We start from the raw sequence: 72,089 nt of genomic DNA, 5'->3' as shown, positions 1-72,089 counted from the left end.
AGAAGAACTCCCGCTTCCACGATCGGAGACTACGCTCGGTCGCACAAATCTTTAAACCCTTAATACGGGTTGTCAGGGTGTACCACCCCTGGATGCACCTCCAAGTATAGAAGGTCATCAGGCGGTCCACATGGGGCTCGATGCCCAAAATCCGGCACACCCACTCGAAGTGGCGAATCTTGGCGACCGCCATAGGGTGCAGCTCGGTCAAATGAACACCGTGCCTCTCAAGGACACGGTAAACAAACTTTGTCAATGGGAACCTAAGATTCCCATAGACAAAGAATGCTGCATAAACCCCGATCTTGCCTCTGGGGGCATCGTACACGGTCTGATGGGGTTCAGGAAACTCAGGCTCGAGAGGATCGAGCATGAACTTCCTAACAACATACCGGTACTGATCGCCGGGCAGAGCACACTGGCACTCGCCAGCAGTACTCCTATCATCGGTCGTAGACTCGAAATCATGTGAAGACATCTTGCAGAAGGAAGAAGAAAACGATTTCAAGGGAATGCTCGACTGAATAGAGTATTCACCGGAAATCGCTGTAAAGATGAAGAGAAAATGTGAAAGTGTGAATTGGAAAGGATCCTCCACCCCCCTTATATACTAATCGCAATTAATGCGGTGAATTTAATGCGGAGGAGAGAGAAATCGAAGGTGCAATGAAACTATGACGCGTGGCAAAAAGCAAGCTGGCAACAGCTGTCAAAAGGACGCGTGCCAGTAATTTTGCGGCCACGCGCCCGAAAAATCGCGCCCACGCGCCTGAAAAAGCGTCTGGAATGACCATGTACTGTCACGTCACCATAACTTCCTGCACGTCCTGACACAGTTAGAAGAAACCGTCGCACGACGTTTCAGAGGTTTGGACTGTTCTTATCTTTCCACCAACCCTTCGAATTTCAAAAAATTCAAAAAGATTCAAAAAAATAAGCGGGAAAATACCCCTTACCTTGGCAAACAAGTAACCATAAGCCGGGTGCGGGTACAGTGTTAAGGCAAAACCCTTCACATACCTAGCACCCGCAGGGAATTGAAGTCAAGAATACCTGGGCAACCAAGTAACTATAAGACAGGTGCGGGTACAGTGTTAAGGCAAAAGCCTTCATATACCTAGCACCCGCAGGGAATGGACCCCAGTACCTTGGAAGTAAAGTAACCATAAGACGAGCGCGGGTAGTGTTAAGGTAAAACCCTTCACATACCTTGCGCCCCGCAGAGAATTGAAACCAAGAAGGATCTTTTGAGCAATGCTTGCGGATAGAGGAATAACATCCCCGCATAACGGGAACGTCGAGAATTATATTGTTTGAAACTCCGTGATGGAATTGGTGATCTTAACATAATTGATCACTATGTTGAAAACCACCAGAACCCCATGGAGAATATATACAAGTGAGACTCAACGCTCCTGACTTGCGAGAAGGTTACATACCTACCCGCATCATACCCAAAGATCAAGCAAAAAAATCGGGAATTTTTGCAAGTGACATTAGGAAACCCGCGGGAAGAATCCCCACGGAGAACCTTAAAACTAAAAACCCCTTTTCAAAACCCCTTGCTTAAAGTCCAAATGTTCACCTCACTTTATTAAACATTCATGAGAAGAACATTGGACTGGGGGGACTTGAAGAGGTAGGTCCCAGCAGAGCCCAGTTGGTCCCGCAGGACTCACCTTGAACAGGGACGTCTGCGCAAAGGCCATCTGCTCCCGCAGGACCCACCATGCTCAGAGAACCTTACGCGCAGTACGCAAGCTGTACACGCAGGGAAAGCCTCCCAATGGTGAAGTACCCCGCCTGTTCCCGCAGTTGCGGATACAAGCCATCAGGGAAGGCTACCCGCAGACAGCAGGGCTACACGCACAAGACACTAGCTACTTCGGTAGTCACATGAAGGAATGAGCAAGGCGGGAACAATCCCGCCTAAATGAGCCAGTCTGTATGATTCTGAAAGATCTTTTGTACTATACCTACCAAGGTATGGATAGGACAGACGATCTGACCAGAACAGCCCATGAGCCAATCACAGGGTGACAGCTCACCGACAACAGTGCGAGGAGGAGCACCCTCTAGTACTGTTTGTCACTATTAACCGCTGCCTACTCACCAACCCTTACTGTGGGGCATGCGCAGCCTACAGTTGGTGGAATAGTGTTACTGTTGGCCGTAACCTATTCACCAACCAGCATGGCCTGCGTACAATCCACAGTAGGTGGGACGTGCATGATCTACAGTTGGTGGAATAGTGCAGCCGACTTTGTTACTGTTGGCCGTAACCTACCCACCAACCAGTATGGCCTGTGCATAGTCCACTGTTGTAGAACAGGAATACTATTCAGCCGGCTGTACCTTCTAGGAAACCTACCTTCGGCTATAAATACTCCAACATCTTGGAATGGTAAGATCATCTGCTATCCTGTTATCTAGCAATCTCTTAATATACACTTATATTCAGAGCAATCTAGTCTGATTCTCACGCCGGAGGGTGGTCACAAGGAGGAACCCCCCCCCCCTTCTCAGTGACGAGCTTACGGTATTTGTTTTGCAGGTCCCCTGAAGAACAACTGTCTCTGTTGGACCTCATTCTCGTGGGAAACATTACTTAACCCCCAGATTATCTATAATCTGCACCGGGTCACTTAGTGTTTCTTCAGTTACTAATTAAATAAAATATCCAATATCAAGATTCAAAACGAAAGTTGGATAAATATCATTTTGAAGTATTGGAACATGATATTATTAGAAGAAGATGATTGTTAGAGATAAAAGTATTGGTTAATAAGTTTGGCTCGGTTCGGTTATTTTCGGCTATTAAAAAATGAGTAACCAAAATCGAACTGAAAAATCGCTTATTCAAAAGATAAAAAAGAAATCAACGGTCGGTTAAATCTTCAATTTGGTTTTTTCAATTAATTCGGTTTTATACCCTACAAATGTTTAATATGCACCATAAAGCCCTCATTTGTTTAAGGCCCGTGCTTTTGGCGACCCTATCACTTTTTACTACTTTCCAGTTTGGTTTTTACGTATAAATGTTAAATTACCATCAAAAGATGGGGGTTGTTTCTGAACTTTACGAACTTTATAATAACTTGAGATGACAACCAAAGGTCCTTTCACAAATCTTTTTTAATAGTGTTTGAAATTATGCCAAATACTTAAGTAAACGTTTCTGAGATAAGATGTCACAAGTCCATATTAATTTGCTTAAGCCCACAACAATCACTTTTTGTATAATTCTCTCTCACCAAAGAACCTTTAGTCAAGATTTTGGTATATTTCTCTCTAACCAAATACTCGAGTACGGGCATCGACCGGTTCCGGTCCTAAAAATTGCAAAATTTTGGTACTGGTACCGAAATCCTCGGTTCGGTACCGGTATTGAAGGTAAAAAAAATCAGAAAATACCGGTATTGGTTCCAGTACTGATCCCGAAATTCAAAACTTTTATACCGATTTGATACCAACGTTACCAAATCGGTACCGAATTTGCTAAGGTAAGTGAACACTTAACACTTCAACTTCCCCTTTACAAACAACTCGTACTAATCAAAACCAGAATAAAAACCGAACACCAGAATCACTCAACGCCACAGTCAAACCCAAACACTAATAATAATAATAATAATCCAATTATCAATCCATCGTTAGGGTTTCATCATTGTATCAATGGATCAACACACCAATTCTGCCTGGCCCTACGACAAATCCGGCCCTCCACCGTACCACGACGGCGGCGGCGGCGGCGGCGGCCCCTTCAACCACGGTGGCGGCGGATTCTTTAATAACCACCGGAGATTCCAAAACAACTTCCATGAAGCTTCTGGTGAACCGAATGACTCGTTTGGATACAACAATGGAACCACATTCTCGGGTCGAAAGAGACAATTCTCTCACTCTGTTGTTAATGGTTAGGGTTTTGTTGCTCAATTGAATTAATTAAGCTCGTTTAGTTATCATACCCGAGCTTAAGCCTTGTATGGGAAGCTTGTGTATTTTTAATTTACCTCTTTTTTAGTTATGAGCTCGTTTAGTTATTGACCCGAGCGTTGACTTGTTTAAGATACTACACGAGCTCGAGTGAGCATAGGCTTGTTTAAGATTTTGCTCAAAATATATAAAATAAAACTAATTAATAACATATACAAATTAATTAATAAATAATAAACGAGCAGAGCCTGGACTTGAAAAACAACAACTCACTAGCCGAGAAGCTTTAGAAAATGAGCCGAGCTTTAGCTTTAGAAAAAGAGCTCGAAACGAGCCGAGCTCCAGCTCTTGGAAGTCAAAATGAGCCTAGTTGGGCTCAGGCTCAGCTCGTTTACGCCCCTAGTTGATAGAGGTCCGCCGTTTGTTGCTAAAGTTTTTTTTTTCTCTCAGAATGCTCTGATACCAAGCTTTATGTTAGTGGTGTTCCAAGAGAAGTCACTGAAGAAGATGTAAGTTATTTACAGTTACCATCAAATTTTTGGTCTTCTAGTTTGATGATAGTTGCATAGAGATATGATGATATTATTCTTAGACTACTCATATTTGTTACAATCTGCATCATTTACATACTTTTTTTTCAAGATAAAATAATAATTGTATTACTGCATAAAACTTGATATTTGAGTGACTTACATAGTTACATTGGAGCATTCCGTTACCTCAAGGAGCAGTAAATGCACCTTGACATCACTCGTTCTCATGAATACGAATATTGTGTTTGTGTAATGAAATGCATTATTTAATTTCTGTATGCTTTCATTTTCGTCAACCTTTATTTGATCATTATCACCAAGTGATAATAACTAGTGTGTTCTGATCATCAAAGTTTACTTGTATCTTTACCAGATTCGTTCCTTATTTGGTAAACATGGAACCATCGTGGAGGTTATTCTTTTCAAGCAATTAAAAAATCTCCAACAAGGTAAAGTATGCTTTTTACTATGAGCAATGTGTTTTGATAAATAATCTCTGGTTTTCACAATAAGCTCCCCTGTGTTAGATAACGGTTAGAAGGGCAAATTTGTCATCTAAAATACATCAAATTGGCAAATTTGTCACTTACCTTTTATAAGACCACTATTTTCCACTAACAGAATTAAAAGGGCAAATTTTGTCACTCATCATTGAAATTTTCTTACTTGACATCCGACCATACATTCTAACGCCTTTTAATCTGTATCTCCAGACTGTTGTTTTGTTAAATATGCAAACATGGAGGATGCTTCACAAGCTATAAAAGCATTAAATAATCAATATAATTTTCCTGGAGTAAGTTCAACTATGCTGGATATAAGACTAAACCTTTCCTTCAATTTTACTATTTTAGCTATAAAAATATTAATGTGTTGTTCATATTATTTCAGAGAGCGCGTCCCATTGAAGTTAAATATGCCACAAAGAAACAAGAACGTCCAGGTCCAGGTAACTTCATATCATTGCATACTTTTCTCATATATTTAATATTATTTTTATACTTGGAAAATGATTGACCAAGATGTCAACTTATTATGGGACCTTACTCGCTAGAAATTTGTGGCATTTTGATTCTCATAATTTCTCACTGTATCTGTGTGATAGGGTTTCCAAAGACAAATAAAGTTTTCGTTGATTTCTTGAACAAGTTTGCTTCAAAAACTGAGATTGCAGAGGTATGTTTCACAATAAACTTGTAATCGAAATAGTGTATGATCCAATTGTTTTATGATTGTTATATAAGTTATAATAACTTTCAGATATTTTCCCCTTATGGTTTTGTTGAAGATGTCTACATTATTTATGACGAGCAGAGGCGTTCCCGAGGTTAGTGATTTGCAGCAATTCAAAACTTTCAAATATTTTCCCTTTGCATACACACATATGTCCTATGCAGTTAATGCCGAAAAATAGCAGATGTCGGTCAATGACCGATATCTGAGATATCGGTTATTGCGGTGGGATAGCGGTATATATATATATATATATATATATATATATATAAAACACCAAAAGTTATCTAATAATAATACTTAAGTCTTAATACAATAATACCAAAATCATAAAAGTCAATAGTTCAAAACACAAAGTAACAATATTTTTAATTTAAGACATGATTTAATCACTTAATCGAAAGCCACGAAATCATCCTCGTGATTTAACACTAATATTAACCTTGGTTGAAAACTTGAGATAGCATCAGCAGCGCTGGAGGTGGAGAAAGAAACAAGATCTGATGTATCGGTCTTTAACGTTCAATAATATACTGATTTAGGTTAAAATAAGATGGAATTGGGCTATGAGTTAATAAGGTAAACGATTTGGGCCCAAAAATCTAACAAACTTGGGTCAATAATATTGGGCCGATAAACTCAATGAGTAAACCGATATATCGGTTGTTAAATATCGTCCAAATAGCGGTAAATAGCGCCGCAAATAGCGGTTCCGCTATTTTGACCGCTATTATACCGCCGAGCCGCTATCCGCTATAGCACCGCAATTAACTGCATAGCATATGTCAATCCTTTTTGAATGGCATTTATAAATGTGTTATATCATGTTTTCTAATTGTTCATGTTGATGCTAGGCTCGGGATTCGTCACACTCTCTCATAACGTGATGGCAGCTGATGCAATTAATGGTCTAAATGGAAAATACGTGATGAAAGTATGGCCCTCATAATTATGCACTAGATAACAACTCTCTGATTAATGATACTTGTTTTTTCACAATATCGGTTATTACATGTAGGGCTGTGAGCAGCCGTTGGTTGTCCGGTTTGCAGAACCTAAGAAGCCAAAATTTTGGGATAACAGGTGATTCTTTAAACTAACCTGAATTAAAAGTTATTCTATAAAAGATTGATGTATCACGATTTTTTATTTTATTTTTTTGCTGCAGATATCCACCGTTTTTCAATGACCCAGTGGCTCAATCCTCACTACTGAATAGTTCACAAATGGTTAGTGTCATCAACTGTACACGTTTACTTTCATGTTTATTGTCATAAAACAATAGTTAAGTGGAAAATACAACTTTAATTTATTAATAAAAAAATACTATTCGTGTAGTCTTCAGTATCTAGCACTTGTTCCGTGCCTCCAAGTATGGAAATGGAAGATCCGCCTGATTGTGACTGGAGTGAGCATATATGTCCAGATGGCAATGCATACTATTATAATTGTGTAACATGTGAAAGCCTGGTAAGATTTTTCTACTTTTATACACTTTTCAGCCTTCTAAATACCGGTATAACTTAGTGTTATTATTATTAGAGTAAACTGCGGTTTTCGTCCATATGGTTTGACCAAATATGCGGTTTAGTCCAATACTTTTAAATTTGCGATTTTCGTCCCTGTGGTTTCATTTCACTTTCAATTAAACCCAAATTCATTAACCCCGTTAAGTCTGGTCATTAAATCCATCAGCGTGAGGGGCATTTATGTCCTTTTTCTCCCCAAATAAACCCCAGTCTTAATTCGCAAGCCCCCTCACGTGAGGGGCAGGGGTGTATTTGGGGAGAAAAAGGACAAAGTTGCTCCTCACGTGAGGGACACGCTGATGGGTTTAACGACCAAACTTAACGGGGTTAATGAATTCGGGTTTAATTGCAAGTGAAATGAAACCACGGGGACGAAAATCACAAATTTAAAACTATTGGACTAAAGCGCAAATTTAGACAAACCATAGGAACGAAAACCGCAGTTCACTCTTATTATTATCATTTAACTTTGACTATCAGTGGGAGAAACCTGAGGAATACAGCTTCTATGAGCAACAACTTGAGAATTGGAATCAGCAGCCTAATCCTACATGGGTATCATAAATTTGTTAGATCCATGTAGTTATTCTTTTGTTGTTTGTATAAGTTTATATTATGCAAATTTGGGTGATGGGATGATTATATGTTTTGGTATTGGATGTGATCATGATTTAAGGGGTGTTTTTGGACTGCTTCTTACAAAACAACTTATTTCACTCACAAATGATAACTAATCAAAACAAGTACTATTCTCATAAATCCATACACTATGTTAAGTTTTCTTAAGGTGATATTATAGCCATTATAGGATAACATACAAGTTTGGTGTGTATGAGTAAGACTAATGTTTGGTGTAATGGGAACTGGAAAATGGTACAAATTAAGAAGAATAATATGTTTGATTTGCACATGTTTATTTGCCTGACTAAAAAGCTGGTGATTGGACGTTCATTGAATGGAGACCGAATCTAAGAGGACAAATGCAAGTAAAAGTTCTTTTTAGTGCCTGATGACACCACATGAATATCATCTTTTTGCTCTAAAATGTACATTCACAAACCTATGGGTCCAGATCATACCAGCAGCAAGGGGTCTACAATCGGACTTCTGTTTGTGGCTTTTAGTCCTTAAATATATTTTAAGGAGCATTTCTAAATCAACAACTTATTAGTTCAATTTGGTTTGATTTGGTTTCCAATTTCGGTTTTTACTACCCGACCAATAATGGTTTCGGCTTGGAATGTGATTGGATGGTTGTGGTACTCATATTGTTTTTGCATGCTGAACACAACCCGGTATGCATTAATGTAGTTTTGATATCCATGGTAAATGATTAGGTGGCATGCGGCTTTCTTGGTTTCATCATACGCCTCTAGTACTACCCTAAAAGGAAAGCATCACAATCTCACATATTTGGACATGTTATAGCAACCACGCACAAAGAGATGTTGGTCATAGATATATTACAACGTTCTGTTTGGGTGGGTGAAGGAAGAATTATACCCATATTACAATCTCACATAGATTGGACATGTTAGCAACCGCGCACAAAGAGATGTTGGTCGTAGATATATTACGAACGTTCTGTTTGTGGGTGAAAGAAGAATCATACCCATTTTACATGATTGAGTGATAAATTTGAAGGATAACAAATAAACCGTAACCGATTCAACTTTCAACCTATGGAGGTAGAAATCACCTCCATGGATACAAAACAAAAAAAAAACAACAAAAAACACAGAGACAACATACTAAAGAATACATATAAACTGAAATCCAACCAGAAAGGCAAAAAGATATGTCACCATTCCCATTTACACACGATTAAACAGAAGCTGATTAAACTCTTGAGGTATACTATATAAACTAGTTAGCATTAACCATGCAGATTAGAGATAAAAGATGATGCATGGATGTTGATGATCAGTTGTTATAACAAGGCAGCATGTCTTGAAGAAGCCCTCCTTGTTCTACTTTTGGCACAATAGGTGTGGCGACCGAGGTGGCGATGAGGTGATTAAAGGGAGGAATAATCAGCGGCGGACACTTATGTATAACCGGATGGTTGTGTTTGCCTTCATAGGTGGTAATAATGTAAGATGGATCACCCATACATCTTTCCACTCTTTTCTTCACATTACATGATGCATTTGTGCACTTGTAATAACTCCTACAAATCAATCAAGTATTCTAATTAGTTAACTAAACAAATAAGTAACTAATCAAACATATTCTAACTAAACCATATATTGATTAAATGATTAATACCTTGGGAAATGGCTGTTCTTGACGGCTTTCTGGCCGTACTTTCGCCATCTGTAACCGTCGTCTAGATGATCAATCTCGGTCCTTGTCATGAAGGCAAATCTTGGTTCTTTCTCTTTCCTTTTCCTTTTCGTTTTCGGTTCATCTCCACCCGTTGTTTTGTTTTCTTCAATGCACCTACGAATTCGAATTTTACATGCATTAATTCTTTTAGCATTTAGCAATATATATATTAGTCAGAATTTATTATACAATCTTTATACGATCAAAACATAAACATTCAAGAGTTCTTATGTGTTTCCACGCTCCTTAATTTCAGACCTCAGAAAATAGACAAATTTATTTCTTACAAATTATATACTAGATTTGTCACTAAAAAAAGGATAATGATAACGTCATCATTAACTACTTCATTTTATGAAATGATTGAAATCCATAGTAATAGAGATACATGTCCTGTATACCCAGACAGATTTACATGACAAAGAGATATGATTTGAATTAGGTTTGTATTTATTATAATCATTATATATATATATATAAACTCTTAAAACAAATAATACACAATACCTAACAGATTTTCACATATATACTTGTTAAATCTTTTAATCTAAAAAAATGGTTTAAAAAAAACAAGTAATATTATGCAAGAGTGCTTACTGTTTAACAGACTTGCTGTGTAGTTGTTGATGAGCAGGTGAAGTGGAGATTGAGCAAGAGTTTGGTGAAGATGGCTGCTGTCCATTTAACACCACTGATGATTCTTCTTCACCTTCATGATCCACACCAACATTATTATTATTATCTTCTTGGTTCAAGTGATTATCAGCAGCTGACGTCATGGTGTCAAAGATGGAAGCAGAAGGATAATAAGAATCATTATAATCTTGAAACCCCAATAACTCCATAAACCCTAATGAAGTGGCACTCTTTTGATGATCAACTTCACCAACAAGTTGATTATTATGATGATAATAATATGGGTTATTATTACTATTATTATCCATGTTTAACATCATGGTCATCAAGTCTTTGGTGTCCATGGTTAAAAAGAGCAAATATTTGGTGTATGATAATAATGATAATAAAAATATTTATAATAATCTGTGTGCTGAATTTTTTTGGAATAAAAAGAAAGAAAGATGGTGGTAATATGAAGGAGGCTTGGTGTGAAAGGTTGACCGGAAGTAGTCGGTGAAACAAGTACGGACAACAGGCAGGAGCCGGTGGGCTGTATTAAATGCAACCACTGACTTTGACTCTGACTCATAGATAGATAAGAAGGAATGGTAACTTGTAGCTCTATCTAACCTAGACCGACCTTCATGGTCAATTTCATCACTTCTTGTCTTTTCATGAATATTATCCCTTAACTATGTGTATATGTACATGAACACCCTCAGCTTTTATTAATATTATTATAAGTGTGTAACAAATTTAATGTCTTTTTATTTGTCTATCTATTGTTTTCCCTGCTATCTAGAGGTCTGGTGTTGAGCGTTGATATTTGATGGTTCTTTTATACAATGTTTTATATATAGTTTAAGTTTGGGGTTTATATGAAAGCGGCCTTTTTATTCATTGAGATAAATGTATGGCTTGTCTGTATCACACTCTTCTCAGACCCTATTCATAGTTTTGCTATCGATAAGATTTTTATTGGATCTGATTGATTGATTATTGTAACTTTAACTTTGCTATCATATGTAGCATTTTATATTTTTGTACATACGATTATACAATAATGTATACATTACATATAAAATTCCTAAAATAGTTATTTTACTTTTTGGTTAAGGAACATATTTGATTTCATCAAAAACATGATATAAAAAGTAATGTTTCAAGAAACCACTATACATTCTCGTTCTTTTATAAGTAAATCTCTAAAACATTTTTTGTCAAATTAAAGTCTTTAAACGCTTTAATAAAAAATGCAAGTCCCCAAACCAAATTTTGCTATATTAAAGTCTATAAATTTGTCTCAATTAAAAAAAAATATTTGATGTTATCATTCCTTACACCTTAAATTTGTCAAAATTAGATTATATAAATTTTTTTTGCGTGAGAAATGTGAGAGTTACTTGGTCAAAATTAGAAGGTAACAAGTCAATTTTTTTATGTTCTCACAAGCAGATGCATTTTAGACAAGTAGAGCCAGCCCAAAGGGAAAGGTGAGAACTGAGAAGGGCGATCGATTCAGATACAGTCTTTTGAGAGACCCAGTTTATTAAAAAAATTATATACATTTTATATATAATTTTGTTTTGATACAAAAGCTTACAAAAGGACTTTCTGTTGCAGTGGAAGAGTGTTAGTCCATGAGACTAAAGTCATCAATTCAATTTTAATGAGTGATTTTTTTATAGAAAAAACTTCTTTTTTGTTTTGTTTTTCATGTGAATCATTTTAATAACTTAATTTTTTGTTATGGTTTGTATCGGAATTTAGAAATATAGCATAATTGTAAATTGTCAAATTATTTACCACATAGTTAAAAAACTTCATTTTATAGGACATTTTTTACTGGCTCCGAGCCTATAAATTGTAAGGAATTTCCAGAGACGACTTTGAGTGTCAAGATTTAATATAGTAATGCGTTGCGGAACTTTTTACGTTTTATTTATATGTTTTTAGAACTTTTATATGACAAAATTATATTGAAACATGTTCTATGGAAATGAACATGTAAGTTGGTTTCGATGATATGAACGCTATACAGAATAACTCATAGAATTTATATGGTATGCATAAAAAGTATAAATATTCTATGAGTACTTGATTTGTGTGAGGAGGAATTACTAAATCAGTTTAACAATGAGAAATCAAAAAAGAAAGATTGTAAAGAAGCTATTTGTTTAGGGACTAAATAGAAAATGTATATAGGTGTATGTGAATGCATATTAGGGTTTTTACATTAACGTCATTCTGTAGGGATTTGTGCAAAAGTTGTGGTCCTATTTGCCTCCCTGCCATCTCTACTTTTTATTCTTTTCTCTACTGTTTGAACGAAAAATAATATATATATATATATATATGTGTGGAAACACTATTCCATTTTGCTTTGGTTTTAAACGTTCAAATGTTTTATTGAACATGTCCTTCGTTTAATTCCACATGTATCCTTCGTTAATACTTAAATAAATTGTTAAATATTGCATCATTGACGTATCACGTACATGAATAATAATATTTTGCAACTCATGTTTAACGTGGACGCGTGAACTAGTGACAAATAAAGTGACAAATCTTAATATAGTATATATGAAATTTATGGGAATTGACCAATAAAAAAAAGGCAATTGTTCAAACACCTTATTCTTTAATAATATAGGTAGATGAAGAGGGTGATTTGACATTAATAAGAAAGAAAATATGTGACATGACATCTAGGTGGATACCCTAGAATGATGTCATGTGAAACTATTGTATTACTTTAATAAGAAAAACAATAAGTAGAAGAAAAAGAATGCACTTTGGTAATTAAGTTTTATTAATTGAATGAAAGATAATAATGCACAATATATAGAATGCATCAAACTTAAGCATGCAGGTAAGAAGAGGCCATGTGTCCAATTGATATTTTATTTTATTTTTGAATTATTTAATTTTGAAGAAAATCAAATAAGTGATTATTATATATGAAAGCATTATGGTTGGACTAATAAACAAAATGAAAGAAAACATAAAATTGATAACAAAAACTAAAATTAAGCAACACACTCAAACAAAAACACAACACCTAAATAAAGATAAAATACAGTAACAAAATAAACTTAAGACACTTATCGTCTTCATTGAATCCCTTTATTATTAGCCTTTAGGTAAGAGATAAACTCCATCACTCTCAACATTTGGGTTTAGAAGAACCATCCCTTCAGCAACATTCATCTTGGTCTTTGCTTCTTCACTATTGCTTTTTGTAGCCGATATACTTGTCTCATCACCAAGTCATAAGTATCAAGTAATTTCCCTTTCAGTTTGGCATCTTTAACTGGTGTGGATTCAACTTTTTCATCACACAATGGAACATCTACAGCATCTTGAGAAATTAAAAATAGGGGTCACCTGTCATCGGTCGGAGTAAAATGATCCTATAAAATATGATAAATATGTAAGGAAATAATTAGTATTATTAATATTGAAAGTATCTGAGTACAATTCAAATTCGAGTTCACAACAACGGTTAAGGAGTCATTTTCATTAGGCTTAACATGATAGAAAATATAAAACATTAAAAAATGTTAGTGAGTCAGTGCTTTTCAGAATATGAAAATTAATAGGTAGTATTAGGGATGAGCGTTTTCGGTCGGTACCAAGTTTTGAGTTTTCGGTATCGGTACGGTTCGGTATGGTACAAGCATTTCTCGAATTGTGCACGAAATACCAGTATCGTACCGGTACCGAACCAAATATTTCGGTACCGTTACCAAATATGTCAATTTTATGGGATTGGTATCGGTCGATACCCGTACCATCCTGAGCTCATCCCTACGTACTATATACTATGCGGTGTATATATTATACCAGACCAACGGAAACTTTTTTCTCAAGCTCTTACATAACGCCTCATCATCGTTTAGCTTAGTGACACCATAGACCTCATAGCAATTCTTTATATTACAGTATTTAACATCAATTATGATTGAAAATTTCCTCACCAATATGGCATTGAGTTGTTGAGGAGAACTTTGCATGGGATCAAACTAAATTCATATAAGAAAGTATTGTTCTTAGTTAATATACATAAACAATGATAGTTGATACATAAAAGTACATTCAAGTAACACACTATTTTAGTTAATTGTTTGTATGTTTAATTTATATCCAAGGGTAAAATAAATAATACCACATGATCACCCAAAAGTAACTCATCAACACATTTCTTCAACATCTGTCTTGCATCACGATCAAATAGCGTGAGATACAGAACACCAATTATGTCATGAACACAAATTGTGATCTTGAATCAAAATAAAAAATGAGATTAAAAATAAATTAATATTAAGAATTGAAAAAAATTAGTACCTACAGTTTATTATAAAGTAAATTATTAGATTACCGGGACCAACAGATACTCCTTGTAGATTACAATTAAAGTTTTTGCATTGATATGTTTTGACATCGTCAACAAAGGTTGATGATACCTTACAACTACAAGGTTTGCCTACAAAATTGAATACTGAATGGTTTAAAGATTTTGTAAATTGTTTATATATAGTAAACTTTATATACAGAATTTCTGAGTTAATAAATTATTAATACTTATGACACAAAACTTACTTCTAGAATTGTGCAACGGTCGGAAATGCTGTAAAACGGATTGTTTTACAAAAAACTCATCCTTAACGGTAATCAACATGGACACATGGACGCACATACTGGTTTATGTAGTTCAACATTAACTTGAGAAGCACTTTCGATCAATCTAGTAACACAAAATAAAAAAAATAAATCAATTTGCATACACAAGTTAATGAAATCACACAAACTTTGGTAATCAGTATCACTTTCATATACCATTTTTTGTAGTCGACAATCTCGTATATATAATCATCATTTATTAGCGGCCTTGAAATAGAGTTACCAAAACGAATTATTCACATACGGTTTTCCTGTGAATATGTATTTAATAATGTTAGTAAATAAACTGTATCAATCAGTTTGCTATATATGAAATGGAAATTGTTTGAAATTTTATGAATACCTCCATAGTACTTCATTATTGCAAATTGAAGAACAATAATGAGATATTCTTCGACGAGATTTCTTGATACATATATAATCAATTGAGTAAGATAGTCGTCTAACAAAGTAACAAAGACAACTTGTCCCCTATAAACAAATAAAATGTAACTAATGCGTATCGAAAACATCAAAGGTTGATAGTACAAAAGTTGAAATTAAAATAAAATAATCATTTCCTACTTACTTAAGATCAACAAAATCCATTGTAATTCGCTATCGATTTTGAGCGTCACATCAAAATGAGTTTTTGTTTTTGAAAAACAGCCAATAACATTTGAAAAAAATATATAATACATGCCCAATGTAAGTAGAATATATCTAATGAAAGTAAATAACAAAGTATAATAAATGATTAAAAAAGTTTTAAAATTGTAGTTACCTAGTGTTCCATTTTGAGTTACATTATTTGATATGATATCAACAAATGAAACAAATGCCAACATATATAAATGACCCTTAAAGTCATCACAACGGCTAGACGTGTATCAACATTAAAATAGAGTATGTTAGGACAGTGAATGCATTTGAACTTTGACACACTTGCTTCCAGAGAGACGGCTTCCTAACAATTAATAAATTATTCTCCCCAAGAAACACATCATGCCTTGGATTACAAGCCTTCATGACATATGACTGCATTCGGTTACCCTACGTATTTGACATTAGAAATATAAATGAATTCAAGAGAGTTACAAAGAAGTTTGCTATTATGTTGTGAAATTCTGGGAAAGATTGGTTGTGAAAGACCGATGTGTTAGTGGATCCTATATAGTTGGTAAAAATAAGTATAATTTTCAAAAGTTTGATAAAGATGGAAGGTATTAAAAACAAATTTTAATTCTTGCATAAAAGATGTATCTATGTTATAAAAATAAGTATAACCGGTATTTTAGTACATTGCTATATTTAAAAAAAACAGCCAATAAATCAAATGACAATTAATTATTTCCAAAAGTAAGAAGTTGACTAATGGAAAATTGACAAAACATACGCTTAATTATCGTGTGTAATTGAAGGAGATAATTATGATTGTTTGATTTTAGATATTTAATAACTTTAAAATGTAAGAAATTCAAATAAAATTACATGGATTAACACTTTTAACAAAGTTTATTTTACATCTAATTGTTCTTATGAATTGTAACAATTTCAAATATAATTACATCGCTTAAAGAGTCATCTACAAAGAATCCTAATTGACTCATATGCATCAAGAATTACACGAACAAATAGTTCATAGTTCATAAGAAATAAATAAATACACCTACAAAAATGAATTTCTTAACAATCAAATTATAAAATAAACAGGTTAAAATGGAAATCGATATTCAATGATGACCGTAACAATAAAGTTATAAAAAGGAAAATGTAATATCAATTGATGAAATAACAAATAATATATATATATATATATATATATATTATCCGTAATTTCTTCGAAATAACAAATAATTAATTAAATTATTTATTATATATTATCTATAAAATTAACACAGGTGGTGAATGAAATCAACCAAAAAATAAAAAAGGTGGTGAATGAAATCAACCAAAAATAATAAAATTTTCAAAAAGAAATTTTAAATATTCGTATTCAAACTATAGCTACGATTTTAAAATATTACATTAATTATAATATTTTGTCTTGTTATTTAATTAATCTAAATTCACACTTTTAGCTAAATGTAATATTAAAATATTACATTATTACATTATTATTTAATTATTCAAAATGAAAAATTAAAGATTAAAGGAAAGAGGAAAGATAACAATTTAATAGCATTGATGTAACATCCTACTTCTGGTTATTATAATAAAATAAATTTTGTTATTTTATAGTGGGTCGTTATCGGTTTAGATAAATAGAATACGAGTTGGGCTAGTGTTGGGTAAATGAATATGGGTTATGGACTTGGTTTAGGAAAGAAAGAATGAAAGACCATGGGCTTAAGCCCATGATCCATAAATATATAAACTCTTAATATCCATTTAATCCTCATTCACACATATTCCATACACCACCCAAAACACACACTTAAGATCTCTCTCTAGTTCTTCCCTTTTCTCTAGCCTAAACCAAGAAGGAAACCGAGCACCGACCCGAGGTAATGATAGTTTAATATTGTATGAGCTTAACCCGTTATATATAGTCACGGAACGACGAGCCGACACCGTTAAACCGTTTAAGTCACGAGATCTGGGTGGAATCGAGTATAAACCGAACCTATGATGAGCTTAGGGGTCACCCTAGCTCATATCTGGATCGAACAGAACGAAAAACGGTGAAAACGAGCTAAAACTCGTTTTTCCGACGTGTTCGCGGTTTTCCAGCGGCTTTCCGGCAATGGCGGCGCAGGAAAAGTTAATACAAGGTAAGGAGGTGTCAGGGAATGTTCTGACATTCCCTGACCTAACCCTAATTCGCTAACGGAGGTCTAACGAACTAGCTTTGATTCGTGTACTAATTCGTTAAGGAAAGACTGACGAACTAGCTTCAGTTCGTTAAGTTCAATTCGTCTGTTGACCAGTTCGCTATAAGGTTTAATTCATTATGAGGACTGGTTCGTCATAAGGGTTCAATTCGCCAAGGAGTTCAATTCGTTAGACAGACCAGACGAATTTGGACCGATTCGCTAAAAAGGCCAATTCGTTATGAAATAACGAATTCGCCAATTCGTTATGGAAGACAGAAGTAACGAATGAACCCCAGTTCGTTAAAGAGCTTATTAACGAACTAGACTTTGATAAAATGACAGAACAGTCCCCGGAATTAGAAAAGAATGAATTAATTACAATTAGGCCCTTGAAATTTTGAGTTAGCGAATTAATTAATGATTCAAAATTGTAATGGAAAATGTGTTACGACGGTTAATGGAAATTGTACCCTGCTAGGGGCTCTGCCCCTTGGACCCTGCTAGGGGCTGCCGCCCCTAGACCCCGTTGCCAGGGGCGCTGCCCCCGGACCCCCGTTCGTTGTGGGTCATAAGTAGACTAGAAAAACGTTATAGATAGTGATAGATAATTGATACGTGTAATTATTATACAGTTAGCCGCGCCCAACTGAATAAAGGAATAACAATTAACGTTGAACGTAACCGACTTCAGGTGAGTTTTAGCCCCATTCCTTGTTATGTTTTCGGGGCTGTGTGCATACTCGATGTGATCAGTTAATACACTTATCCTAAGTGATAAGTGTCTGCCATATATGTATTATGTGAAATGTATGAATGGTTTCTTGCCAGTACATGAACGATCTTCGGAATTGCATGTACTGCCAGGAAATGGTTGATGTTATATGTTTGTTGTAAGATGAAGAATGAATGATGTATGTATGTGCGAAACTTACGATTATGTATATAGAAAGTATGTTAAGGAGGTATGTGTGACATCTGCCCCGATCCGACCCGACCCAGGTACCCGTTTCCCTTATCCGATCTCTTTCTTTTATGATTTAATATTTATTTATACTTATATTTTACTTTTAATAATAATAATATATTTTCCTTCCCGCCTCTTTCTCTCTCTTTCTTTCCGCCTTCTTTTCCCTCTTGTTGCCGTCCCGCCTTTTTCTCTCTCTTGCCGTCGTTCCGCCCTTAAGCCTTGTTTCCCTCTTTTTCTCCTCTCTCTCCTTGTCCTTTGTTTCTTCCCGCCTAAGGTTGTCTGCGCAGCTCCACGCGCCAGACTCCTTGCAAGGAAGCCTGCGTGAAGACCACCTGTTCCAGCGATTCGCGAGACGAACTCTTCTCGCAGCACGCTAAGAATTTTAATTCTTCTCGCAGCACGCTAAGAATTTTAATTCTTCTCGCAGCGCGCTAAGAACGGTAGTTCTTCCCGCGACGCGCTAAGGATTTGTAGTTCTTCTCGCAGCGCGCTAAGAATCGTAGTTCATCCCTCGACGCGCGAAGAATTATAGTTCTTCCCGCGGCGCGCTAGGAATTGTAGTTCCTCCCGCGGCGCGCTAAGAAATGTGATTCTTCCCGCGGCGCGCTAAGAAATGTGATTCTTCCCGCGGCGCGCCTTAGCCTTCTCGTGCGCAGCTTTCTCGCGCTAGACTTATCTTTTCTTCTGTTTTATCCAGCCTGTTTGCTTTTGTGTTGTCTTATCCTCTGTGCTGTTGACCTGACCTATTTTATGTCTGAAAAGCCACTTTTGGCGCAGCATGCGCACCAACCCCATTGGTTGACAGAAAAAGTGACTGACATTATCTTTTGAGATCTGCTTTTCCATGCTTGACCAGTACCTTTATCTGACCCGCCCATGCCTGTTTACTGTTACCTGTCAGCTTTTCCTTTGTCCCCTGCAGCTGCCATATCTTTTGATATCTTTTGCTTTTGGAATCTTTTGCTTTTTGAGATCTTTTCCCCTTTTCTAGGGATTGTGTTCCCTAGGGTTTCCCTATAAATAATAATCTTATTTTTCCTAACACATCACACACAAAGCACTTAAACTCTCCGGTTCTTCCTTGCTCTCTGCCGTTAATCCTCTGTCGCCTCTCTCTCTCTGCCTCCGTCTTCCTCCCTGTTCTGCCCTGCTTTTCCGGTAATATATAATATATAATAATTTACTTATTAATTATGCTAACTTATATTCAAGACTTAAAACAAATCGTTAAAACAATAATCTTTAATTCTAGGTTAACTTGTGCTTGTTTAAAGTTGGTTCTTGCTTTATCTTACACCGCATCGTTTATCAAGTGAGTAATCTCGTACCTAATCCCTTTTTATTTCTAATGTTTTGGGATGTTCATGTGTTCATACAAACTTAGAGTCTTAAACTTGTTTATGAACTTTAGTCGCGCAGTATCCCATGTGTTGAGGACGTTTACTTGGCTGTTTATTTGTATGTGTGTATCATTAACCGCTTTGTTCGGCCTATTCCGCAGTTTTCATGGATCCATTAGATGAACACGGGAGACCTATCGTTTACGGTTTTCTTTGTTTACACTTGCACAGATGTTTTCTTGTTTTTGTGCTCATTTGGGAGCACGGATTGAACTATGAACTATGAGCTATGATCTATTTAGGCTTGATCACAATCTGATTACACCCTTGTTAAACACCAGACATACACGTGTTGCGCGCAGATTTATTATTATCTATGTATTGTATTAAACTTGATTTCTCACCAACACGCAAGTGTTTGACGTTTTATTTTAACACATGTTCAGGTTTGCAGTAGCTGTTTTGAAGCTTGTGGACACGTAGGAAGTTTTCTTTACTTTGGACCTAGATTAAAATGTATCAAGACAAGTTATTGCTGTTCGATTATTATGATTTATAATATATTGATTTATGTTGCTTTATGTTATCTTCTGTCTACCTTGCGTGTGCGCGAATGAATGTATTTATTAAATATTGACACCCAATAGTGTCACGAGTAATGAAACAATATGTGGCGCCCCGATGTATAATCCGCCTTTGGTCGGGGTGTTACAGATTGGTATCAGAGCTACGTGACTTTAGGATAGGTGGTTAGATGTAACGGCCTAGAATACCTAAGAGTCCCTTCTCGCGCATGAGAGAAATCTCATGTTTGCGCGCTTATTGTTAATTACTCGTTGTTTATAAATATGCTTGCGCAGACGCAGTATACGATTTTATGTTTTATTTCGCGATATTTCGATTTTTGCTGAATTTCGATTTTTATTGATTTTACTTACATATTCGTTTGTTGGATTTGAAAATCCGAAAAGTCATGGTGATACATGAATAGTTGATTTTCAATTTCCCTTTACGATTATGTTCTGAGGTTGGAGACTTGAAAAGTCATGGTGATACATGAATTGTCAACCTCCAATACTCATTTTCTTGTATATTTTATATTGAAGATTGAAAAGTCATGGTGATACATGAATTGTCAACCTCCAATACTCATTTTCTTGTATATTTTATATTGAAGATTGAAAAGTCATGGTGATACATGAATCGTCAATCTCCAATACTCGTTTACTCGTCATTTTAAATTGAGAAATTCGGAAAGTCATGGTGATACATGAATTGTCGATTCTCGATTCGAATTTGTTATCTGTATTAAGTTTGCATTCAAATTCATGTTTTACTTTAAACTGTTGATGGTATCTAACCCCGCGAAACCAAGCTTATTAAGATGATACTTTGCGCTAAGATATTAACAAAATTAAAACTTTTATAGAATGCCTCCGCTATCCCGCCGTCATCAGAGGAGAGAAGCCTCGCGCAGGCGTAGACAGCAACGTTCCCAGGAAATGGCCGCCGCAATAGCCCAAGCTTTGAGCCAAAACAATGCTAACACCTCTGGTTACAACATTAAGTCCTTTAATGCGGGTAACCCCCCAAAGTTCACAGGACTTGAAGGAGCCACCGTGATGCTCCAGTGGCTTGAGAAAATTGAAAACACTTTCCTCCATACCCAATGCCCTCCTAACAGACGAACCCTATATGCTTCTAGTGTCCTGGAATCTAGAGCGCTTACATGGTGGAATGGAGTAGCTCATGCGCGTGGCGCAGAAGCTGCTTCTAGCATGCCCTGGGAGGAATTCAAAGAAATTCTGACGCGAGAATTCTGCCCTCCCAACGAAGTTAAGCGCCTGGAGGAAGAGTTTTGGAATCTTAAGCAGTACAGTGGCGAAGCGCGCGAGTACGCGACGCGTTTCCATGAACTAAGCTTGCTTGTCCCTCACCTTGTTACCCCTTCCCGCCGAGCCATCGAGAAATTCCTTGGGGGTCTCCCCATGGAAATTCAAGATTCTGTATGGGCCAGAAACCCAGTAACCCTCTCTGACGCCATTGAGTTGGCCGCTGTGCTCAGCGACAACCATGTCAGAGCAGGAACCCTGTTCCTGCGGGGAACAGAAAAGACCAAACCCATCAAGACTGTCCCAGAACCAACAGAAACCAAACCTGAACCCTCTAACCGTAACAACCTCAAGCGCAGGCGCAAAGCCTATGCGCTTACCAGCCCGCCCATTGTCCAGCAACCCATCTACCAACCTCCAGTTTACACGCCTAACCCACTGACAGCCTACCCAACACCTCCTGTAGTCCACAACTATGCCTTAACCAATCCCGCACTCCCTGCCCCGCCACCTAAGAAACCTTATACAGGAACCCAACCCTTTTGCCCAACCTGTAGACTTCACCACCCAACCCAAACCCCGTGTCGACAATGTAACCAATGTGGCCGCGTTGGTCACTCTGCCGAGTTCTGTAGAGTCCCTCCCGCCAACCCAATCGCGCAAACACCACCAGCCTACCTGCAGAACCCACAACCAACATACCCTAATCCACGACCCAGGTCGTGCTACAACTGCGGTGATCCCAGTCATTTCCGGAACGCGTGCCCGAGACTACAAGTTCAGATTACGCAAGCGAATCCGGTGAACCAGATTTCGAACCAAGTGGCACGCGGACGAGCTTTTAACATAACCGCGCACCAAGCGCAAGCGAATAATGACGTAGTTAATGGTACATTTTTGCTTAACGGATTTTATGCTTCTGTGCTTTTTGATACTTGCGCCGATAGAAGTTTTATTTCTCGCGCGTTTGAGCAGAAGCTTGCGCGACCGCGCAACGATTTAAAAGAAAATTTTTCAGTTGAATTGGCTAATGGCGAAACTGTTTTAATTAACTCCGTGATTAAGGATTGCACGCTTAACCTTAACGAAAACGATTTTCTAATCGACCTCATCCCCATGCCTCTTGGAAGTTTTGATGTTATCATTGGTATGGACTGGCTTACGCATAATCGCGCCGAAGTTATTTGCGCCAAGAAGATGATTCGCATACCTCGAGAAAATGGTGATCTTCATATCTACGGCGAGAAACCCTCCCGCGGTCTTAAGCTTATGTCTTGCGCCGAAGCCCAAAGACTCATGCGGAAGAAGTGTATTGCATTTTTAGCCCATGTGGTTAAACCTGCTGAAGAAAAGAAAAAGCTTCGCGATATCCCTGTTGTGCGTGATTTCCCTGAAGTTTTTCCTGATGATCTTCCTGGTATCCCTCCCGCCCGTGAAGTCGAGTTTCGTATTGATCTTGTCCCTGGTGCTTCCCCCGTAGCTAAATCTCCTTACCGTCTTGCGCCCGCTGAGATGCAAGAATTAGCAAGCCAACTTCAAGAGTTGACTGCTAAAGGATTCATTCGCCCTAGCTCTTCGCCCTGGGGTGCTCCGGTGTTGTTCGTTAAAAAGAAAGATGGTTCGTTTCGCATGTGTATTGATTACCGCGAGTTGAACAAGCTCACCATTAAGAACCGGTATCCCTTACCGCGCATTGACGACCTCTTCGATCAACTCCAAGGTGCCTCTTGTTTTTCCAAGATCGATCTCCGCTCTGGCTATCACCAGTTGCGTATCCGTGATGAAGATGTTCCGAAGACTGCTTTTCGAACTCGCTATGGCCACTTTGAATTCTTGGTCATGTCCTTCGGTTTAACCAACGCACCCGCCGTTTTCATGGATCTAATGAATCGGGTGTGTAGGCCTTTCTTGGATAAATTCGTGATTGTGTTTATCGATGACGTTCTGATTTATTCTAAGACCAAGGCCGAGCATGAGCAACATCTTCGATCGGTATTGCAAAAGCTTCGAACCGAGCAGCTCTATGCTAAGCTCTCCAAGTGTGAATTTTGGTCGGATGAAGTACAGTTTCTTGGTCATGTTGTTAACAAGATGGGTATCCATGTCGACCCGTCCAAGATTGAAGCAGCAATCAAGAACTGGATTACGCCATCCACTCCTACCGAAATCCGTTCCTTTTTAGGCTTAGCTGGTTACTACCGGCGATTCATTTCGAACTTCTCAAAGATCGCATTGCCTTTAACAGCTCTAACGCACAAAGGTAAACCGTATATTTGGGGCTCGAAGCAAGAAGAAGCCTTTCTAACGCTCAAGCGTTTGTTGTGTGAAGCTCCTGTTCTTGCGCTACCTGAGGGTAATGAAGATTTTGTCGTGTATTGCGATGCATCCAACCAAGGTCTCGGTTGTGTTCTTATGCAACGAGGCAAGGTTATCGCTTACGCATCAAGGCAACTTAAGGTTCATGAAAAGAATTATACGACTCACGATCTCGAACTTGGTGCAGTTGTATTTGCCTTGAAGATCTGGAGACACTACCTTTATGGCACTAAGTGTATCCTCTACACTGACCATAAAAGCCTTCAGCATATCTTTGATCAAAAGGAACTCAACATGAGGCAACGCCGATGGAACGAACTCATCAGCGATTACGATTGTGAGATCCGGTATCATCCTGGTAAGGCTAATGTGGTAGCCGATGCGCTCAGCCGAAAACCCTGCCAGCTTAACTGTATTTTGCCGCGCACGCAGCTTCACTTCGCGCCGATTCGGAGCAATCTTGAATCACGCATTCGTGACGCGCAGCGCGCATCCATCAGTAATGGTAACCTTCGCGCCGAGTTAGCGTGTGGCGCGGAAGCGCACTTTGTCCCTAATCTGAGTGGAATTCTCCGTTATCTTAACCGCATCTGGATTCCCTTTGATGAGAATCTTCGCGCTGATATCCTGAGTGAAGCGCATAAATCTCGGTATTCTATTCATCCCGGCGCTGATAAGATGTACAAGGATTTGCGCATTACTTATTGGTGGCCCGGTATGAAAAAGGATATTGCTGTGTTCGTAGCTAGATGCCTGACTTGTTCTAAAGTAAAAGCTGAACACCAACGCCCATCCGGTTTGCTCGAACAACCAGAAATTCCTACGTGGAAATGGGAAGGTATAGCGATGGACTTTATTACCAAGTTACCTTTGACAGCAAGCAAGCATGATAGCATTTGGGTAATAGTGGATCGTTTGACTAAGTCTGCTCACTTTCTGCCCATTCGTGAAAACTACCGTGTTGAGCAACTCGCGCAGCTTTATGTCAAGGAAATTGTCTGCCGTCATGGTACTCCTTTGAGCATCGTATCCGATCGCGATGGCCGTTTTATATCCCGCTTTTGGAAATCTCTCCAATCTGCGCTAGGAACTCGCTTGGACATGAGTACGGCATATCATCCTCAGACTGACGGTCAGTCTGAGCGAACTATTCAAACTCTTGAGGATATGCTCCGATCTTGTGTTCTTGATTTTGGAGGTAATTGGGATTCACACCTGCCTTTGATCGAGTTCTCTTATAATAACAGCTATCATTCCAGTATCGGTATGGCCCCATTTGAAGCACTTTACGGTCGTAAGTGCCGCTCCCCGATTTGTTGGAGCGAAGTGGGTGAAGCTCAAATCACAGGACCCGAACTTGTTCAAGAGACAACCGATAAAATCGCCAAGATCCGTGATCATCTGCTGACTGCCAGAAGCCGACAGAAGAGTTACGCAGATCGCAGGCGAAAGCCTCTCGAATTTCAAGTTGGTGATCTTGTTCTCCTCAAAGTGTCGCCCTGGAAAGGTGTTGTCCGCTTTGGGAAGAAAGGTAAGCTTGCTCCTCGATATGTTGGACCATTTAAGATTCTCGCGCGTGTGGGAAAAGCTGCCTACAGACTTGACCTACCGCCCGCGCTCAGTAATGTGCATCCAACGTTCCATGTATCCAATCTCAAGAAGTGTTTAGCCGACGAGAACCTTCACATTCCACTTGATGAAGTTCAAGTTGATGAATCCATGCATTTCGTTGAGAAGCCTGTTGAGATTATGGATCGCGAGGTTAAGCAAACCAAGCGCAGTCGCATCCCTATCGTGAAAGTTCGCTGGGAGTCCAAGCGCGGAGCCGAGTTTACATGGGAAAGGGAAGATCAGATGAAGATCAAGTACCCGCACCTGTTCTCTGCGCAGCCTACTTCGAGATAAATTTCGGGACGAAATTTCTTAAAGTAGGGGAGACTGTGACATCTGCCCCGATCCGACCCGACCCAGGTACCCGTTTCCCTTATCCGATCTCTTTCTTTTATGATTTAATATTTATTTATACTTATATTTTACTTTTAATAATAATAATATATTTTCCTTCCCGCCTCTTTCTCTCCCTTTCTTTCCGCCTTCTTTTCCCTCTTGTTGCCGTCCCGCCTTTTTCTCTCTCTTGCCGTCGTTCCGCCCTTAAGCCTTGTTTCCCTCTTTTTCTCCTCTCTCTCCTTGTCCTTTGTTTCTTCCCGCCTAAGGTTGTCTGCGCAGCTCCACGCGCCAGACTCCTTGCAAGGAAGCCTGCGTGAAGACCACCTGTTCCAGCGATTCGCGAGACGAACTCTTCTCGCAGCACGCTAAGAATTTTAATTCTTCTCGCAGCACGCTAAGAATTTTAATTCTTCTCGCAGCGCGCTAAGAACGGTAGTTCTTCCTGCGACGCGCTAAGGATTTGTAGTTCTTCTCGCAGCGCGCTAAGAATCGTAGTTCATCCCTCGACGCGCGAAGAATTATAGTTCTTCCCGCGGCGCGCTAGGAATTGTAGTTCCTCCCGCGGCGCGCTAAGAAATGTGATTCTTCCCGCGGCGCGCTAAGAAATGTGATTCTTCCCGCGGCGCGCCTTAGCCTTCTCGCGCGCAGCTTTCTCGCGCTAGACTTATCTTTTCTTCTGTTTTATCCAGCCTGTTTGCTTTTGTGTTGTCTTATCCTCTGTGCTGTTGACCTGACCTATTTTATGTCTGAAAAGCCACTTTTGGCGCAGCATGCGCACCAACCCCATTGGTTGACAGAAAAAGTGACTGACATTATCTTTTGAGATCTGCTTTTCCATGCTTGACCAGTACCTTTATCTGACCCGCCCATGCCTGTTTACTGTTACCTGTCAGCTTTTCCTTTGTCCCCTGCAGCTGCCATATCTTTTGATATCTTTTGCTTTTGGAATCTTTTGCTTTTTGAGATCTTTTCCCCTTTTCTAGGGATTGTGTTCCCTAGGGTTTCCCTATAAATAATAATCTTATTTTTCCTAACACATCACACACAAAGCACTTAAACTCTCCGGTTCTTCCTTGCTCTCTGCCGTTAATCCTCTGTCGCCTCTCTCTCTCTGCCTCCGTCTTCCTCCCTGTTCTGCCCTGCTTTTCCGGTAATATATAATATATAATAATTTACTTATTAATTATGCTAACTTATATTCAAGACTTAAAACAAATCGTTAAAACAATAATCTTTAATTCTAGGTTAACTTGTGCTTGTTTAAAGTTGGTTCTTGCTTTATCTTACACCGCATCGTTTATCAAGTGAGTAATCTCGTACCTAATCCCTTTTTATTTCTAATGTTTTGGGATGTTCATGTGTTCATACAAACTTAGAGTCTTAAACTTGTTTATGAACTTTAGTCGCGCAGTATCCCATGTGTTGAGGACGTTTACTTGGCTGTTTATTTGTATGTGTGTATCATTAACCGCTTTGTTCGGCCTATTCCGCAGTTTTCATGGATCCATTAGATGAACACGGGAGACCTATCGTTTACGGTTTTCTTTGTTTACACTTGCACAGATGTTTTCTTGTTTTTGTGCTCATTTGGGAGCACGGATTGAACTATGAACTATGAGCTATGATCTATTTAGGCTTGATCACAATCTGATTACACCCTTGTTAAACACCAGACATACACGTGTTGCGCGCAGATTTATTATTATCTATGTATTGTATTAAACTTGATTTCTCACCAACACGCAAGTGTTTGACGTTTTATTTTAACACATGTTCAGGTTTGCAGTAGCTGTTTTGAAGCTTGTGGACACGTAGGAAGTTTTCTTTACTTTGGACCTAGATTAAAATGTATCAAGACAAGTTATTGCTGTTCGATTATTATGATTTATAATATATTGATTTATGTTGCTTTATGTTATCTTCTGTCTACCTTGCGTGTGCGCGAATGAATGTATTTATTAAATATTGACACCCAATAGTGTCACGAGTAATGAAACAATATGTGGCGCCCCGATGTATAATCCGCCTTTGGTCGGGGTGTTACAGTATGGAAGAAAGGGTACCGCACCCTAATAATATCCGAGGTATGTAGGACGAATGCTCTTTATAACGTAAGGCTAGTTATGAATGTATACGAAAGAACGATGGACAGGTTAAGTATGTAATGCGTACCTATGGGCACATATATGTGTACGTAAAGTAAGTTATGTGATTAACTAGAACTCACTCAGCGTAGCTGACTTTTAGTATGCACGCAGGCAAATAGGTTGAGGCAGCTCGCATGATTAAAGACACATGACATGTAATCGAAGATACTGACATCTCGCAGAAATGTTATGATGAATTAAAGACTATGTTTTATTTTTAAATGGCTATGAATGTTTGGTAAACGAGATTTGGAAGTTATGTAATATATTATGGTTGAAGTTATTATATTCCGCGTAAAGTTTTAATTAACTCTGATTTGTAGAACTGTGTTTAATGAGTAAATCCAACACCAAAGTAAGGCTACCGGTAACGGGGCCTTACAATTGATGAATCTTAATTTAATATATTATTGATTTAGTTTATTAACTTGAAAATTAGAGAAGACATTGATATACATGAAAAGTATGAGAATTAACCAATAGGAATGGGGTATATGGACTTAAAGCTTATTGCTTTAATAGTATAGTTAGATTACTCCTCAATTGCAGCCCCGGTTTTGGGGCGGTGCAAACCGTGCGGAGGCACGGGCCCAAAATAAAAAGAGGCCCAAAGGTTTTTAACGTTTGTCATAGGTATGCAACCCAAACCCAAAACTGAAGTAAGAAGGGTGAAGAAGCACCATAGGAGTTTTCTTAGGTGGATCTAATATGCAGCTTTTGAAGCTTTGTTCTTGTTTTGTTACTGTGTCGGGGAGAGGAACAAGAAAAAGAAGAAAGAAAGAAAGAAATTTAAAAGATTAAGTTTTAAGGGTTTTTGTTACTAGGTCCTTATAAGTTGCTTTCATATAAATATTATATTTATTGTTTGTCTGCACTTTTACATTAACACTTATTTGCTTTATAATTCAATAAGTTGTATAATGTATATTCTTTTTTTTATCATATTGTTGCATATATCATATTATTGCCATAGTTAAATACTGTAGTTGTTAATGTAATTGTATTATTTCATGATTTTATAAATTTATTACTTTATTTGATTCTATCCTTTTAACCTTTTAAGAAAGTATATATTCAAGCCAAAGTCTACTAATAATTTTGAAAGTTTTAAAATGATATGGTTTTATAGATATTTTAAACATAAAACTTAAAAAGTTAGAATTAGTTGTATTCGTATTGTGATTTTTTGACATATAGTTGACGTGCTTATGTTCTAAGAAGGAGGCCCAAAATTTTTCTTTGCACGAGGCCTAAATTTTTATTATCATTCTCAAAGACGGTCCTGTTCAATTGCTTTCAGCAAAAGAAAATTGAAATAATAAAAAAATTGCTTGTTAGATTATCATAACTGGATGGTGGACGTTAAGGCTGATCATACGTAACTTGTTTCAACCGTTTAAATGTTTAATAAAACATATTGACTGACAACACTTTAAGTTTAGAAAAATAGAAAATGTATTTTATAAGGTTTATCTACAAACTCATTTGCAACATGCCAACATGTTTTATGTGTTTACTACCTTACATCTTACCACATCATCTGACTTTTATGAATAAGTGAGTTAACCAAGTCATGTTTAAAATACACAATTTAAATGCATTTGGGTTATGATTTAAGCCTTTACCACGAATAAATATGAGTTTTTAACATGAGTAATTATTTATTCTCAGCATCTAACTTTAATTTCTTTAAATATTTTAGATAGCTTGGCCAAATTAGTTTTAAATAATGATTAAGCATTTTGTAAGTTGTTTTATTATTATCTCATGTGAGACTTATCTCGCGTGAGTATGTTAAAGGTTTATGGAACTAAACCGTTCGAATATACAATGTCATCGGAAACATTAATGAATTAAAAATGTAGTCCACATTAATGAACTTTGTTTTAAGACCGGGCTCTAGCATGACAATGCGTATTTACTATTTAGTACATCTTTAAGGAGAATTAAATTGCAAGATGCATGCACTTTGTGGGGCATTACCGTATTTAATTATAAAGGTGCGATTAGGACAATTTTCATCATAAATGCTTCTTGTTGGCGAATGTGAGCTGAGATTGTTCACCGGACACTTGGTTTAGTGTAGCTTACGTCAACTTTAATGATTCTGTGAGGTAACTTTCGTGATTATTGCCCTATGATTTATACATATGTCGTAGATATTAGACATGCATTAGTCAGGATATGTATGTTGATTCTATGTATGAAGGTTCGAATATGTAACATAGTCCAATTATGTAAGTAGGTCCGGATATGTAAACTGGTTTAAGTTGATAGGAGCATGAAAGTAGCTCGGATCACCTCCAACATCACCTACAACTAAATTTTGAATATATAAAATATCACTTTCAAAATTTACATGAAAACAAAAGGTATTGGAGTGACTTGATGCACTTTTACTACTTACAAAATTTTATGTTTTTTCTTAATTCTTTATATTTTGAAGACTTAAGAACATATATTTTTTTTTACTTAAAACTTTGATATTCAAATATTATAGCGTATTTAGAAAATTTTCTTCCATATATATTCGACTTTTACAAACTAAATTTAAATTATTTAGTTTTTCTTTCATTCTTATTTTAAGCTCCTATAAATAATAATCAAAGGGGCATTAGTCGTTGGGTTTAAGCGAATGAATAGTAGGCACGTGTAAGGATGATCCCAAATCCCGCAAAATCTACGCGAGAGCACGTGCGCAGATTTTAACGCGGTTTTCTAGTTATTCTGCCACCGGAACCTTCTCTTCATTATTCATTATTCATTATTCATTACTCTTTCACATGTGTAACACTTTCCGCCTATCATCCAGATGAGTTATTGGTGAATTACATCATATCAGGATATATTTGTTTTTAACTTTGAAAAACTCTTATTTAAGATTAATGTTCGTAAACACTCATCTAAAGGCACTAGGGATGAGCGTGGGACAGTACACATATTTGTATCCGTACTCGTACCCGATTATACTCGTACCAAAAATCAATAAAATACGTAGCAATACTCATACCAAATTTTTCGGTATGGTACGAGTACGGGTATTGGTACGGGTATTTCGGTACAATACCCGCTTTTGTACCACTTTGCTTTTTTATTTCCAAATTTTCGACGATTTTGAAAGCGGTACCGGCACGGAACAAACAACCTGAATTAGTTTGGGTATCAGTACTTGCACAGATACGTGACGACTACCAAATTAGTATATGTACCAAATTGACCGTCGATTTAATGATAAGATAGTATTAAGAACCCTGATTCGGTCGCCAACTTTAAGTGATTTTTTTTTAACGGCCAACTAAGTAACGCCGGGTACTCCGTACGCGACCCCATTGGCTAAAAGTAGCCCGAGCCGGCCACTAGTCCGGACGGACGGAGCCCCTAGCGGTCCACCTATTGAGGGATTCACCGGATAAAACCCGACCCTCACGCCCGCCAAACGGCACGACAACGAGGAGCCGGTAAAACCGGGTGAGATCAAGACTCGAATCCTGGCAAGCCAGGGTCATCCCTCATACCTCTCACTTACAAAGTGAGTGCTCTACCATTGAGCCACTACCAACTTATATTTCTTTAAGTGATTTGTTTGTTGGTTCGTGTCTTTGATGTTATATTATATAATATTGAAGAAACCTTTGGTACTTGTTAAATAATAGCATGGTTGGAGAATTTATTTTATATATTAAATATGAAAAATCCCAATTAAATCTTTATATCTAAACATGTACAAAATACAAATGTACCTGTACCGTACCCGTACCTGTACCCGATTGTACTTGTACCAAAATTCAACAAAAATGAGTACCAATACCCGTACAGCATAGACTAAGGGGGTGTTTGTTTACATCTGAATGGAACCATTCAGATGTAAGTATCTGATTCATTCAGACTTTAGACTGTTTGGTTCCAAACAGAAAAAACATCTGAATGGTTAAAATTATGTCTGAATCATTCAGACTTATTTTTGTTGCTGAATGGGACAGAGGCTCATTCAGATCTGACTCATTCAGATCTGAATGAACCAACAGCCCCTAAATCGATACGGGTACATGCACGTGTACGGGTACGGTATAGGTACATGTACGGATATTTGGGACAAAATGCTCATCCCTAGAAGGCACGACAATACTCTGAGATAAAGTCTATTCGGTTCAAGGATCAAACTAGTGATCGATCGTTGCATACTCTCATAGTCTCTCATAATTATTAGGTGCCACTGAAACTAAACGGTTGGGTCATATGGAACAACATGTCTCTCACTTACCACTCCACCACCAGCTCATTAACGTCTTTTAAATTGCTAATCTTATGTTTACCAGATAGAAATAAATAAAGAAAGAAAGCTTAACTAGTTAGAGTATAAAACCTAGTGTTTTGATACCCGGGCGGGCCGGTTGGACCGGTCCGACCGGGACCCAGTCCCTATACCGGGCCGGGTCACTATATTTGGCCCGTTTTCGAAAAACCCGGCCGGTTTTGCGGGTGACCGGTCGGCCCGGACCGGTTGACTCGGCGGTTGAACCGGTAAAACCCATTTTTTCATTAAATCTAAAATGTAATGTGCATGCCAGGATTCGAACTTGGTTCATTTTGGAGATAGAAGCTTTAATAATTACCCATGAGCCAACCAACCAAGCTTCATTGATGTCTTTATTAATCAAACATAAATCATACTGTCACACCCCCGTCTAGGGCCTAGGAGCGTGACTCAATAGTTGGTATCGTAACTGTAAATAGTTCAGAGTTACGTTTATTTGCGGAAGACTTATAAAATTTTAAAGATCGAAAATGTAACACATATATATATAAGATGAGATTATAAAATACCCGTTAAGTTAACAAAACATTTATGTGTTTATAATTACAAAACCATCATATTAAGTTTATACAAAATAAAACCGAGCCATCGGATATCATAGTACTTCGTCATTCCAAGCTCTAACTTTGTTCACATGCAAAATGTAATAAAATACGTCAGCAACGAATGCTGGTGAACACGCTGACGCAAAATAACTTCTTTTACTTTATTACCCCTCGAGACTACGCCTGCCTCGGCCCAACGTGGCTTAGGAATAACAAAGTCAAACAACACATTATAAACTAGAGCCTCTACGCTACGTCACCTCAGCAAACACCGCAGGGTTCGACTTAGTTAAGTACCCGTATATATACATATAAGGTCGTACTCCCTGCAGGAGAGCGTCCTACGACCAAGGGTGGTGCGATCATGCCCATACATCGCATAGTACCACCTATGTAAGGATCCAGACATACGTATACCACAGCCTGAGGGCTAGGTTTATACACATAGTTATAACGGTTTTAGGAACACATAGTTCCTTGTAAACAATTTCACATAACAAGTTTGATTCATTTTGAAAACAAGTTTAAAAGTTTGGGGGCGTATTCACCTTATCTCTTTAGGATCGGCTTCACTCACCGTCCAAGGGTCTTTCCCTTTCTTTATCTCGAACCTATAGTTACGAGTATAAATATTTGTTAGTCGGATACACAATCCGACTTAAAACCTTTAGTCTTATATCTCAATCCTCGATTGAACCTTTAGTTCAATTCTTATTTACTTAAAAACTTCCAGTTTAAAAGTAATTATAAACCTTTAGTTTATATTGAAAACCCGATGTTTCTTCTTCTCCAAGAAACGTAATCCTTTCTTTTATTATTTAAGAATACTCTTTATTCATTAAATAATATTTTCATAACAAAGAATATATATACATATATACTTACACACATATATATATGTAAATCATATTATTCAATAATCAAACTTTCATTCGTTTCTTTGTTATGTTTTCTTTTCTTTTCTTTTATCGAGGTATCGAGTATAACCTCGACTTAAGGCCAAAGCCTTGAATATAATATTGAATTATATTGAATTCGTTATTACACCTAACCTTAGTGGCGTATAGAAACTCTAGAGAAATGAGCAGCACTCCGACGCCGCTTTACTTTTCTCGATCAACTTTGATATGCCAACTTCAACACTCGTCGGCACGTCTTTCGGGACTCTTTGCCATTACAACAACGCCTTCTTGATGAATGAGGGTGGAGGGTGGCACAAACTTCAAGGAATCGTTGGTACACAATTGAAGGTTCGGGATACGTTTTACGAGGAAACAAGGCACGTTTATCGAGGCAAATCGAGTATACGATTGTGGTATTGTAGAGAGATGTTAGAGAGAGAGAAAGAAGAGCAGGTTTCGGTGTGCCAAGAGTGAGATCCCGACCTTGCTATTTATAGGCAAAATCTGGTGTCCCATCGCGGTACGCGATGGGCTCCTGGGCACCCGTCGCGTACCGCGACGTAGCCCAGGTGAGTCACAACATAGGTCTGCCACGTGTCGCCACGTGGCAGACGATGTGCCACGTGTTGACACGTGGCGGACGTCGTTCCACATGTGGCCACGTGTCGGGACACGTGGCGACTGGTGTGCCACGTGTGGACACGTGGCTTGCCACGCGTCTTGTTGTCAGACAACCCATCGCGGTACGCGATGGGTCTCTCTTCTGATCCATCGCGTAGCGCGATGGGTCAGGAAACCAGAATTTTCATAATAACCCTCAACTTTGCAATTTGGCAATTTTAGTCCCTAGACTTTGGAAAGTTGATACTTTGAATTCGAAATTTTCACGGTGTTACATTCTCCCCACCTTGAAACAAATCTTGTCCTCGAGATTGCTTTACTCGAATAAGTGTGGGTATTTTCTTTTCATTTCTGATTCGAGTTCCCAAGTATATTCAGGCCCTCTACGCGAGTCCCATTTAACTTTCACAATTTTCATAGTTTTTCTTTTCAATTTCTTTGTTTTCGAATCTTCAATTTTAATTGGACGTTCTACGAATTTTAAGTTTTCGTTTATTTCTACGTCTTTTAATGGCATAGCAAAAGATTCGTCGGTCAAGCACTTACGCAGATTCGAAACATGGAATACATCATGTATTCCTTGCATTTCCTCGGGCAATCGCAAACGGTATGCAACATTGCCGATTCGTTCGAGTACCTCAAAAGGTCCAACGAATCGAGGACTTAACTTTCCTTTCTTACCGAAGCGAACGACGCCTTTCCAAGGTGAGACTTTCAACAGAACCTTGTCACCGACATTAAATTCTAACGGCCTACGCCGGACATCGGCATAACTCTTTTGACGATCACGTGCCGTCTTAAGTCGTTCTCGGATTTGGAGAATCTTATTGGTGGTTTCTTGGACTATCTCGGGTCCAGATAATTGGTTGTCTCCGGTTACAGACCAGCACACGGGCGTTCTACTCTTTTGACCATATAACGCCTCGAATGGTGCGGCTTGAATACTTGTGTGATAGTTATTATTGTATGAGAATTCCATTAGGGGTAAGTGGTCATCCCAACTTCCACCTAAGTCGATCGCACAAGCGCGGAGCATATCTTCCAACGTTTGAATCGTTCTTTCACTTTGCCCATCGGTTTGCGGATGATAGGCAGTGCTCAGATTTAACTTTGTACCAAGAGCTTGTTGGAAGCTTTTCCAGAAATGAGACGTAAAACGATTGTCTCGATCAGATATTATAGACAGCGGTACTCCATGCAAAGCGACAATGGTGTTTACATAGATACGCGCTAATCTATCCATTGAGTACGACTCATTGATGGGTATGAAATATGTGGATTTTGTCAAACGATCCACCCATATTGCATTATGTTGTCGAGTCTTCTTTGGGAGTTTGGTAATGAAAACCATAGATTAACTCCCACTTCCAAACGGGAAGTTCGGGTTGCTGAAGCAATCCCGAAGGCATTTGGTGTTCAGCCTTAACTTTCAAACAAGTAAGACATTTCGCAACTTGCGAAGCGACATCCCTTTTCATTCCGTTCCACCAATAGTTCGCCTTAAGATTGTGGTACATCTTATCACTTCCGGGATGCATCATGTATTTCGACTTATGAGCTTCGTTCAAAATTTTCTCACGCAATCCTCCAACGATTGGAACCCAAATCCGGTTTCCCATTCTAAAGATACCATCATTACCTTTGACTAACGAGTCAATGGTGCCATTACGTTTTTCGTCGGAGATTTGGTTTTCATTGATTGCTTGAGTTTGAGCGGATTTGATTTGCTCAATGAGATATATTTGGAGTTCTAGGCGCAACGCTCGGACTCTTTTGGGGTTCTCGTGTTCTTTACGGCTTAAGGCATCAGCCACGACGTTGGCTTTGCCTTCATGATAAACAATCTCACAATCGTAGTCGTTGAGCGTTTCCATCCATCGCCGTTGGCGCATATTGAGCTCTTTTTGATCAAAGATGTGTTTCAAGCTCTTATGATCAGTGTACACGATGAATCTTACTCCATAGAGATAGTGCCTCCATATCTTAAGTGCAAAGATTATGGCGCCTAACTCTAGATCATGAGTCGTGTAATTCTTCTCGTGTACTTTGAGTTGACGAGAGGCGTAAGCGATCACTTTCTTGCATTGCATTAGTACGCATCCCAAACCCGAGTGAGACGCGTTACTAAATACTACAAAATCCTCAGTACCTTTTGGTAAAGCCAAGATAGGTGCTTGGGTGAGTTTTTGTTTAAGTATATCGAATGCCTCTTGTTGCTTCGTTTCCCATTCATATTTAATGTTCTTACGAGTTAAGGAAGTTAGAGGAACGGCGATACGAGAAAAGTTCTCGATGAACCTACGATAGTAGCCGGCCAAACCTAAGAAACTTCGGATCTCGGTTGGCGACTTCGGGAACTCCCACTTAGAGATAGCTTCAATCTTAGCAGGGTCCACTTGAATACCGTTAACGTTAATGACGTGACCAAGAAATTGTACCTCGTGCAACCAGAACTCGTACTTTGAGAACTTAGCGTATAATTTCTCGGTTCTAAGAATTTCAAGCAACGTTTGAAGATGAATTTCATGATCAGCTTTAGATTTAGAGTAAATAAGTATATCGTCGATGAATACAATAACAAATTTATCCAAGTACGGCTTGCAAATACGATTCATCATATCCATGAACGCAGCTGGGGCATTAGTGAGTCCAAACGGCATAACCGTGAACTCATAATGTCCATACCTTGTTCGAAATGCGGTTTTCAGAATATCTTCGGTTTGGACTTTGAGTTGGTGATAGCCGGAACGAAGATCAATTTAAGAAAAATAGCTAGCACCTTGAAGTTGGTCGAAAAGATCATCGATACGAGGGAGTGGATATCGGTTTTTGATTGTGACTTTGTTCAACGCACGATAGTCGATACACATCCTCATGGAACCATCTTTCTTTTTGACGAATAAGATTGGTGCTCCCCAAGGCAACGAACTTGGTCGAATGAAACCTTTATCCAATAACTCATCGAGTTGTTTCTTTAACTCTTTCATCTCGGTTGGCGCTAAACGATACGGAGCTTTGGCGATCGGAGCAGTATCGGGAACAAGATCGATCCTAAACTCTACTTCACGATCGGGAAAGATTCCAGAAAGTTCATCAGGAAAGACGTCAGAAAAATCAGAAACAATAGGGACATCTTTGATTTCTTTTGGCTTTGACTCTTCAGTGACGTAGGCCATGAATGCGAGGCATCCTTGATTCAAACATTTGTTAGCCCTAATCATAGAAATTATGCTAACTTGGCCAGCATCTTTGTCCCCTTCAATTAGAATCGTTCGTTTATCGGGGGCTTGAAGTTCAACAGTTTTGCTATTGCAAATGATACGAGTATGGTTATCGGATAACCAATCCATACCAAGTACAATATCAAAACCAGCCAAACTCATGGGTAACAAACAAATAGGCAAATTATAACCAGCTAGAAGTATTTTTCCGTTTTCAAGGGCTTCGGAGATCTTAACGATTTCACCACTAGCAGTCTCGACGCTTAGAGTTTTATCTAATTTTGTTAAAGGTTCGTTTAATAGACTACAGAAATTATAATCTATAAAACTTAAATTAGCACCCGAATCAAATAAAACTCAAGCATAGGTGTCGTTGACTAAAAACGTACCGGTTATGGTTTTCGGCATATCGGCGACCCTTTTTGTGTCGAGTACGAAGACTCGAGCGTTCCCTTTCTTGTTTTGGCCACTTCCACCCGCACCACCAGCAGCAGGTTTGTTCTTTGGGCACTCAAAACTCATATGGCTCATCTCCTTGCAATTAAAGCAATTCATCTTCTTCTTCCAACAACTAGCAGCATCATGTCCCGTACGATTACAGGATTCACAGACTTTAGGAGACGAGGCGAAATTGCATCGACCCTTGTGGTATCTCCAACAGGTCTTACATGGCGTAGAATTGTTTCGGTTTACGCCCTTGCCTCTAAAATTGGAACTTCCTCCAGTCTTTCCTTGAGCAGCTGTTGGTGTCACCTTCTTGTCCTCTTCCTTATTGCGGACCATGCCGCCCGTCAAATAACCGGACAACTCCATATCCGAGTCAGCGGTTTGAGGTAGGTGAGACCTCATGTCACAGCCCCCGACCCCTATACCCCGAGATGGGAAGCCGTGAACATTGATTGGTGGTATCGGTGTTTATTATATTATTTTGCAGCGTAAAATTTCATAAGAACCGTAGTTAGGAAAAATGATCAGAGTCATAAAAACATCATGATTATTATTATGATAAACCGGGAATTAAATCCCTTTTTATACAAACGTAAGTTTTATAGGGTTAAACCCTAATTTAAAAAACACGTTTCTTTATTCTGGTGACAAGCCACTTATTTAAGTTGGAAGCCCGCAGACATCATTCCTTTGTCTCTAACAAGTCACCTGAAACTTGTTTAAAAATATTTGATCAGCAAGAAATACTGGTGAGTACATTCATTTGAAAATGACACAGTTTACAGTTACAGAATTAAGATGTTTTTACATCTGTCTGCTTACAAATTACCGAAAGGTACTTGTCACTCGACCGTATCTATGACTGTGGTCATATTACTTATTGGCTAACACTAGGCCTGATACGTGGCACGCCACGTGGCGGGCTACGTGTCTACTGCGTAACTTCCACGTCGCGGTACGCGATGGGTAACCCAAACCCGTCGCGTATCGCGATGGAAGGATTTTTTTTATTTTATTTTATTTTATTATATTTTTCTTAATTCCCAACAAAAATACTAAGGCGGCCCTTAATGCGAGCGTGCGAAGTGCAAAGTGCGCCATCAAAGCGCCACATTGCGCCCATCGCACTTCTCCCGAGCCCGAGCCCGTGCCCGTGCGGGTGCTTCGCACCCTCCGCTAGGACCACTGGGTGTGATATGTCCTATAAGAACATTAACATAGAAATTTTCTTTCTTATAAAGAGCTCACTAGTTTGTTAATCTAGCGATGTGGGACAAAAGTTTACAAACCTATTTATACTATGGTGGTTTCTTCTCCATTTCTTTCCTCCATCAATGTGGGATGGAATTTTCTTCTTCCATTTCCTTACTTCTTCCTTTTATTTAATTTTTGGTTTGTTATAGTCTCCCTCCTTATTTTGAATCTCGTCCTCGAGATTTGGTTGGAATAAGTGTAGGTACTTTCGTTTCATTTCGGATTCCAATTCCCAAGTATATTCTGGTCCACGCTTTGAATCCCTTTTCACTTTGACCAGAACTATTCTTTTATGTTTAAGATTCTTGATCTTCCTATCTTCAATTTTCAAAGGTTTCTCAACGAATTTCAACTTTTCATTTACCATTTTATCTTGAAGGGGTACTTCGAGTGTTTTGTCAGCTAAACATTTCCTTAAGTTACTTACATGAAATACATCATGTATACCTGACATTTCCTCTGGTAATTCTAGCTGATAGGCTACTGGTCCAATTCTTTTGAGAATTTGAAATGGTCCAACAAATCTTGGACTTAACTTTCCTCTCTTGCCGAATCGGATTACTCCTTTCCATGGAGATACTTTCAGTAGCACTTTGTCTCCAACTTGGAATTCCAATGGTTTACGTCGATTATCCGCAAAACTTTTCTAACGATCTCGTGCGGTCTTTAATCTTTCCTTAACTTGATTTATCTTATCAGTACTCTCTTGTATAATTTCAGGACCAGATAATTGTTTTCCTCCTATTTCTGCCCAACATACTGGAGTTCTGCACCTTCGTCCATAAAGGGCTTCAAATGGGGCAGCGTTAATACTTGTATGATAGCTGTTATTATAGGAGAATTCTATTAGTGGTAAATGGTCATCCCAATTTCCACCAAGATCTATTACACATGCTCTTAGAATGTCTTCCAATGTTTGTATGGTCCTTTCACTTTGACCATTAGTCTGTGGATGGTATGTTGTGCTCAAGTTTAATTTTGTTCCCATAGCTACTTAAAAACTTTTTCAAAAATGAGAAGTAAAACGGCTATCCCGATCCGATACAATGGATAATGGAACTCCATGTAATGAGACAACTTTGTCTACATACAGCTTAGCTAATTGTTCCATTTTGAAAGTTTCTTTCATTGGTATAAAATGAACAGATTTTGTTAATCTATCCACAATCACCCAAATTGTGTCATTACCTTTTCTTATGGTAGGTAATTTGGTAACAAAATCCATTGTTATTAATTCTCATTTCTATTCTGACATTTCTAATTGTTGAAGTAATCCTGATGGCTTCTGATGTTCTGCTTTAACTTGTGAACAAGTTATGCATTTTGAAACATAACTAGTTATATCCTTTTTCATTCCTATCCACCAATAGATTTTCTTCAAATCTTGATACATTTTATCTCTTCCAGGATGCATTGTGTATTTGGACTTATGGGATTCTTCGAGAATCTTTTCTCGTAATCCTCCTATGATTGGTATCCAGATCCTGTTCCCCATTCGGAGAATTTCATCATTTCCTTTGACAAATAGATCAATGGTACCATTTCTTTTCTCATCAGCAATATCATTTTCTTCTATTGCTTGTTTCTGAGCATTCTTTACTTCATTAATTAAATTGATTTGAAGTTCTAACCTTAGAGCTCACATTCTTTTAGGTTTCTCATGCTCTTTTCTGCTTAATGCATCGGCTACTATATTTGTCTTACCTTCACGGTATAGGATTTCACAATCATATTCGCTAAGAATTTCCATCCAGCGTCTTTGCCTCATGTTAAGCTCCTTTTGCCCAAAGATATATTTTAAACTTTTATGATTTGTGAATACGGTAAACTTACTACCATATAAATAGTGTCTCCATATCTTTAGGGCAAAAATTATTGCTCCCAATTCTAAGTCATGTGTTGTGTAATTCTCTTCATGCTTCTTTAATTGTCTAGATGCGTAAGCAATGACTTTCTCACGTTGCATTAGTACACATCCCAATCCTGATTTAGAAGCATCACAACAGACTGTGAAATCTTCAGTTCCTTCTGGTAGCGCAAGTATTGGGGCATTTGTTAACTTTTGCTTCAAAGTTATAAAAGCTTCTTCTTGCTTAGGTCCCCATTCAAACTTGACATTCTTACACGTTAACTTGGTTAACGGAACTGCTATTCGGGAAAAATTTTGAATGAAGCGTCTATAATATCCTGCTAATCCCAAGAAACTTCGAATTTCTGTAGGAGTTTTAGGAATTTCCCAATTAGTAATAGCTTCTATTTTGGAAGGGTCCACGTGAATACCTTCATGGTTAATCAAGTGTCCTAGAAACTGTACTTCTTGTAACCAAAATTCACATTTTGAGAATTTAGCATAAAGCTTTTGTTTTCTCAATAGTGTCAAAAGTGTATGAAGATGTTTAACATGATCTTCACTGGTTTTGGAATAAATATGTATATCGTCTATAAAAACGATTATAAATTTATCCAAATATGGTTTACATATTCGGTTCATCATATCCATGAATGCAGCTGGTGCATTGGTTAAACCAAATGGCATGACTGTAAACTCATAATGACCATATCTTGTCCTAAAAGCTATTTTAGGAACATCTTCTTCTTGCACTTTTAATTGATGGTATCCTGAGCGTAAATCGATTTTAGAAAAATATCGAGCTCCTTGGAGTTGATCGAATAAATCATCAATTCTCGGTAAGGGATACCGATTCTTAATTGTGACTTTATTCAACTCTCTATAATCGATACACATACGCATCGACCCATCTTTCTTTTTGACAAACAGTACTGGTGCTCCCCAGGGTGATAAGCTAGGTCGTATGAAATCTTTTTCTAGCAATTCATCTAATTGCTTCTTTAATTCTAACATCTCTGTTGGCGCTAATCGGTATGGTGCTTTAGCAACTGGCGCTACTCCTGGTATTATATGGATTCTAAATTCAACTTCACGATCAGGCGGTTGTCCAGGTAAATCTTCTGGAAAAACATCAGGATATTCCGATACTACCGGAATTTCTTTTAGCTCTTTTCCTTTGGCGCTAATGATTACAGAAATCATATATACTACGCCTTGTTTCCTTAGATAGCTTGCCGCTTTCATTATTGATATGAACTTTCTAGGCTTGAGCATCTTATCTCCTTGGATTGTAATAATTTCTCCTGTTGGCGAGCGAATTTCAACAGAATTTGTATTACATAGGATTCGAGCATGATTGGCTGCTAGCCAGTCCATTCCTAATATAACATCGAATCCAGCCAGATTCATTGGGAGTAAATTTGCTTTAAACTGGTGGCCTAGTAAGTTTATGTTTTCTTCTTGGAGTACTTCATGAATATGAATGGAATTTCCATCTGCTGTCTCTACCGTACAAACTTGATGGAGTTTGTTTAATGGTTGATTTAAGGCTTGGCAAAACTTTGTGTTTATAAAACTTTGGTTTGCCCTGGAATCAAACAATACTTTAGCGTAAACGTTATTGATAAGGAACGTACCCGCAATGACGTCCGGAATCATTGTTGCTTCTTGTGCAGTAAGCTGAAAGGCTCGTGCATTCTTCTTAGGTCCATCTGTGGTCTTTGCTTTGTTGTCAGGCGCCTTTATCAGCTTTGGACATTCTGGACGGATGTGGCCAGGTTCTCCGCAGTTGTAGCAAACACGACTTTCCTTTCTTCTACATTCTTCATCCGTATGTCCAGCCATTTTGCAATAATTGCAATACTTAGTTTTCTTAAAAGCGCATCTCCCTGAATGCCTTTTTCTACAAGTTCTACAAAAAGGATGAGCATAAGATTGCCCTGTTCCTTTCTTCTGGAATTTTTGGGTAATCTTCTGGGCTAGTTCTTTCTTTTTGTTTTCTTCCTGAGTTCGGACTAATCCGTCTGTCAGGGTATTTGCTAGCTCAACTGTTTCTTCAATAGTTTGAGGTCTAGCTGACTTTACCAGATCACGGATTTCACTTACTAATCCCCAAATATAACGAGAAATTAGTACTGACTATGGCGAAGCCAAAGCCAGCACCATTCTCGCATATTCGAATAATTTTGTCGTATACTCACGACACTTCACACCTTCCATCTTGTGGTTTAAGAACATAGTAGCAATATTTTCTCGTTCATGAGGAGGACAAAATTTCCTTTCTACTATTTCTTTAAACTCTTCCCAGGTCATAGTATAAACAACGTTGTTTCCCTTTGACTGGAGGATTGTGTTCCACCATTCTATTGCTTCATTAACAAAGAGATTAGAAGCATATAATATTTTATCTTCTTCAGCACACTTGCTGATTCTTATAATGGCTTCCGTCTTTTCTAACCAGCGTAATGTTGCAATTGATCCTTCATTTCCAGAGAATTCGGTTGGCTTACAAGCCAAGAAATCCTTGTAAGTACAACCGCGAACTTTTTGCTTTTTGGGTAATGGGTTTCTACCTCCTCCATTCACACTGTTACTAGCCACAGTGTTATACTTCCGCTTATTACTCTCGGTCTTATACCTAATTACAGAAATGGGTTGCTTAATAGCATAAACAATTAAAGGAATTGCTTCCGCAATTTTCTGAGCTATCATATTTTCAATAGCATTCATATTCAGATGGGTTTCTTCATTGGAATTTCCATGATTATGGTTGTTTTCTTGATTAGAACTAGCTTCATTTGACATCTGAATTACATACAAGATGAAGAGATGTCAAAGGGGCTTCTTACTCCCCAAAAAAATCCTCCTACATCTCTATATAAACGCTGGTTTATCAAGAGGACGCAAGAAAAGCACGTTGAATTGTTGATTAATCGCCACAGGTGGCTTAGAACCAAGGATTTATTAATATCGTAATTGAATAATAAAGTAAGCAAGATATTAATAACACATAAACACATAGGCACAAAATATGTCAAAATCGTCGATCTTTGCGACATTTACTCTTTTATATATATGCATCACTATATTTTACATCTACACACTATATATATGCGTCACTACACACCTTTGTTACATACATACACTCTTTTTTTTATCAAGGAAAATTACGATAATGAACATATAAATATTATATATATATATAACTTTATATATAAGGATCTCGGTCGTAGAACTTCCAGAGTAGGGTCTCCCTAACATCCCTCAATCTATTGGCGTGATCCACCAACTCTTCCCCATAGTGACAGAGTTCTGTCGTCATCTCCGGTGTCATGGTGGGGTAGTTTGCAGTTTCTGCCTGGAACGGTGCATATGGGTTATTCATCATTGTTTGATATTGCCAATCATTGGTCCACCATTCCTCCATTTGAGTTTGACTGATAATATCATCATGGGGAAATGTATCATTTGGGTCCTGGGATGGCATATTCGAGTTGCTGGAGCTTCCAGCACCTAAATCATTAATTATAGGTTGAAAGATTTCACATTCATCTAGGCATCTGCCTAGTCGCTCCTCCATTGGTATTGTTGACATGGGTGGTGGTAAAGTTGGTGGTTGTTCTATTGGTTGTTCATGTTGTGGTTGAATTGGTTGTTCGGGTTGTGGTTGAGTTGGTTGTTCAGGTTGTGGTTGAGTTGATTGTTTGACTGTGGTTTCTCCTTTCTTATTTCTTTTCAATCTTTGTTGCCAGTCTCTGAGCCTTCTTCTTCTTTTAGGCTTTGGTTTTTCTACAGGTGGGGCTTGAAAAATCATGGGCTCAGGTTGTTGTTGACTAGCTTCTCCTTCTTCTATATTCGTGGAGTTAACGGATATGTGTTCAAAAGCTTCAACTAGCTCACTCATGCTGTTAATCAAAAACAATAAAACAACGAACTCCAAGAGAAAATAGTATTTATTTTCACGTGTGTTTAAAATCTTTATATGTATGGTTAACACATAGGTTAATGCATGTATTTCCTAACTCTTAATTTCTAAGATTAGGCATTATTAAAATACCCATATTTCTTAAACCAGTGGCTTTGATACCACTTCAGCTGTCACAGCCCCCGACCCCTATACCCCGGGATGGGAAGCCGTGAACATTGATTGGCGGTGTCGGTGTTTATTAAATTATTTTGCAGCGGAAAATTTCATCAGAACCGTGGTTAAGAAAAATGATCAGAGTCATAAAAACACCATGATTATTACTATGATAAACCGGGAATTAAATCCCTTTTTATACAAACGTAAGTTTTATAGGGTTAAACCCTAATTTACAAAACACGTTTCTTTATTCTGGTGACAAGTCACTTATTTAAGTTGGAAGCCCGCAGGCATCATTCCTTTGTCTCTAACAAGTCACCTGAAACATGTTTAAAAATATTTGATCAGCAAGAAATACTGGTGAGTACATTCATTTGAAAATGACACAGTTTACAGTTACAGCATTAAGATGTTTTTACATCTGCCTGCTTACAAATTACCGAAAAGTACTTGTCAATCGACCGTATCTATGACTGTGGTCATATTACTTATTGGCTAACACTTGTCCAATAAGTAACGTGTAATAGCCCAGTAGGCAAGCCTTGTATACAAAACCCTACAATACCAGTAGTAACCATCCCGTAAGTCTACAGAGACTTAATCACTGTAATGTATTTAAATTACTTTTAAAAATATACTTAAAAACATTTAGACCATTTGTCATGAGTTTTATAGGTTTTGAAATCATCATGACAATGTCGGAAAAATAGTTGTCTCACGCAAATGTGAGTGATACAAAAACTCGAATGTCTCACCTTGTAGGTTTACAATTAAAGAAAACCTCCTGCTATTAAGCACCTAAGATAAACACAATGTAGTATACCTAGATTAGTATAAAACCAATAACCATAACGATAATCACGAGAGTAGAAACTTTACACGATGGCACAATGTCATACCTTAACAGGCAGAGCTTTCGGATTCATGTATATTTCTTTCGATCGGATAGGGTATCGTTACGACTCGGGTATTATACGGTTAATATGTATTAATATGTGTGTGAAATTTCAGAGAGAAAGAAGAGGTCTGAGCAAGGAATGAACGTCCCATTCACAACCTATTTATAGCAGGTTTTGGACCCTATCGCGGTACGTGATGGCCATAAATAGAAAGCCGTCGTGTACCGCGAAGCATCTTATAGCTTCGCTGAGTCAGCCCTAGGCCTGCTACGTGGCACGCCACGTGGCGAGTTACGTGTCTACTGCATAAGCTCCACGTCGCGGTACGCGATGGGTAACCCAAATCCGTCGCGTATCGCGATGGAAGGATTTTTTTTTTTATTTATTTTTCTTAATTCTCAACAAAAATACTAAGGCGGAAGTGCAAAGTGCGCCATCAAAGCGCCACATTGCGCCCATCGCACTTCGCCCGTGCCCGTGCGCGTGCGCGTTCAGGTGCTTCGCACCCTCCGCTAGGACCACTGGGTGTGATATGTCTTATAAGAACATTAACATAGAAATTTTCTTTCTTATAAAGAGCTCACTAGTTTGTTAATCTAGCGATCTGGGACAAAAGTTTACAAACCTATTTATACTATGGTGGTTTCTTCTCCATTTCTTTCCTTCATCAATGTAGGATGGAATTTCCTTCTTCCATTTCCTTACTTCTTCCTTTTATTTAATTTTTGGTTTGTTATACCTCACCATGTCGCGGATTTCCCGCGGCAGTTCCCAAATGTATCGGGTGACTTTGCTGGATTCTGGACTTACCAGCTGTGGAACTAAACGACAATACTCAAGGAACTTAGTATTGTATTCACGAAGATTTGTCCCCACGACCTTATGATTAAGAAATTTCGTTTGAACTTGGTTGGTCTCGTGCATCGGACAAAACTTCCCCATCACCATGGTTTTAAACTCATCCCATGTCAAACTATACATCTTGTCTCTTCCCTTACTCATCAACAGCGCATTCCACCACTCGTGTGCTTCACCTTTGAACATGAGAGCGGAGTACTGAATTTTCTCCTCCTCGGAACACTTGCTTGTGATAACAAGAGTTTCCATATCCTAGAGCCACTTCACAGTAGTGATGGCTCCCTTGTCACCATGGAACTCTTTCGGTCCATAGTACTTAAAATCTTTGAACGTACAACCACTCATTTTTAACTTCTTAAACTTTTGCCTAACACCTTCTTCGGCATTAGACCCATGATCGTTTTCTTCATCACGGAATGGTTTAGGACGAGATTTAACAGATTTCGACGGATGAACGGAAGGGTTAACAGCTCGGGAATGTCTAGATTGTCGAGATTGAGATCTAAACGCGGATTCTTCCCTAACCGCATCTTTAATCATCTTTTGGATTTTGTTCATATATTTTTCGGGAATTTCTTCCTCTCGCTCATTCTCAGGGCCTTTCCCCTTATCTCTCATTTCTTTTTCTTTTCGAGCGTTCTCGTTGTTGTTACTTTGTTCAGACATATTTTTTTCTTTTTCTTTTTAATTTGGTCTGAAATTTTAACAACATTTCTTTATTAAACACACGTTTATTTATTACACATTGATATATATATATATATCCCAAGGATGTATATATATATTTTTACAATACATATATATATATATATATCGTTCCCACGATATATAGTTGGTCCTATCATTACATAAGAACGTTTCATACGTTCTTTATTTATACACATCACATATAAAACTATTTTACACACATAGCTTCTCATTACATTCCACCATCTTTAGTTCTTCAAAAACTTCTTCACAACCTTCGATATTTTGTTGCACTTACGAAGGAGTGTTTCTCCAACTTTCTTCTTTTTCTTCTCTTCCTCGTCTACCTTCTTCCTCCAATCGTCGGTTTCGTGCAATGCACGATCCAGATGTTCTTCATACGATTGAGGGACTATATTGGGTTATCCATACTGCGGAGGTGGGTCACAGTAACCCAAAGTCACCATCTCGTAATGATTCCTCGGCTCTGGATACGGAACATAGTCCATGTCGGATGACAGGTAGAGGTAGGTCTTGGCAGCTTGATTCTGCTCTCGGATCTCGTCGGCTTGCTCTTGAATTGAGGGAATTTCCCCTTGAAATGGTGGGAAGCTTGATGAAGTCCCAATCCTAAGTTTCTCAAGGTATTGGACATGGGGATCCACAGAACCATAGCTTGGGTTTTGGGAAGTGATTGATCCATTCATTGAGCTTGACATCTCATTAGGATTCTCAGGATGCTCTTCTTCCTGTTCCTCTTCGGACTCTTCCTCGGGTTCCTCTTCTTCTTCAGGATCTTCCTCCTCTTCTGATTCTTCTTCTTTTTCCGGTTCCTCCTCTTATGGTTCATCTTCCTCCATAGGTTGTGTGGTTTCATTGTTTATTGGGATCATCTGGAAAGTCTCAAAAGGCATCATAACTCTCATCTTGGGTCTACGGGACGGTCCTTCTCCGTTGTTTGGTTGGAAACTAACTTCCTTGAAGGTGGAGCTTCCGGCATGCCACTCTTGTTGTTCTGAGAGATATTTCATCCATTCGGAGGATGGTTGTGAGTTTGGTAGGTATCCGGCTGGATAGTATTGTGGTATCTCCGAGGGTTGGTAAGTTGGGATTTCTGTTGGATGGTACATTGGTATTTCGGAGGGATTATACATCGGTATTGCTAATGGATGATAGCTTGAGTGTCTTGGTGGCTCAATTCCTTGTTTTGGTGGACTATCGGGAACATCTATTGGGTAGTGCCTGCTTCCGGGATAATACAAAAGTTTGGACAAGTCGTGTTCTACGTCTTGGTTGAAGTATGCTTCATAATAACCCTCGCTCATGTTGTCTTCGGGGTAGGGTTCGGCAATTCCAGCTTTCTTTGCCTTGCGCACAAAGTCTTCGATGTGAGCTTTGAATGACATCTAATATTATGGGTGGTTTAGAATGTAGAGTGGGAAAGAAATGTTACCAGCCTATCTTATCCCTAAAACACATAATCAATTATTTCCTAAACTTGGATCGAAGCTTGGGTATTGTTTTATGATACCCAATTCTCTAAGATCGATGGCTCTGATACCAACCTGTCACACCCTCGTCTAGGGCATAGGAGCGTGAATCAATAGTTTATTACCCCTCGAGACTACGCCTGCCTCGGCCCAACGTGGCTTAGGAATAACAAAGTCAAACAACACATTATAAACTAGAGCATCTATGCTAGGTCACCTCAGCAAACACTGCAGCGTTCGACTTAGTTAAGTACCTGTAAATATACACATAAGGTTGTACTCCCTGTAGGAGAGCGTCCTACGACCAAGGGTGGTGCGATCATGCCCATACATCGCATAGTACCACCTATGTAAGGATCCAGACATACGTATACCACAGCCTGAGGGCTAGGTTTATACCCATAGTTATAACGGTTTTAGGAACACATAGTTCCTTGTAAACAATTTCGCGTAACAAGTTTGATTCATTTTAAAAACAAGTTTAAAAGTTTGGGGGCGTATTCAACTTATCTCTTTAGGATCGGCTTCACTCACCGTCCAAGGGTCTTTCTCTTTCTTTATCTCGAACCTATAGTTACGAGTATAAATATTTGTTAGTCGGATACACGATCCGGCTTAATACCTTTAGTCTTATATCTCAATCCTCGATTGAACCTTTAGTTCAATTCTTATTTACTTGAAAACTTCCAGTTTAAAAGTAAATTATAAACCTTTAGTTTATATTGAAAACCCGACGTTTCTTCTTCTCCGAGAAACGTAATCTTTTCTTTTATTATTTAAGAATACTCTTTATTCATTAAATAATATTTTCATAACAAATAATATATATACATATATACTTACACACATATATATGTAAATCATATTATTCAATAATCAAACTTTCATTCGTTTCTTTGTTATGTTTTCTTTTCTTTTCTTTTATCGAGGTATCGAGTATAACCTCGACTTAAGGCCAAAGCCTTGAATATAATATTGAATTATATTGAATTCGTTATTACACCTAACCTTAGTGGCGTATAGAAACTCTAGAGAAATGAGCAGCACTCCGACGCCGCTTTACTTTTCTCGATCAACTTTGATATGCCAACTTCAACACTCGTCGGCACGTCTTTCGGGACTCTTTGCCATTACAACAACGCCTTCTTGATGAATGAGGGTGGAGGGTGGCACAAACTTCAAGGAATCGTTGGTACACAATTGAAGGTTCGGGATACGTTTTACGAGGAAACAAGGCACGTTTATCGAGGCAAATCGAGTATACGATTGTGGTATTGTAGAGAGAGAGAAAGAAGAGCAGGTTTTGGTGTGCCAAGAGTGAGATCCCGACCTTGCTATTTATAGGCAAAATCTGGTGTCCCATCGCGGTACGCGATGGGCTCCTGAGCACCCGTCGCGTACCGCGACGTAGCCCAGGTGAGTCACAACATAGGTCTGCCACGCGTCGCCACGTGGCAGACGTCGTGCCACGTGTGGCCACGTGTCGGGACACGTGTGGACACGTGGCTTGCCACGCGTCTCGTTGTCAGACAACCCATCGCGGTACGCGATGGGTCTCTCTTCTGATCCATCGCGTAGCACGATGGGTCAGGAAACCAGAATTTTCATAATTAACCCTCAACTTTGGAATTTGACAATTTTAGTCCCTAGACTTTGGAAAGTTGATACTTTGAATTCAAAATTTTCACGGTGTTACACATTACATATTTAAAAATTAATGTATAAAACATAGATAAACACTAATGTATAAAACATAGATAAACACTAAAGTTTGTTTTTATTATTATTTTGGTTATCATTATTTTTTATATGTATATGAATTATATATATATGCAATTATATATTTAAATTATTTATGACGTCTTCCGGGTCAAATACCGGACCGACCCGGGACGTTTGACCCGGTTAGGCGTCCGGGTCGACGCCCGGGCCGGGTCTGAAAACATTGATAAAACCACATCTCACCTTATTAGAATAGGTGATAGGGTTTTGAATAATGAGTTATTCAAATTCTAAAATAACGTCACAAGTTAACCAAAGTATCAATATAATTTGTCTCTATTATCAAGTTAACTAAAGTAACAAGTTAATCAACATTTGGTAGAAAATTATATATTTTCTAGGATTAAAGTTTTGACACCTCTAGAAGACTAGAACTGCAGAATAACAACACTGCTTTGCTTTAAAGTTTAAATCTGTCCAAACGTCTTTTCAGTTTTTTCACAATTAAGCTGATAGTTTTAACTAGAGCTTTAGATTAGTAGTATTTTTTTCGTTTTAGAATTTTCTACTATTTTTCCCCGTTTAAATCAACATAAAACAAACCGAATTAAATTGATATTTAAGTGGCACTTAAATTTCGTTACATAGATAAACGCATGAGGTTATGGTTAAGACTTAAGATCTTAACATTTTAAGATTTGAAACCTGATTTTATTGGGTTTTCTCAACGGGTTTCATCCTTGATGCATGGTGTGATGTTATTGCATGAGTCAAATCTTGAAACATCAAAATCAGTGTTAACATTCTATTATTGGAAGACTCGCTTGGGTATTGAAGATAATTCCAAACACGGTTATAAGTAAAATAAATGCTTTATGTGTAACCACATAACTTTTGAATAATTAGGTTGCATATACATAAATTAACCAATACTAAATAAGTTGTCACATGGGTAGGTATTTTGTTAGTCCGTGATTATTGGGTAGGCTAGCTACCAACTCAACTCCAACTTAAACATAAACATGAAACATGGTTATGTTTTCTTAATTTATGTAAATGAATTTGAATAAGATAAAAGACATGCATGCTACGTAGAAGGCATCTTTAGCCTAGCTACCTAGGATTATATTATTGTAACTTGTAACTACCAAATATCTTTTTGCTCTCCTCGTGAATATAATAGTCAATCAAGCTTATCACATCATTAGTAATTATAACAACTAATAAGTAAAACAGCCTGAAATTTTCAATATCGGTTCATATATATTACTTGGGTTTGGATCATATACAAATGAAATTAACATGCTAAACGTGAGAATCAAGTATAGTAATTATGTAATTACATTATAGAGTAATTATGTCTACTTGTATATATAATTACTCTACTTGATTCTCACGTTTAGCACGTTAATTTCATTTGCACGTTAACATTCCCATATATATATATATATATATATATATTACTTTATGTACTTTAACGAAGACAACTTAAGGTAAAAAAAAAGAAAGAAAGGAAGATTCATATCTCATTATATTTAATGATGTAATTATATAAATATTAAATTACCTGAACACGATATAAGTTTTTGCATATTGATACAAAATTTTAGTTTATATTTTTACACGTTAATACTCTTATGAACTTATGATAAAAACATGTTTTTTTTATAAAATATTGACATTTAAAATTTTAAAACTTAATTCTTATTTCTTATTATCAATTAAATGTTAACACAAATGGTTTAAACTATAGCATGAAACATTTTTCTTAAATAATAAATTAAACCAATTTAAAAGATCAATTTACAAAAACATCAAATCGGTATGAAGTTGACGTGTTTAGCTTCATCTTATTTTTTGACCAACACCTAATTGATCCAATTAACTAAAATCATCCGACCAATGTATTACATACATGATTCAAACGCTCATCATTTTGATATGAAACTACTCCTTACCAGTTACCACCCCCGAATATTCCCCTATCACTCTTTCTATGAATTTTCAAGGGTGAAATAATATCATGAAGCCATAACCCTTATATGCCACTTTGACCATATATATATATAGTTTTGAGTGATCACCAAGAGGTGTTGGGTCCGTGCCTCATTTAACGTGTGGAATTAGATTAGTGCCATTAACAGAAAAGAAAAGAAAATAAATAAATAAGAATAACTATAAACCCACCACCGTATGTCATACGGTTAAAACGAGTATCACTAGATACAAATATGGTATTTTAATCCAATATGATATTTGACTACACCACCAATCTAATAGGTTAGCTACGTTTCTAAAAAATATGTATTTGTTGTCTCTATATCATAGTATTGTTTTTTTAATGAGGGGTTTTTGACTGTTCCTAGTTAGTTATACACTTATACTCAAAACCAACTTTTTTTTGAAACCGAATTTGACAACGAACCGGCCGGGGCTGTCTTACCAGTTCACTGATTGTCTAAATACCTAGAGTAGCTATATTTATTGGTTTTGCTTTGAGCAAGTGTCATACTTGGGTGTAACAACATTCATATCGGCAGGATTTGCACATGAAAATAAAACACCCTTTATTGTAATGACAAAAAGGGGCATGTGACCCATGTACCCAAACACAAGGATGTTAGACGACGAAAGGCAATATACATGCAGTTTCCTTCAACAGAAAAAAAAAACGAAAACCACCCATACAAACGACATATCCCATATCATGTGATCAAGGACTAGTTAGTAACTGAAACAACACGAGGCACCTTTTTGTTCACAACACCCTTACGACCAATAACCGTTCCTGTTTTGCAGCAGGAAGTGTACTCCCCATCACAACAAGGGATGTCGGGATGTTCCTTACCAGCGACCTCTGCAAAAGTAGTAACGTTGGCAACATCACCAGGTTTGCAGCAAGAAGTGTACTGACCATCACAACAAGGGATATCGGGGTGTTCATTTCCAACCGTCGTTGCCACAAAAAACAGCATTGTGATCCCAAACACACCCATTGTCTTCACAAATGTAACCATCCTGGGCGTGTAAAGTATATAATTTGTATGATGTATATGTAAGGAACACATAATGAGATGTATATATAGTTGCCTAAAGCCCTTTAAAAACATCTACATTCAAATCAAGAATGAAGGATATGAACAGAGATTACAAGCATTGTTAGACTTGATGAGGCATTGTTTGAATCTCTTAATTGTCAGCACTCAGCAGCTATATGTTTCTGATGTAAAAGCTTTTTGTAATATATACCATTAGACGCGGAGGTTGATGCATTGTAGGACGCATTTAACCGGGTATTCTTAGCAACCGGTTCCGGGTATTGTCAACAAAAGTCAAAACCGGGTCCGGGTAGGAACCGGTTCCGGGTATAGTCGGGTATTTGACCGGTTCCATCGGGTTTTTTCCGGGTTTCGGGTCGGGTTTTGACTGGGTATTGGCGGAACCAGTTCCACCAGGTCCGGGTCGGTTCCGGGTATAGTTCCGGAGGAAACCCAAAGCCCGGTCCGTACCCGCGGGTAGGGTAGGGTCAGGCACGGAACCGGTTCTTTTGTGTACCTCTACATGACACCCATATGTTTTTTTAGGATTCACCACCACTAGTCCCGGAAGATAGGGAGGAAGGAAACTCGAAATTACAAATTAAATACACGCAAACAAGAGAAATATGCGCCCGAGTGTCATTTTGAGAAGAAAAAAAAACAGTAGAATACAAGCATGGGTTGAGCCTATGAAACATCAAGAGTGGGTTTCTGTTCTAGAACTTGATACTAGAAAAGCTAAAAACAATAGAAAACAGCCAACAAGTTAGTATCATCATCCAGAACAATTAAAATAAACTAATGACAAATATCAAGACCTACAAACTCTAATTAAACCAACTTACTTTCCATAAGTTCTACATTGTGTGCAGAACAAACACATACACATCAAAACAAATTCAAAAAACACTTTTCAGGTATACGACATGCAAATAAACCAAAAGCCTTAAATCTTCTGTTTCAGCGTCACGTCAACTATCCCTATTCGAGATTTAGGTCTGTAATGTTCATCTGTGTCCACCTCCTCGATTTCCTAGATAAGGCGCCATTATTTACTTGCATTTTAACTTATAAAATGAATAAACATGATAAACCGAAATATTAAACTTACCTGAACAATATCTTCTCCCTTAATAACGTGTCCAAATACATTAAGCTTCGCATTTAGATCTGGAATTGGTGCTGTTGTAATGAAAATATCAAATCCTTCTTTTTCATGTTTCGTATTTGATGTACCAAGCATAAACGCTTCATGCTTTAATCTGGATGGAAAAATTAAACAAATAAACATAAAAATAATAAAAATGCTACTGACTAAATTATATTTTTGAAATAAACCTTTTGTCAGGCTGATGTAGTGCTTCTCTCTAGAAGTCCAGTCCTCTATAACTGCTTGATTGTCAGAGTCACCTCCTTGGATTACAAAATGTTTCACTACACGTTGAAATAGCATCCCTTTAAAGTGTCCCTTCTGGCTGCAAATAATAAGTTTAACAAAACGTCATTTCTTTTACCTAATACGTGTTATACTCTTATATAAAGTGTTTAAGCTAATGCTCAATCATCAACAGAAGTTTTATAATCATACTACATATGCTATACTGTTACATCAATAACAAGTTCACATAATAATAAACAACTTCTGTTAATCAATTTTTCAATAGCCCGGTTACAGACTTACAGTTCTGAATCTAAAGCTGAAGAAATATATGGTTGCATAGCACTGAGAATTGCATGTTTACATAAATGACAAGGTAACTTTATTAGCAGTTGTTTTAATTGTTGAGTTAAATATGCGAGGGTCAATTAGGCTTTTATTGTTGTATTCCTTTTCACAAGAATTCCAGTAAAAATTTGAGTATTGCAATATTGTGTCGTATCGGTTAATGTTCAATTATCAACTGATTTTTATAACAATATTTAAAGTTATCAATAATCTTAAAATTATCATTGAATATATGTAATAATGATATAACAGGCATTAAAGTTATCTTGGCAATAAAGAAGTTTAGGTCCCGAAAGCCAAGGCACTGCTCTACCAACAACCAAATAAGCTATATGTACAACCAAAAGTTGCATCTCTCGCATCTCTTTTACATATTAACCCTTTAATCAAGTAAACCATTCATAGTCTCCTCTTCATTTCGGTCATTTTTACATAGCATCCTCGAGACCTATTTTTTTACCAGATTCTGGCCCACCAAGTACATTAATCAGCATCCTCGAGACCTATTTTTTTACCAGATTTTGGCCCACCAAGTACATTAAGCATCACCTCAAGACCCTGAGGTGTCTTACCAACAGCCTCACGCTTTAGGCGCAATTTTTTAAAACCAAGAAAGATATTATTGATGTTCAAATTGAATCAATGAATATATCATATCAAGTTATGTCAAAGTTTTTTTACTGTAAATTGAAAATTTGCCATTTAAATATTCATTCATAACACTCATCAAAAATTCATTTTTAAGCACAAAACCAAACATTTCAATACAAAGATTTAAACTTTAAAGTACTCACTAGTGTCTATAAGAAGCAATATAAGGTATTAAGATAATAACAATACTCACCAGGCTTCAATAAATTCATCCACAATTTCAGGTGAACCTTCCTTGTAAAGCTCCACAGTAATCAAACCTTTAGAGGTATTAAAATCCTGGATACAAAAGCATGTCAAAACAAACAACGATAGACAAGAAGATACTAAAGTATCAAAACCACGACAATTAAGATGAATAAAAGCCAAATAGATATAAACTGTAATGCTTTAAATACAAAAACAAAGATACTAAAACTTACCGCGTATCTAGGAACGTCAGATTTCTTTGACTCTTGAAACTCCTCTTCAACCTGTGGCAGATTAATGAAACAAATTTCGGCTATATAATTAGCAGAACAACATATCACCGAATTGCTTCACTCATATAGATGTAATAAGCTTACAACGCTACTTTCCCATATTTAACAATTAACACGAAATAAATGCCATTAAACAAAAGAAAACAACAGAATGAACCGACACGTGTACCTGAAAGTTTGATGTTCCTTCCTCTGTCAAAATTATCGACCTAAAAGTAGCATACACGTCACTCATCAGTTAAGCACTAATTGTATAAAACTATACATACGACAAAGACCTAGTTTTTTGCAATATTTATACGCAAATCGTATCAACAAACCTTTGAGACCAGTGTCTGTACGTAGCAAAGAGGAAAAACACCATAACAACAGCAACTACACTGTACAATGCAATTGTAGAAACACTGACACTTCTAGGTGCTTTCTTCTTTTTGCTTTGCTGTAACAAAGCTTGCGGTTTAATACGCGCCATAACACCTTTTCAAATTCAACCTCACAAAGACAATCACGGTAATTCAATGCACAACCTGCACAAAATGAAGATCTCAATCCACACCTAAAACCATAAGTTAACAAAATCCCCAATAGCAAGGGTGCAAACAAGCCGAGCCGCTGTCGAGCTACTCGAGATCAGATCGATACAAAGCTCGAAACGATCCAAGCCTTAAATAAAGCTAGTTTACTTATCGAGCCAGAGCCTTGTATGGGAAGATCGTTTAGGCTCATCGAGCCTTAACGGGCCTAGTTAATTTTTAAGTTTTAACTCCTTAAAGAGCCCGAGCAGAGTTTTGGCTCGTTTAAGGTACTGCACAGTGCACACGAGCTCGAGCAGCGCGTTTAGGCTTGTTAAGGTATATCTCAAAATATACAAAAATAACTAAAAACGCATATTAATTAATTAATTATTAATAAATGAGCCGAGCTCGAGCTTTAGAAAAAGAGCTCAGAACAAGCTAACTCGAGCGCAAATGCACAATCTCTCGTAAGCCTTAAATAAAACTGGTTTAGTTATCAAGCCAGAGCCTTGTATGGGAAGATCGTTTAAGCTCGTCGAGCCTTAAACGAGACTAGTGTAATTTTAAGTTTTAACTCCTTAACAAGCTCGAGCCAAGCTTAAGCTTGTTAAAATACATCTCAAAATATACAAAATATAATTAAAAATACATATAAATTGAGCCGAGCTCGAGCTTGAAAAAATGACTCATTAGTCAAGCTCGAGCTTTAAAAAAGAGCTCAAAACGAGCTGAGCTCGAGCGCTCGAGCCGAGATCGAGCTAGCTCGTTTACACGATAAATAAGTCGATAATCACCATAACAGATGGTGAAACCTAGATTCTAATATCTGGATAACGAGATCTCCATATTTTGTAACAAACAGATCTTTAGCAATGAAAGCAAAGGATATAGGTTAGGTTAATATACAAAGTAAGCAGCATACAGTCCGTTACGTAATCAGGTGAATATTATGTTATTCAATTCAGGCCTAATTTGAATATGAAACCCTAGATATTATTATTATTATTATTATTACCTGGATGAAGCCAAGAGATTATTAGAGGTCGATCGGAGGGTTTGAACGTTGCGATTTGGATGTGTTTTGGTTTCTAAAAGAAAACAGACATGCGATCTGAGTTCAATTACGAGTTAACGATATGATCTTCATCGACACACTACAAACACTCGTGTTTACAATTAGGCCCATACTATCCGTATAATAACCTGGGCTGGCTCTTACTCAACGATCCAAATTAGAGGTAGAGGCGAAAAAAAAACCGAACCCGGAACCGTACCCGACCCTACCCTAGCATGGATAGAGTATGCATTTCAGTTTCAAACCCGTACCCGAAACCGCACCCGATTTATACCCGGTAATACTTGAAAACTGGAACCCAGAAAACAGGTTCTTTCAATACTTGGAAATTGGGTATTCAAAGCCCATAAAACGGGTTCTTTCAATACCCGAAAATAGGGTATTCAAATATTGAAAACCCGGTTCAATACCCGACCAGGACCCGATACATAGGGTATGGTTTTCAAGCCAATACCCGAACCGAACCCGACCCGGTTATTGCTCATACCCGATTTTCCAGCACCCGAACATACACAAACCTAGTTCCATACCCGAACCCGGGTTTTTCTATTACCAGATTTGTGCACCTTTAGTACGACCTAGTATAGAGATTTCTCCACAGAACCTTACCCGGAACCGGAACCGAAAATACGCTGTCAAAACTCGACTCTACGCTACCCGAAACCCGAAAAACCCGGTCAAATACCCGAATATACTCGAAACCGGTTCCTACCCGATCCAGTTTTTACTTTTGTTAACCATACCTGGAATCGGTTCTTACCTGGTTCTAGTTTCTGAAAATACTTTGTTTGTGCACATTTAATCCAAATGTTTCCAACCTCCATAAAGTATTTGAAAAGGGAAAGCTGGTTGGTAAAAGTTAAATTCGTTACGATGCTGACACTGAATTGAAAAATTTAACTTGTCAATGTGGAATATGGTAGCGATAGTCTTATTGCATGTAATAAAAAAATAACATATTGAAAAACATATACAACTTATGATCATAGCGACAAGAATTCGGTTGGTACCAATAAGCTCTGGGTTAAAACGGTTCGTTTAAAAATATCAATTTGATTCGGGTCAATATAGGTTCTAAACAAAATGAGTTTGTGTCAAAATTGGTCATTATTAAAAGCATCAAGTGGTTTCAGGTCATAGGTTCTAGCCAAAATATAGTTAGTTGAAATTAGTGTGTGTCAATGTGTGTATGCGGCAACTGTTATATTTTTTATACTTGTCTGATTGCCGGCGGTTTAATATAATAATTGCAAAACTATCTTTATATTACTTGAATAAATCAAAAAACATTATTATAGTAGTACTTCAATATTCAATAGAGACCAAATTGATCTTCGGTAGTAGTTAGTTAGGCAGCAAAACTTAATTTAGTAGTTTTGGTAAACATCAGTCACAAAATATACCCAACAAATGTTTAATGGTAGCCTTAGAGTCTAGCATGGTAAAATAGAAATGCAAATTAAGTGTGAAATAATATTTGTTTTATTATGTTAGCTTCCCACAAATATCCATTTGCATTCTCACATTATGCAATGAGACATTAAATTTAAACAAAATAATTGAAAATAACCGATACGTAGTTTATCTGTTTGCGAGCACCAATGATTTAATTGGTACAACATTGTAGCGCCAGGGGTGAGAAAAAACGGGTATTCTCGATTAAGACCGAAAACCTGAATCTAATATAGATCGACTTGGTGTATAGGGATATTTTGGTAATTTGTTAGTGTAATAAGTTATCATTTGCTAACAAGTTGTTTTGTAGTTCAATAGGGTTACCTTGTACTATGCAAATTTGTTTTTTCAACCATAGTATTCCTATATAGATATGCTGTTTTCATTTATTTTGAAACAGTCATTAGTTAGGACAACAAATCTTCAATAAGCTAGTGATGCATGTGCATTATTTAAAAAAAATGAGACAAGCTAGCACATGTGCACTTAACTCAAATGCATGTGTATATGTGACACCTAGTTTTTCTTTTCAAAGCAGAAAGAATTTAATAAAATCGTAAAACACAATTATCAATAGTTAAGACTAAGGTGTCTATGAACTTTGTTGTCAACAACGTTAAAAAGTATGTTTTGACTTAAAAGGGTCCATAGGGAATTATTATAAGTAAAAAGCTCAAGTATTTTATTTTGTAAACAAACCCAAATACATATAACAAATAGTTCAGCAAGGTGCTGCTGACATAAGAGGCTTAACAAACACACTGGGCAAAACTGAGTATCAATTACCAAAATATCCTTGGAATGCCTTGGGGGCCTTTTTTTTCACAATATATAGTTATAACATTCTAAACTACATACTAGTTTAAAAATAAAGAAAGCTGCATCACTTTAATAGTACACATTTTGCAATTTCTTTCACAAACCGAAGGACGAGACTCCAATAACCAGAAATGCCCCACATCCCATCCTAATACCCACGCGGGCAATTTTTAACAGGACGGCGGGGGTCTCACAAAGCTCGGCTGGCGATTGGCATTGGAGGAGGACAAAGAACTTTTGCAGTATTAAGTTTAAATTTTAGTTTTGATATTTTAACTTTCCCTTTTTTTAAGGGGTAACTATTAGTTTTTAAAGGTGGTGATTATTATTGTCTAGTCATTATCAACCCCTTATTACCAAAAAGTTTATTTACCATTCCTAAGTTCTGAAGTAGCCACTCTTCCAAAAAAAACACATTTTATTAACCAGTGCTAAAGTAGTAATTCCTTCATCATTTGCATTTGCTTCACCTAATCTCAAACTAGATTTAAAAACCAAGTTCATTAAACAATTAAAAGAAGACAAGTTACCTCCTTATGACTTACGAAAAAGTCATAAGTTACAACCAAGTTACAACCTTGTGACTTATAGAGTTTTTCCTCTCACATATTAAACAAACCCAAACACATTTTTAACTTTTCAATAAGTTATAAGTCATTTGAGTGGAAGTAACCGATTGTTTATTACTACGGGGGTGTTTGGGATTCCTTATTTTCATCAATTTGTTTATAACTTTTTGATAAGTAAGGGTGTGTTTGGGATTTCTTATTTAAGTTAAAAAGGCCTTTATGTGATGAGTGAAAAAGGACTATGACTTTCTAATAAGGAGTTTTCAGGTGTTTGGTTTAACTTAGTGATGTAAATGACCAAAAAGGACATGTTTATATAAGTGGATAAGTTGTTTTTAAAAGTGTTTGGATGGAATGGAAGGGTGGAATGGGTATTCTAAACTTATAAGGAGATAAGTTACAAAATCTTAACTTATTGAAAACCCATCTTTTAGCCTTGATGATAAAGAGAAACCTAAAAGGCTTTATGTGTTCCCAAACACTTTATAAACATAAAAATGACTTATTCAACCTTTCTAAGTCATACGGAGTGGAAAATAAGGAATCCCAAACACACCTTAAATAAGGTGTTTAAGTTGTTTGGCAAACCATAAGACTTTATGGATTTTAACTCATCAAGAAGGCAAAATAAAAGGGTTTTGAAAAGTTAGGAATATGTAACTTATTAACTTAATGGGTTTGATTTAACTGTTACACCCCTTTAACCCTCAAAACTCATTATACTTCTTATAAAAAAAAGTGTCCTTTTTAATCATTTTGGTTTTCCCCAACACATAAGCTAATCTAGCCATTTTTTTAAAACTTCTTTTAAAAAATTCATAAGTTAACAAGTCCTCTTAACAAAAAGTCCTTTTTCACTTAAACGCACCCCAATTCATTCAATATTACTAATATTTGTAAATGAATATATGTTGACCCGAACACAACGCAATTATAAGTGGGTCCAACATGACCCAACACGAATAAGATACGAGTCGTGTTCGGGTTGCACAATCCAACCAGTTAACTCCCTCCAACCTGTCAACCCAGCAACCCGAATCAAACCCATAGCGATCACGGATCAAACACCAATCAAAATCCAAAACAAAAAAAATCCAAAAAAAATCCACTGCCTTTCAGTGCAGTAACAATGCAAATTCCATTTAATTTGATAAAATCTCAAAAGACAATATTAACTATGGTTCTCTCCTAGCATTAACTGCTTTGTAGCATTGGAGGCTACAAAGGGGTAAATTCGATTTCGAGTCCCTGTACTTGTACGGGTTCGTACAAGATGGCCCAGCGCACTTCTCCCTTGGAGGCGGATAACTGCATTAGATCCATACAACAGTCAGGAAACAAGTGAACAGTTTGTTTTAACATTTTAATAATAGCAGTGGTATGCTTACCCGGAAGGTTTGGGCTCAAAAATCTTAGGCAGGCCGATGTCTTCAGCAAATGCAACAGTAGTTCCAGTTGGCCCGATAATGGTTCGAATAGTGCTGGGTGCTAGCACTTTTGCGTTGGCAGCCTTTTCCTGATAAAACAAAAATTACAGCATTAGTTTGATTCCCACTAGCAAGAACCAGAGTGTGATTTCACAAATCTATTTTAAGTTTAAAACAATACAATTTTCTTTTAAAAATGAGAGGTTAGATAAACACCACTGGCATACAGCATACTAACCCAGTGTTTTCCCGACCGTAATGGACCCAACTGTCCGGTCGGACTGGTTGAACCAGGAAACGGGCATGAAGCCGTCCCGGTTATTCGGTTAAGCATATTTAGCCATTTCCCATTGGAACTAGGGGTGCAAATGAGCCGAGCTACTCGAGATCGGCTCGTTAAAAAGCTCGATCAAGCCGAGCTTAATCGAGCCCAAGCTCGAACCTAAAAATAAGCTCGTTTAATAAACAAGCCCGAGCCCGAGCTTCAATTATCGAGCTCGAGCCGGCTCACAAGGCCATTTATATAAGTTTTTTAAAATATATATTTAATAACTATTAATTAATATATATAATGTTAGGAAAAAAATAAATAAAAATAACTAAATAATACATATTATCTTATACATAAAAATATAATAGAAAAAAAGATATAAAATAATTTTAATTATATGAAAAATAATTGATAAATAGTAATTGAGCCGAGCTTGAGCTTTAAAATCCATTCACGAACCGAACTCGAGCTCGAGCTCTGTGTAAGTTAAGCGAGCCGAGCTCGGGCTCGGCTCGTTTGCACCCCTAACTGGAACAGCCGGTCAAGCATCAGACCGGTTAATTGGTTGAACTGGATCGGGTGGTTGGACCACGTTTCCAACTTTTTGTTCCGTTTTTTCACTTTTTCCCTTCAAAATCTCACTTTGTAAATCACATTTTATTTAAGTCCTTATATTTTATAAAAAATGCAAACTCACACCAATACATAAAGTATTTTTATAATTTGTTTTGTATAAGATATAGTTTTAATTTCTATATTATTTATGACGTCACCGGACATTGAATCTGGTCCAACCAGTGAACCGGTAAGACTGCTTCATTGTCCGGTCCGGTTCTAAAAAATAGTGTACTAACTGCACACCACTGGCATTTCATACAGGCCATATGACATGCGAAAATTTGCCATACAGGGTCGTCTGATGTGATATACAACACATCATACAAGCCATAATGTTTATACGGATCGTAGCCTGTATGAATTGTTGTCCGTTCAAATCATACGGGCTGTTGATGTGTCACGCACACACCACTACATAGTCATATGGCCCATATGACCACTTTTCGTCTGTCATAAGGGCCCGTATGACCATTTTTCATCTGTCATACAGCTCCATCAACCCATATGATAATGTTAGATCGTGTACATATAGTAGCACCCTAAAAAGACTATCAAGAATCAGAGAGTAACACGTACCTGTGCCAACTCTTCTTGGCGCTTCTTGAGCTTGTCTTCTCGCTTCTTCCTGCTTGAATCTTGCCCAAGTATCTTCCTGATTGCTTCAGCCTAAACAGTTTTCGATACCATCATCATCATCATCATCATCATCGTACTCAGTATATCCCACCAATAGCAATGCTATGGTAGGGTCTGAGGAGGGTAAGATGTAGACAGCCTTACCTCTATCCCATAGGGATAGAGAGGCTGCTTCCGGTGAGACCCCCGGCTCGATAGTAGTTTTGCATCAAGCCTTGGACATAAGGCACATAGCACTCAATCATCGGGACACCGGCTGATCGGTGCATGTGCCCTTGTCTTTCGGCTATCAACGCCACCACATGATGCCTGATTAACCTTCCGCCACTTTTAACGTTATTTTCACGAGATTAGTAAAATAACGTCAAAAACAGTTTTCGATATGCAATGTTAAAAAAAGCAAGAACCTTTAAACCTTTTAAGAAGTTGGTCAAAGCAAGTCAAACCTCTGATTCCCGAGCCGCTTTCTCATTCTGAATCCTGCGCTTTTCAGCAGCCTCAGCTTTCTTCAGTTGCTGCTCCACTTCTGTAAGCTTCTCTTTTTGCTCTGTACATATTTGATAAATCAATTTTAGGGCAAACTCCACAACCACATTATGAATAATAGACATTTTCTAAAACAATCTACGAGATTTAGGGAAAAACTTACTTCGAGGGGGGGCAGGTGGCAATCCATTTGGAAACTCAATTTGAGTGCCAGCAGATGCAGAATCTCTACCAGAAAGTAGGGCCCGTTGGCGTGAAGTAAGAGTTGTTTCCCTTTTAATTTCATTTGGAGAATCGGGATTTTCCTTCCACAGTTTCTTTCCTTTATTTCCTTCGGTTTCATGATCAGATCCCAAATCTTCGTCCACATAATCCGCATCACCAGATGCACTATCCCTACCCGATTTCAACAGACCCGGATCTTCCCTAGAAACCCTAGAAAGACTCCTGTGTTTCTTACCCGACTCATCATCGTAATCTCTACTCGCAGCAGCAGCCACCCTTACGGTTTTCAGTTTTTCAAGATACCGGATCTCATCATCTTCTTCTTCTTCAATGAAATCACCATCCAAGACACGTTTTTTTGGTACCCGTTTGCTCTTCCGGGCCCGATCTGATTTCTCCCCTTGCTTTCCTGCTGAATTCTTGCCCATTGAAGTGTCGTTTCTCCCGAGAATAATACCGCCCCCTGAGAACGCCTTCCACGGAATGCCTTGTAACCCGATCTTTTTACCTAGGGCAGGAGAATTGTCTTCATCGGAATGGTCCTAAAATACATTATCATATTTAATTAATGAGAAATTAATTAAAAAAGTAGAGAGCATTAATGACAGTAATTAAATTTTGAAAGAAAAATATAAATAATCAATAATGTATGTCCCTAAAGTTCATTCCCAGTGTAGATGCCATTAAGTGATCCACAAAACATAAATCTTTTTTTCGTATAATATCATCCTAATCATGAATAATATCTTCAAAGCAGTTAAAAGGTGCACAAAACAAACAGCTCGAGAACCTGAACCGGTAATGAAACCGGTTTGAAAAAAAAAAAAAAAAAAATTGGGCGCACAACCCGATTTGTACACCTCTAACCACAGTAAACAAAAGGGTCAACTCAAACTAAAATAGCACATTCATGATTAGCTAAAGATAAACAATTAAGAAAATGTTATGTTAAAGCAAAAGTAAATTCTAGTTAACAAATAGAGAAAGTAAAGCATACATTTACTAACTTTGGCCGAGAACGAGAGGAATCGAAAGATTCCGAGTTCTTTGAAGCTCCAGAACTGGTCTTGGGTTGAATAGTCCGAGTCACGCCACCAACCTTAAGTTTGACTTTTTTCAACTTGTTATCATCTCCACCTTCATTTGCATCCATCACACCTCCATTGCTCTTACGCGAGATTTCACCTTCTGTTTTAGTAGCACATTGATTAAGATTAAACACTTTCCTTTTAGGATTAGCATCAACCGCATTCTCATCGCTTGATATCTTTCCAGCATCATCAGAAGGTGGTGTTGATGATTGAGATGCATGATCATGGTTTTCGGGTAATGCTTGAACCTCGGGTTTAGGCCTTCTGCAAGTTTGTGTCCTCTTTTTTCTGAAGGTATTCACAATGTTATCAACTCGAGCACTACCAAACTCATCCATTTTGATCCCGTTTCAGCCAACAAATAGAAATTGGCAAAAATCACCACATGGAAGCCCAATAATGCAGCCCTGAATAGAATATTGAACAATAAGCATCAATGCATCATACTCATTCAATACTAGTTACTTTAAAAGAACAAAAATCAGATACATACGTTGCACAAATCAACAATAGACAAAACCAAGTAAACAATATTTTTCATAGATAGACAGAGTATACAATTAGCTGACTATAAAGTGTTCAATTCATTATATAAAGTAAGCGTTTATATTCTGCTATAACTTGTGAGTAGTGAAAATCCGAAATGAATACAGATACGTACATCAGGCCCAAGTTGGCCCAACAACCCTGGGCCTGCACACGCGGAAGCCTCGTGTGTATGCGAGTTATCATTTCTATCCAAGTTAACCGTTAAAACACAAAAAATTTAATGTAAATTACCATAAATTTATACCCATTGCCCATCTACCACAAAAGAATAAAAAAATTTAAGATCAAACTATTTATCAGAAGGTAACCCACATTAACCAAAATTCAAACGCAATCACAACATACAGATCATTAAGTAACTTACTCAATAGAACCATCATTCAAAAAAAAAAACTCAATAAAACTTAAAAAATAAAAACCACCGTTAAGCCACATAACGCGGGTACCCCGTAACAAGGGCAAACATTCGTGCGTAACAATATCAAGCATCAACCAGTTAGTTATAAGACATTATTACCACGGTACCCAAATCATATAAACAAAATCTAGCCACATTTAAAAAACACAACCATTCACCTGACACGCAATTAAAATCAATTCCAATACATTATACATGGAAAAAAAATTACACATTAGATAAAACCTTGAGCTATATGTCACGCTTGATATAAACTTTATCAAACAAACAAACATACCCCTTTATAATCTCACCCATAACAGAGCTATCCAACGGGGCAAACCTTACTCTATCCCACGGGCTAAGCAGTTGATGCGAAAAAATATCGGATATCGGTCAACAACCGATATCTGAGATATCGGTTATCGTAGTGAGATATCGGTGGGATATTGGTAATTTTAATATCATGTAAAATTCATATATATAGCAATTTAACACTAATAATTCAGTATAGTCTCCTACCATTAACAAATTAACCTTTGGCAAATTGCAAAACACTAACAATCGTAGCAAGTCAGAATTTATTAAAACTTAAAACACTAACATTGAACACTTAAAGTTGATAATTAAGACTTAAAACACTGATATCGGGAATATATGTGATATATCGGTCAAATATTAGTCCAATATCGGCCAAATATCGGTCAATATCGTTGATATTATCGGTACAGATATTTCGAACCGATATTTTGATTTATATATCGTCAAAAGACCGATAACCGATATATCGGTGAGATATCGGTGACATATCAGCTATATCGATAGCATAGCCCACGGGATAGAGAAGCTGCTCTTGGATTTAGCAAACTACAATCTAATACACAATTCCCGCTAAAACAATAACATCAACCAACAGCGTATAATCAAATCTAACCACATTTAAAAAACACAACCGTTCACACCCGTGGCACGCAGTGAAAATCAATTCCAAAACTTTACACACAAAACAAAAACAAAAAACAATTACACATTACATAAAACCTAGAGCTATATGTTACACTTGATGTAAACTTTAACAAACAAACAAAACCCTCCCGGGTTTAGCAAATTATAATCTAACGATAACAATCATATAATAATAATAATAATAATAATAATAATAATAATAAAAAAATAATAATAATAATAATAATAATAATCAAATAAACAATTCCCGCTAAAACAATCAGAACATCAACCAACAGCATTATAATCAAATCTAGCCACATTTAAAAAACACAATCGTTCACCCGTGTCACGCAGTGAAAATGAATTCCAAAACTTTATACACTAAAAAAAACAATTACACATTAGATAAAACCTTGAGCTATATCAAACAAACAAACAAACCCCTCCCGGGTTTAGCAAATTATAACCAAATAATATCAAATAACAATAATCAAATAACCCATTCCCGCTAAAACAATCAGAACATCAATCAACAGCATACGATACACACATAAACTTCAAATCCACACAACAAATCCCCAAATTGAAGCGAACCCAAGTCATGTATGCACACATTAACCCGATTGGAGACCACACAACAGCAATCAAAAGCTGAAATTAAGTAATTACCCGATAACAAAGACCGAAATTGATCGATGTAAAGAAGCAAAGTTGAAACCCTTGTGAGATAACGAAAGAGGTAGCGTAATATGAATGAAGAAGATAAAGAGAAAGAGAAAGTGAATAATAATTGGGGATTTATTATTATAAGGTGAAATTAGGGTTTGGGTATTTGGGGGTAAGGAGTAATGGTATATAGAAGAAGTAAAGATATGGGGGTGGTGAAGACTACTACTCGATGTAATCTTGTTCTCCATATTATTTTGATTTCTTTGTTATCATATTACACTCACACAAACCCTGCGACTGACTCATTGATTTTGTTTAAATGGGTTTCGCCCGGATCCATGACCCACCCGCCCGTATTGATCTTCTCTTCATGGCTAAAGTGTAATGTAATGTAATGTAATGTAATGTAAACACCTTTGTTTTCTTTTTCGGAAGAAAGTGGGTAAGCTCCTATGTACGTCATGCTCATGCTAGCACCGTCCCACGTGTCTGCTTTTATTTGCTGCTTGCTTATCTTTTTCTAATGAAAATGAAAGTTTATGTTTATCACCTTGAAGAAGATAATTGTGACTTTTTTTTATATTTATGTATAAAACCGTTGAAACCAACTGAATCGACTGACTTAAGAAAATCGGTTGGTTTGGCGGGGTTGAAATATGTATGATCTGATTTCGGTTTGGTTTTAATAAATTACTGTGTACTTTCTATGAAATGAAAGTATTGATCCAGTTTCCTAATTTTGTTTCGCAGTTTTATAAATCATGAGGTCACGTTTTCGGCTTTTAGTTGACATTGGATAAGTCTCAAAGATTTCTATTTTCATTAAATAGATCATTGAAAGGTAAATGATTTGATCCTATAAAGGAAATAAAGTTTTTTAACGGAATATAAATCGAGTCAAAAGATCTGTTAACTATTATATATGGGGTTGATAGACTGGATCATCTTTTTCCACTAAACTATACCCGCCACAATGCAATGATGTCCGGTCGTATGATATTTATTATTTAATTGTTTTATTTATAAGAATTTGAATTTATATATGTATATAAAGATCCCTTGAACACTCCATTAGGAAGCCCTGCATTTTTTGGTCGCGCATCAAGGGTTTCTAATCATGATCACCGACGATTTGACAGTTGCTGGGCGGTGGTTCAAGATATGGGTTAATCGTGAAATCAAGGATGGAGCAAAAGGGGATGAGGTTTACAGTTGGTGATGTTGGACGATTGGGGTTGCAATCGGTGCTGGTGTATGGCGATGGGGGTCACTAAGGTGTACATGTTAGGTGACGGCTAGTGGTTGTGTTGGTGTGTTATTTTAGGTAAATAAGAAAGAAATATAGAGACATGTACTAGAGATAATGATCTGTTATAAAAAGAAAGTATTGTATGGAGAGAGAGAGAGAGAGAGAGAGAGAGAGAGGCATAACCTACCATATGCACTAATACTTTTATTTGGATTGAAAAAACTAAGGGGGTGTTTGGTACAGAGAATTGGGGGGTGAGAAATGGAAATGGAAACAATTCTCTTGTTTGTTTACGAAAGAAAGATGTGAGAAATGGAAATAAACCATTTCCATTTTCCTGATTTCTTTTCTCTAAAAAAAGCGGAGAAACCATTTCCATTTCCCTGGTCGTTTGTCGCCCCTGTTTGCCTACTGTTGTCGGGTTCAATTTCTGAACCCTAATTCATCGGCGATTTGAACAGACTCAACCATCGGCGATTTGAACACACTCAGCCGTCTGTGATTTCTATCATCGACAGCTTCCATCAGGCGATTACCGGCGGCGGCTTCGGTCAAATCTATTGTCGCTCAAATCTCTCTACATTCGAACAATCAAAATCGTTGGTTAGTTTTATTCAAATTTTGCATTGCTGAAACCTAAATCAATGATCTATCTGTTTAGCTTCGTTTGTTTTATTAGGTTTTCGAGAATTTGAGGTGATGAAGCTTCGTTTAGCTTGAAATTGAGTTGAAGTTGGATGTAAGTTATTAAAACTAGCATGTGTATGTTTATGCATTCATGATGTAGGTTTAATTTGCTATTAGTTTAACTTATGTAAGGTTTGATTTATTATTTAAACATAATTTAATTAAATTACATTAGGTTTGAGTTCTTATTAAACAATAACCAGCTATGGTTATTGTTTGGATGATTTAGATGCACAGTGGTTGATGAGTATGATGTATGATTTAAGTAGTATAAGATTTTATACATGTTTCAAATGCCAAAGATTCTTTCAAGAATAACTGCTTATAAATATGTTAGAAACGAACTAGATGCATACATAAGGTTGGTATTTGCTTTATGTGCCAATGACAAGTTGATCAATTAGTGTATGATTAATTTAGTATAGGTGATTTATATGAAGTTTGAAGTGTTATCGACAACAAACTATTAGATATTTGTTCATGTTTGATGTATTGAAGTCAAATAATTGATTTGGTGATCTTTTAGTCAGATATTTGTTAATTTTTTGATTTCCGATTAGTAGTAGTGTTGTATATTGATCGATGGTGGATGTATAAAAAGACCATTGTATGTTGAATATGGGCAGTAAGTACATATGTGTTTATATTGTCATTGTATGTTGATAAAAAGATGCTACAAATGTAATTTTCGTTCATTATTTTCTTTTTTTGTAGATTCAGTAATCAAGGCACGGCTTCCCGGATTATTTTTTCAATTTTGAAGCTTATGTGGTCTGGTGCATGGCAAGGATGGAAAGATGTTCCTAAAGTGCACAAAGAACGATTGTTTGAGCGATTTCAGGTGTGTACCTATATAAGATTCATCCTCTGTTTTATGCAGGTCTGACTATATAGTTATAATTATAGTGTATTTTACTTTTAATTAGTCTGTTGTGTACATTTATTAATAAGTGATTTTTTGTAGTGTTACTTTCAATGGGATGAAAAAGGGAATGCTCAAGTTTACAAATGTTGGGAGAGGTGCATTGCTGGAAAATTTGGTAATTTGTTGTGTAGGATATGAAAAGCTGCCATAGAGATGGCAGCCAAAAAGGGCTTAGAACTTGGTGATGATATGTCGTATCTTCTTCCCTTTAAGCCACCATGTATGAGAAGAAAGTCATGGGAAAAACTGGTTAAGATTTGGAACACTCGCGAATGGAAATTAAAAAGTAGTAGAAACAAAGATAACAGAAAGAAATTGACCCGGGGTAAACATACTCTTGGATCACAAACCTTGGTGACTTCCAACCTAAAAGCGGTAAAAAACATTATCAACCTCTTTTAGTACATATACCATTTTTTACTAACTTATAGATATTACTTTTGTAGGCTAAGATACTCGGGCGTGATCTTGCATTTCCTGAGA

General features: G+C 37.3%; 4 protein-coding genes across 5 annotated transcripts; 1 reads left to right on the top strand and 3 right to left on the bottom strand.

Moving 5' to 3' along the window:
* The first annotated feature begins 3,583 nt into the window (after nt 1-3,583).
* LOC143561223 (flowering time control protein FCA-like) lies at nt 3,584-7,986 on the top strand. Its single transcript, XM_077049350.1, has 11 exons — nt 3,584-3,916; nt 4,387-4,445; nt 4,843-5,265; nt 5,361-5,418; nt 5,575-5,645; nt 5,730-5,796; nt 6,557-6,636; nt 6,721-6,785; nt 6,871-6,931; nt 7,041-7,172; nt 7,712-7,986. Exons 3-11 carry the CDS (start codon nt 5,209-5,211, stop codon nt 7,793-7,795), a joined length of 675 nt encoding a protein of 224 aa, XP_076905465.1. The 5' UTR covers nt 3,584-3,916; nt 4,387-4,445; nt 4,843-5,208; the 3' UTR covers nt 7,796-7,986.
* Nucleotides 7,987-8,914: 928 nt separating this feature from the next.
* Nucleotides 8,915-10,578, bottom strand: LOC143561222 (uncharacterized). Its single transcript, XM_077049349.1, has 3 exons — nt 10,157-10,578; nt 9,500-9,673; nt 8,915-9,401 (listed from the first exon to the last, which is right to left on the bottom strand). The coding sequence occupies exons 1-3, from the start codon at nt 10,537-10,539 to the stop codon at nt 9,155-9,157; spliced, it is 804 nt and encodes a 267-aa protein (XP_076905464.1). The 5' UTR covers nt 10,540-10,578; the 3' UTR covers nt 8,915-9,154.
* Nucleotides 10,579-54,934: 44,356 nt separating this feature from the next.
* LOC143561238 (peptidyl-prolyl cis-trans isomerase CYP21-4-like) lies at nt 54,935-58,623 on the bottom strand. 2 transcript variants are annotated; one of them, XM_077049366.1, is made up of 7 exons: nt 58,526-58,623; nt 57,316-57,522; nt 57,165-57,204; nt 56,936-56,986; nt 56,707-56,792; nt 55,248-55,611; nt 54,935-55,169 (listed from the first exon to the last, which is right to left on the bottom strand). In XM_077049366.1, exons 2-7 carry the CDS (start codon nt 57,465-57,467, stop codon nt 55,083-55,085), a joined length of 780 nt encoding a protein of 259 aa, XP_076905481.1. In that variant the 5' UTR covers nt 57,468-57,522; nt 58,526-58,623; the 3' UTR covers nt 54,935-55,082. The 2 variants fall into 2 exon arrangements, with proteins under 2 accessions (XP_076905481.1, XP_076905482.1); XM_077049367.1 differs by lacking the exon at nt 58,526-58,623 and having other exon boundaries at nt 57,316-57,717.
* Nucleotides 58,624-62,603: 3,980 nt separating this feature from the next.
* LOC143561227 (uncharacterized) lies at nt 62,604-66,582 on the bottom strand. Its single transcript, XM_077049354.1, has 6 exons — nt 66,089-66,582; nt 65,030-65,633; nt 64,827-64,927; nt 64,321-64,410; nt 62,817-62,944; nt 62,604-62,736 (listed from the first exon to the last, which is right to left on the bottom strand). The coding sequence occupies exons 1-6, from the start codon at nt 66,518-66,520 to the stop codon at nt 62,604-62,606; spliced, it is 1,488 nt and encodes a 495-aa protein (XP_076905469.1). The 5' UTR covers nt 66,521-66,582.
* Nucleotides 66,583-72,089: the final 5,507 nt, after the last annotated feature.

The sequence above is a fragment of the Bidens hawaiensis genome, unplaced genomic scaffold (assembly GCF_021521415.1).
Source record: "Bidens hawaiensis isolate Kalapana, Puna unplaced genomic scaffold, B.hawaiensis_p1.1 tig00020643_1, whole genome shotgun sequence".
Classification (NCBI taxonomy): Eukaryota; Viridiplantae; Streptophyta; class Magnoliopsida; order Asterales; family Asteraceae; genus Bidens; species Bidens hawaiensis.
Note: the sequence above shows the minus strand (reverse complement) of the source record. Positions and strands in the feature narration are given on the sequence as shown.

Excerpts from the sequence above, each read along its gene's own strand:
- LOC143561222 (XM_077049349.1), bottom strand. The coding sequence starts at position 10,539 with ATGGACACCAAAGACTTGATGACCATGATGTTAAACATGGATAATAAT. Across the intron at positions 9,674-10,156 it reads CACAGCAAGTCTGTTAAACA|GTGCATTGAAGAAAACAAAA; the intron begins GTAAGCACTCTT and ends TCGAATTCGTAG. Across the intron at positions 9,402-9,499 it reads AAGAACAGCCATTTCCCAAG|GAGTTATTACAAGTGCACAA; the intron begins GTATTAATCATT and ends ATTGATTTGTAG.
- LOC143561238 (XM_077049366.1), bottom strand. The coding sequence starts at position 57,467 with ATGGCGCGTATTAAACCGCAAGCTTTGTTACAGCAAAGCAAAAAGAAG. Across the intron at positions 56,987-57,164 it reads AAGGAACATCAAACTTTCAG|GTTGAAGAGGAGTTTCAAGA; the intron begins GTACACGTGTCG and ends AATCTGCCACAG. Across the intron at positions 55,170-55,247 it reads AGGGAGAAGATATTGTTCAG|GAAATCGAGGAGGTGGACAC; the intron begins GTAAGTTTAATA and ends CGCCTTATCTAG.
- LOC143561227 (XM_077049354.1), bottom strand. The coding sequence starts at position 66,520 with ATGGATGAGTTTGGTAGTGCTCGAGTTGATAACATTGTGAATACCTTC. Across the intron at positions 64,928-65,029 it reads GCCACCTGCCCCCCCTCGAA|AGCAAAAAGAGAAGCTTACA; the intron begins GTAAGTTTTTCC and ends AAATATGTACAG. Across the intron at positions 62,737-62,816 it reads TTTGAGCCCAAACCTTCCGG|TTATCCGCCTCCAAGGGAGA; the intron begins GTAAGCATACCA and ends GATCTAATGCAG.
- LOC143561223 (XM_077049350.1), top strand. The coding sequence starts at position 5,209 with ATGGAGGATGCTTCACAAGCTATAAAAGCATTAAATAATCAATATAAT. Across the intron at positions 5,266-5,360 it reads ATCAATATAATTTTCCTGGA|AGAGCGCGTCCCATTGAAGT; the intron begins GTAAGTTCAACT and ends ATATTATTTCAG. Across the intron at positions 5,419-5,574 it reads ACAAGAACGTCCAGGTCCAG|GGTTTCCAAAGACAAATAAA; the intron begins GTAACTTCATAT and ends TCTGTGTGATAG.